The sequence below is a fragment of the Mercenaria mercenaria genome, chromosome 8, assembly GCF_021730395.1.
Source record: "Mercenaria mercenaria strain notata chromosome 8, MADL_Memer_1, whole genome shotgun sequence".
NCBI classification, from domain to species: Eukaryota; Metazoa; Mollusca; class Bivalvia; order Venerida; family Veneridae; genus Mercenaria; species Mercenaria mercenaria.
The window spans coordinates 58838029-58910117 of record NC_069368.1 but is presented as its reverse complement, the minus strand read 5'-3'; the positions used below and the strand labels follow the sequence as shown (position 1 = coordinate 58910117).

The 72089-nt window shown below is 35.3% G+C and overlaps 3 protein-coding genes and 1 pseudogene across 3 annotated transcripts in view; 1 reads left to right on the top strand and 3 right to left on the bottom strand.

Moving 5' to 3' along the window:
- LOC123566285 (uncharacterized) overlaps nucleotides 1-3538 on the bottom strand; it is a 22562-nt gene extending 19024 nt beyond the window's left edge. The window contains exon 1 of the mRNA XM_045360233.2: nucleotides 2906-3538. Coding sequence (XP_045216168.2) covers nucleotides 2906-3145 — 240 coding nt within the window. The 5' untranslated portion in view covers nucleotides 3146-3538. The remainder of the gene's footprint in view (nucleotides 1-2905) is intronic.
- Nucleotides 3539-18844: 15306 nt separating this feature from the next.
- LOC123555863 (uncharacterized) lies at nucleotides 18845-20133 on the top strand (annotated as a pseudogene).
- A 1686-nt stretch (nucleotides 20134-21819) lies between these two features.
- LOC123565320 (uncharacterized) lies at nucleotides 21820-22353 on the bottom strand. The gene has a single exon (XM_045359187.2). The coding sequence runs from the start codon at nucleotides 22351-22353 to the stop codon at nucleotides 21820-21822; it is 534 nt and encodes a 177-aa protein (XP_045215122.1).
- Nucleotides 22354-30159: 7806 nt separating this feature from the next.
- Nucleotides 30160-49220, bottom strand: LOC123566286 (two pore potassium channel protein sup-9-like). Its single transcript, XM_045360234.2, has 5 exons — nucleotides 48555-49220; nucleotides 36476-36703; nucleotides 34800-34970; nucleotides 33621-33731; nucleotides 30160-32662 (listed from the first exon to the last, which is right to left on the bottom strand). Exons 1-5 carry the CDS (start codon nucleotides 48982-48984, stop codon nucleotides 32304-32306), a joined length of 1299 nt encoding a protein of 432 aa, XP_045216169.2. The 5' UTR covers nucleotides 48985-49220; the 3' UTR covers nucleotides 30160-32303.
- Between the last annotated feature and the right edge of the window lie 22869 nt (nucleotides 49221-72089).

Sequence of the window (72089 nt, the reverse complement as noted above, 5' to 3'; positions counted from 1 at the left end):
ACTGTTCATCAAAACTCATGTATGACGTACACATAAGAATGATTACAAGTAATATAATAATGCAAAATCAAAATACCTTGCAATAACTCAAGGTTGAATTTAACTGATAAGTGGATAAAAATGGCATTTGCTATCTTAGCTATGAAATCCCGAAATACCCCCCCAAAGAAAAAATCCTTGACTGAGAACGTGATACTGGAATCTCGTAGTAGTTCGGAATGCAAATATCTTTGCATTGTCATTCTCAATAATGTTTAACTATAATTATTAAACAAAAACTGTCAACAATAAGAACTGTATGATTTTATACATAATACTAGTAACTGCAACTCGACTTTTTGAAGTTTTTCAATTAGAGCTTTTGTTGTAACTCTTTCGCCGGCGTCGGCGTCCAAATCAAAATAGTTTTGCAGGTTTCTCTAAAACTTGTGCTTGCCTGGTTATACTGATTTCAAACTTCCTAGACTAGTTCTGATATCATGATTGGATGACTTTACATGGCAAGTTCCATAAATCTGACTTGCACTTTATCAAAGTTATGCCCCTTTTTCAACTTTGAAAATTTTGATGAAGCTTTTGTATGTAAGTTAGTATTAGACGGACAGGTTTCAAACTAGGCAAGCCCGCTGTCATTATACAGTTCTTGTTAATGTGAGCACTCTGGTAACAGGGGACTGAGTGTTTTATCTTGTGACTGGTTACTTGCAGAGATTAATCATTTGATAAGCTCTAGTAAATAAAGAATTTGACTAAATAATATTGTTTCATTTCTGGTATTTGTCTTTTCCGTTTTGCTAGTGAACAGAAAAGCATTAGCTAATTTTTGCTAGAAGAAAATATTGCTAAATTTGATCCCTGACACGCTGAATGCATTTTCGCAAACATCTTCAGCATCGCGGCGCTTCTTGTGGGATTGAGCCGCGCCATGAGAAAACCAACATAATGCGTTTGCGACCAGCATGGATCCAGACCAGCCTGCGCATTCGCGCAGTCTGGTCAGGATCCATGCTGTTTACTAATGGTTTCTCTAATTGCAATAGGCTTTGAAAGCGAACGGCATTGATCCTGACTAGACTGGCTGGTCTGGATCCATGCTGGTCGCAAACGCACTATGTTGGTTTTCTCATGGCGCGGCTCATTTGTTTTTTTTTATCATATTCAAAGAGTTTCTGTTATTTTTAATGCATACGTACAGTGTAAACTAGAGCTATCACTAAAGGTGATGAATGTACCCCCCGCATGCACTGACACAGTACATTGCAATTTGACACAATATCTTCAATTCGTAACAGAACCGTAAACCGGAATAAAACCGTAATAGCTCGTAGTTTTTGACCACAGTGATTGTCTTCCGGACAGTTATGATCTTTTAAGATCTGTTACGATCTTTTCAGAACTGTTACGGATTTATTTCGAATTCTTTACAGATATTTTATCCGTGGCAAAATTTTGAACATGTTCAAAAACTTCGCCCCCTTGATCCCGGATGCCCTCGATTTATAAACGGATACACCGGATGACTTACGAATAAGTTGGAAGTTCTACGGATGCGTTACGGATGCTATCCCGAACTCATCCGCATGCCAATCCGGGACAGTGTGATTCTAGCTTGACGTCCGGCTCATAACTAATCATGTTAAGCATAATTTTTATCGTTATATTTTGATGAGCATGTAAGAAAACATTCTTGTGGCTTATCGTCTAATTTACCACGGTTCTTCGTTTAGATAATTCTGCATCTCAACTCAAACTATTAAACCACGTGAAGGTCTTGATTATTTAATAAGTAAACGCTATGCTGCAGAGTAAACAATAACAATTTAATTATATTTTTTTCTTAACGGTCTGGAGATGAATGGTGATATACGGCTATCTTTATTACTTTTTATAAGATTAAGTACATCTGACATCAAGACGTGTATCTAACATTTCATCCGCTTTCATAATTGCAATGTTTTATGTACTTTAAGCAAATACTACTCCGTACCGTAAACGGTGTACATGTATATAATGACTTAATTTTTTTTCCGGCCAATAAGCGCTGTCATATTGTCGTTATTTCCGATTTTTGGTTTTGTTTTTGTTGTGTTTAACATCAAAACGACACATTTATAGGTCAGATGGCGACTTTCCAGCTGTTTGACGAAGACCCCAGGTATATTATTCCATTATGGGTGAGATTCTGATCTGTGCGTGGGTAATTCTTGTACTGACTTGATTTTTAAGCTAGCGGCCTATCATACTGTTTGTTTATGCAGGCTGGTAATATAATAGCTTAGATGCTTAAATACTGTCCAGTAGGGTACTATGTAAAATGTACCCCAAAGCGGGAACGCTCGGATTACCATAATTTACACATGATTTTGAACTGACGAAAAATCGAACACTGCAGTAAAGTGATTCTTACGCGACATTACAATTCTATTTTGCTGAAATCTATATGACCTTACAGTAACTAAAACATAGTTTAAAACTAAACCACACGCCTCTGTTTACAAATAAACTCTACCGCGAAAATGTCGATAGGTCATAATACTTACCAACACATTTTAGTGGGGAAGCTGACACTTTATAAAGCATAACTACATTCTAAATCAGTTGTACTTTCTACTTGTTAACATATTTAAGAAAAATATTGTATTGTATCAAGTGTCTACATTCGTTAGGATGGTATTGTATAACACTGTTATGAAAAACAACTAAAAAAAAAAAAGCAAATGCATGTATATTTTCTTTTCAGTAGATACATCTTAACTTGATTAACCCTTCGAAAAAAGCAACATTTGTACGACAAAGTCATTTTAGATTTTCCAGTGGTGTCAGCTCGAAAGAGTTGATACATTTCATTTCAGCGACAGCACCAGTCAAATATATGTAAGACTGATATTTGATTAAAACCTCCTACCTCGCATTCCATTTGTCCAATTTTCTGTTGTTTCAGGTTTAGCAACTTGGACAAGTTATTTCTCTGTTCCAGTAGATCCCTAGTCACAGAACTTAGACTGTTGCTGGCACGCTGGTTATTTCCGGACAGGACACGTCTTATTCCGGATTCTGACGATGACGTATCATGGATCACTTTAACAACAAACATCAGCACAACAAAAACTGTTACTCCAATTATGATATTTGTTTTAGTTGACATCTTCCTATTACAGTGTACCACTTTCGGTTTAAAGAAGAGACTTTAAAATCATGCACACCATATATATCAAGGATCTTAAGTAAACCAATTATCCATAAGTGCAATGTGAGATCGCTGTGTGTTATACTGCGCGTTAAACGGAAATATTTTGCTATCTTAAATATATGCCATTGTTTAAGTTAATTAAAACAATACTCTTTACCGGATATCAATATTGGAAAACCCAAAATAAAGATTAATTAGTAAAACATCCATTAATGTTGACTAACGCGTGGATATTCTGATAAATAATATTATAATATTATAAATGCCATAATGATACTTCAAATTTCAAAATCATATATCCACATTTAAGATATCAAAGATGAAAAGTGCACTTTGACCTCAGTATCTTGATTAAAGGAGCAATCATGTAGATTTTCGGGTCAAATGTTTAGATACTGAGTAAGTACTTAACAGTAAATAATCAAAGCCCTGAAAGGACTGATAGCCAGTGCTTATTGATTAGGGTTAGGGTTAGGGTTAACTTCGACTTTCCTAGAATATGGCGCCACTTTATGCTGTTAACCAATCAAAACGCCGTCTCTCCATGCTGTTAACCAATCAAAGCGCACGGGATTTTATTTATGCGTGTTGCATTACAAGTAGAATTTTAGGTATGCGCGAGAGTGGGTTCAAGTAGAACAAGAAATGTCTTTAAAAAGACAAACGGCGTAGAGGAAATAATGTTTGGCGCATGAAAAATTCAGAATTAAACAGAATGTACAGACAGAAAATATTTGGATATGCATATACGAACACATTATTCATTTGCAAATATTCCAACTAATCCCCCATAAGTAACCCACTAGCACAATATGTTGACCAGCGTACAATTAGTTGGACTGGAAAAGGCTAAAGCAGTTGACATGAAAATAAAACCCTAGCTTTTAAATCACTAGTGAACCCCATAACTCTAATTACTTGATTAAGTTCTCAGTTAAAAAAAAAACTTAAAGCAAAAGATCAAACATTTGCAGATTGGGATACCTTTCATAAATGTTGATTTTTTTTTTATTTGGGTGGAGTAATAGGTAAATACTTACATAATATGTGATTGAATAGTGATTTTTAAATCTAATTTGCACATTGTTGTTGTTTGCCTAGTCATTATTTTCATAAAATTGAAAAATTTTCAGCTGACCTAGTGGCCTCCATTGGTGTTGTTATTGTTTTTTTTTTTCTGCACTGCCAAAGCGAGGTTCCGGTGGGGAAAGACCCATGGTGTCAAATTATGTAGGGAATAACTAAGTTTCGTGAAATAATAATAAAGAATTGTTAAATTTTCTGCTTTATTTTCACGAAGAGCATGAATTTGCCGTGTGTGCGAAACCGCGTACAGTCCGACACCGGGTACACTGATTCGACAGTTACAACCAGCCACCACTCATTCATCCATAAGCGAGGTACGCAACGGGGGAAGAAGTTTACTTTCGTTTTCTCTGGCGGTGATAAATTACTAAAAACTTTTACTACAAAATCTAGGTCAAAATCCATGTTACTCAGCTAACGCCGAAAAACTGATATAAAAGACAGAGTGAGCGGGGTGATCCCGAATATTTCGAATGTGAATATAAAGTTCATAATTCTAGAATCCGTTGCTGCTTTTTTTTTTTTTTTTTTTTTTTTTTTTTTTTTGTTCGTTTGTTTAAAACAGTAGTCCTCAGTTGATGTCTCTCTCACACACAATACCAGATTATAAAAAATAAATGAGGAACTACTTTTTACACGTCCAGAATATTTGTGTGATGCGGTTGCATAGAAACAGAAACAAAAGAAAAAACCTAAACGACGCGAGGTTGAAATTTGGTTGGTGATTTAGAGCTATAGCCAAGCACTGGCTAAAAACAAAAAATAAAGTGATCTGTGAGTTACGGACAGTGTTTAAACTATGGAGAGGTTAGTTGTAAGCGTTAGTTACGCAGTAAAAACGTAAGAAAAGTGTAATTTAGGTTTCTAGAATAGTTCCAACCTGAAAAACGGAAGATAAAAACTTGCCCTCAGCAGGTGTATTGTTAACCTTCCAAGCGTTCAGTCTGGAAAAAGTACATATGTGAGTTAATCAGTCAACATGGCAGTCAAAACCGAGTAGCTTAAAGCGTGCTCCAGCCTGCTAACCGTTGCACATCAGGCCCAATTACATGTAAAATAATCAGAAAATAACTTTAAGTTTACAGTTTCAATCAAATGTAATTAATATATGTTATTCAAGCTTATGAATTTTGGTATTTAATGGACATGAAGAACAACTTGGGATGTGTACTTTTAAATGATACGACACTTTGAAGTGAGTGTGTAAATAGAAGTCATATCCGTTTAAAGATAAAGGGCTGTTACATACACTGGGCTCACAATAAACATAGACAAAGTGGTTGTTTAAAAGCAGTAAATGTCTAATAAAAACGCGAAACCACTTCGTTCTGTTTGATCAGTTTATCAGTACAGTACTACAGACTCGATGTAAATAATTCACTACAAGATATGGTCCTCTCAGTTAATATGGAAGATGGGTTTATTAATTTTATATCCACTAAATTACGATAAGCAGACCTTGGGGTTAATATAGCGCTTTACAAAGAAAAAAACAACGTTTTGATCAAAAGATATTATTCATTAGTTTCAGTAAATATTATATTGCACTCGGTATGTTTGACAGTGGCTGACAAAGACCGAATAGTACTTGTACATTAGTAAATATATTAATACTTAGCAAGGAAAGAAAGTGCAGAGATACTTAAAACAGTGATTTTGATAATCTCCCTTTTCTACTTTTTTTGCCTGGAATATATAACATTATAACTACTAGAATAATGGTGGATGGCAATAAGAGGCAAATACAGAACAACAAACCAAAAGATCCTTCTAATAAGTGAAAACCAGGTTTTCAAAAGAGTTGACGACTCTTTTGTCTTGAATTTTGTTCTGCAGATATACACAGTTTATCCCTAGGAATATCTTATCTTAGATATCTATCTTAGTAAATGGGTAGGCTAACGACATTACGTTATTGTTAACAGATACGGATTTATCGTTTATCGTGTGACGGTTGTTCTTAATTTATGTTTTTAGTAATATTTGTTAGTAATGGCTAATGAACTTGACCTGTGCTCGGATGACACACATATATTTGCCGAAGTTTTCGTACTGTTCAGTTGTGCCACATTTTTAGCTACCTGGGACTTTCAGCAGGAGGACCTTCGTTTCCTGATAGATAATTTTTGAACGGCTAGGGACTTGTGGCTGGCCTCATTTTGTAACTTAAGGATGTAGGATCTTTTTTTTTTCTAACGTTAAGAATTTGTTTAAGCATTTCTGAAATTTTGTAAAATTGAAAAAATGGTGGAACTTTATAAAACACATGATATCACACTAAATGTCATAGGGATTTCAGGTCTTACCAGTTACTATGAATACAAGGTTATATCAGTATTATATAAGCATAAATGTCACTAACAAATCTCTTTCAGTTTTAAATGCTGACATAATTACCCCACCCACTTTATTTTCAATGGAATAAACATATTCACCGAGTCTCAACGTAAGCGTTGACCGGCGATATAATTACGTGCGAGCAGGTCGCTTTTTGCGGTTGTTTTCACCAGTCAAGGTAATATTTTCCTTCGTGTTTTTTTTAATTTTTAAAGCTTTGTTATTAAGAATTGGCCGAGGATGACCTACAATGGACGCGCTTTGAAGGTGATGTATTGAATTTTTCATGTCATTTGTATTTTTTCTAACATTCAGGAAATATTCACTAAAAACAATTATTTGGATACCATATCGTAGTTTTCTCGCTTTAAATGGATAAATTACTGTTAAAATGTCCTTTGATTTAGTTATACATGTACAATATACCCACTATAAAAGATCGGTCACCGTTATATGCAGTTTCAAAAATCACATAGCCCGGCAAAACCCGGCCGTCGGCGAAGGTGCTGTCTTACGTCCGAGTCGGCGGTACACCAAAATAAAAATGCATACGTACGAGCTGGTGGAATTTATGAAAAACGATATTTTCATAACTTTTTAGGATCCGACAGTGGACAAAATGCATTTTTATCGATATATAGACTACCATTTCATGTTTCTTCGTTGTGCACAGTCATTTTAACATATGTCGGTTTCATACTCGAAGCCTGTACTAAATTTATAATGAATTAAAGTGTGGCGGGGGACACAGGCCCCATCTAACGATCCTTATGGTATAGTATTTATATAGTAATTATATAATGCTATACCATAAGGATACCGTTAGATGGGGCCTATGGCGGGGGACAGTAACTGTGTGCACAATAAATAAATCGTAAAGACCCGTGGTGACATTTCAACTTCATTATTTCACGATTTCTGCTTCATGATTTCACGATTTCCACTTCATGAATTCACGATTTCACGATTTCCACTTCATGAATTCACGATTTCACGATTTCCACTTCATGAATTCTAGATTTCCACTTCACGAATTCTCGATTTCCACTTCACGAATTCACGATTTCACGATGGTGAAATCGTGAATTCATGAAGTGGAAATGGTGAAATCGTGAATTCGTGAAGTGGAAATCGTGAATTCGTGAAGTTGAAATCGTGAATTCGTGAATTCATGAAGTTGAAATCGTGATTTCGTGAAGTGGAAATCGTGAATTCGTGAAGTTGAAATCGTGATTTCGTGAGGTGGAAATCGTGAATTCATGAAGTTGAAATCGTGAAATCGTGAATTCATGAAGTGGAAATCGTGAAATCGTGAATTCGTGAAGTGGAAATCGTGAATTCGTGAAGTTGAAATCGTGAATTCGTGAAGTGGAAATCGTGAATTCGTGAAGTGGAAATCGTGAATTCATGAAGTGGAAATCGTGAAATAGTGAATTCGTGAAGTGGAAATCGTGAAATCGTGGATTCATGAAGTTGAAATCGTGAATTCGTGAAGTGGAAATCGTGAATTCATGAAGTTGAAATCGTGAAATCGTGAATTCGTGAAGTTGAAATCGTGAATCCGTGAAGTGGAAATCGTGAATTCATGAAGTGGAAATCGTGAATTCGTGAAGTGGAAATCGTGAATTCATGAAGTGGAAATCGTGAAATCGTGAATTCGTGAAGTGGAAATCGTGAATTCGTGAAGTTGAAATCGTGAAACCGTGAATTCGTGAAGTGGAAATCGTGAATTCGTGAAGTTGAAATCGTGAATTCGTGAAGTGGAAATCGTGAATTCGTGAAGTGGAAATCGTGAAATCGTGAATTCGTAAAGTGGAAATCGTGAATTCGTGAAGTGGAAATCGTGAATTCGTGAAGTTGAAATCGTGAAATCGTGAATTCGTGAAGTTGAAATCGTGAAATCGTGAAGTGGAAATCGTGAATTCATGAAGTGGAAATCGTGAAATCGTGAATTCAAGAAGTGGAAATCGTAAATTCAGGAAGCAGAAATCGTGAAATCGTGCATTCATGAAGTGGAAATCGTGAAATCAAGAAATCGTGAAATCGTGAAATCAAGAAATCGTGAAGTTTTTTCGTGAAATCGTGAATTCGTGAATTCATGAAGTGGAAATCGTGAAATCGTGAATTCATGAAGTGGAAATCGTGAAATCAGGAAGCAGAAATCGTGAAATAATGAAGTTGAAATGTCACCACGGGTCTTTCGTATTTTAGGTATAAATTATGACATTGTCACACTATGATGCGTCATCAATGACGCGATCATTTTAAAGCCAGATAGAGATATTTTAAATTCTGAATCAAATTGATAGATACATTTAATATTTGTATTTCAGTCATCTACCATGGATGAAATTGTAAGCCTAAACATGAAAGTGAACGCGGCTGTGTCATCAATATTGGATGACATGAAGGGTGTGATCGCTAGGATGTCTAGAGTATAGGATTTTTTTTTTTAATTGTCCCATTGAACGTTCGTACCAGCACGGATACCTCCCACTTAAATCTGGCAGACCAGAGCCCTTCTAGAAAATTGATCTGACTATAGAATTTTCCAGATATAAAGTAGGCCCGAGTTGTTCATATGTTAGTATCTTTTATTCTAAGGATGTACTTCTAATGTTCAGAATGTTGGTGGCAATTTCCCGTGCAATAAAGGTAGGTATTGCCTTATATATTAACAGTAAATGATCAATGGAATGTTTGTTGTTACTAAATAGTTTTTATTCGATAGCTATTGGGTAAAATGTATCTAGATCAAAGAAATAAATTTTCTTAATTATAGAAAAAGAAAATTGATTTACTTTCAGTGTTGGTATGACCTAATTATGAACCTGTATCCAATATCACCAAAATCAAGCGTTTGGTTAATAAAACATTTGAGATTTTTCGTGCCATTGAATCGCAAAACATCTAAAAGTATACTTTTATATATATCATATAAAACAAGTGAGTATAACTGGGAACAAAAGCTGCCACTCGACTAATGTCAGTGCTTGATAGTTAACTATTAACTATCTTCATTGAAAGGTTTTGGTCGGAACAAAGTCATTTAAATCAAGTGATTTCTTTAAATCGGTAAAGTACCATAATTCTATGAGCACCGCATGAAACAGTAACTGAAATTTAAATTGCACAATCAAATATTAGTCAGGATGGTTCACAGAGTCTGTAAACTAGACTGCATATGTGCATAATTAAACTGCACACATTTCTCCATTTAGGAATTCAGTGTATTCATTTAATTTTGGGTTGTATATAGTATAGTAGTCGCAACTTGACCGCAATGGTTGAACTTAGGCTGATTATTCATATCGATTATTAAGGGGTGCTTTGGGTAGCCGTGTGTATTTATATGGAATTAGCTTGTATACAGTGCTGTGTCAAAGTATATACTTACATTTGATCGTTAAAACTTTCCAATACATTAATTTATATTTCCATTTCTCGTCCAGCTCGTGTTTTACGTACACTCCTTTTCAATAATAGGTTGTGTCTTATTATATATTATAATACAAAGGTCAACCACCGGGGTCAAGTTGCTTCCACTATACTTCAATTACTTTTCTCCCAAACGTTACTAGCAATAGTTACACCTATTAATATACAAAGCACATCTAGAAACGCAACATTTTTCAACATATATATATACATGTAAAAGGAAAGTGTGAAAGAAAAACGAGGGATAAAAACGTTGCGTATCTAGATGTACTTAGCTTTTAATAGGGCCAACTGTGGTTTAACTGTACTGTAAGCGTAGACACATGGGCAAATACTAGTCTGGCGATCGCGAAGGACACATTACTATTCGGTCACAAAATCCTGCTAAATGCGCTAAATGACTGTGCACAATGATGTGTTAAATGACTGTTCACAACGAAGAAACATGAAATAGTAGTCTATATATCGATAAAAATGCATTTTGTCCACTGTCAGATCCTAAAAAGTCTTGAAAATATCGTTTTTCATAAATTCCACCAGCTCGTACGTATGTATTTTTATTTTGGTGTACTGCCGACTCGGACGTAAGACAGCACCTTCGCCGACGGCCGGGTTTTGCCGGGCTATGTGATTTTTGAAATTGTATATAACGGTGACTGATCTGTAAAAGTGGGTATATCGTACATGTATATCTAAATCAAAGGATATTTTAACAGTAATTTATCCAATTAAAGCGAGAAAACTACGATATGGTATCCAAATACGTGTTTTTAGTGAATATTTCCTGAATGTTAGAAAAAAATACAAATGACATGAAAAATTCAATACATCACCTTCAAAGCGCGTCCATTGTAGGTCATCCTCGGCCAATTCTTAATAACAAAGCTTTAAAAATGAAAAAACTACGAAGGAAAATATTACCTTGACTGGTGAAAACAACCGCAAAAAGCGACCTGCTCGCACGTAATTATACCACCGGTCAACGCTTACGTTGAGACTCGGTGCCTTCTGTTGAAAATAATTTGGTCACTGATCACACCACTGAAGTTTCTAATTTAAAAGTTCGTATAGACGATCAACAAATTAAACTACCAACCATGTACTGGATTCCTAAATTGCATAAATAACCATATAAAGCCCGCTTCATCGCTAATTCAAGCTCTTGTACAACTACAAATATTTCAAAACTATTAACATCATGTCTAACTGCTGTGAAAGCCCACGTGGAAAGATACTGCGATAAAGTAAACGAAAACTCTGGTAAACATTTATTTTGGTCGATAATTTCTGGCGAAATCCTGGATAAGTTTAAAATTAATAATTACAAGGTATCTACAGTCAGTACATACGATTTTTCTACTTTGTATACCACTTTACCACATAACTTAATAAATGACAAACTAACTGCCCTAATTCAAAAGACTTTTGCCAGAGAGAATGCTACATTTCTCGCTTGCAGTTTTGATAAAGCTTTTTTTACTAGCAATATTATTAAACATTATACAATGTGGACCTGTGATGAAGTTTGTAAAGCCCTTTCCTTTTTATTGAACAACATTTACATCAGGTTTGGGAATGCAGTTTTTAGACAAGTAGTTGGTATTCCCATGGGAACAAATTGTGCACCCTTTGTCGCAGATTTGTTTTTATATTGTTATGAAAGAGACTTTATGTTGAGCCTTTCTCCAGATACGCCTGCAAATATTATAACTGCATTTAATAATACATCACGCTATCTGGATGATATTCTTAATATGGATAATCCGTTTTTAGTCAATTGGTGGGTACTATTTATCCTAGGGAGCTTCAGTTAATTAAAACTAACAATTCGGATACTGATGCTTCGTTTTTAGATTTACATCTCTCTTTTTATGACAATATTATGCATACCAAAATTTATGACAAGAGGGATGATTTTATCTTTAGTATTGTAAATTTTTCCCATTTGGATGGTGATGTACCTCAGGCTACATCTTATGGAGTATATATTTCTCAATTAATTCGGTTTGCCAGAGCGTGTAGTCATGTCAAGCATTTCAATGAACGTAATCTATATATTACAAGTAAACTTCTTCAGCAAGGCTACCGTTATTACAAATTGCGTAAATATTTTGCTCAGTTTTACTATCGTAATTCTGATTTAGTTTTAAAATTCAATAGTAATTTAAAGACACTTCTGCGAGAAGGTATTTCTAAACCCGTTTTTTATGGGGATGTGGTTTACAAACTTCGTAAGATCTTGGGTCATGGTAATTTTCCAAATGTATTTGGTAAAATTATAAAACGTTTTATTACTGCTTTGAGACATACCGCGTGTTTAGTGTTCAACCCCTTTACAGTTGGACACTACGCTTCCCTCTTTGATTGTGTCTGACGGAAGAGGGGGAGGACACTATGATAAGCAGTTTTTAAATCCTACCAGGACTGAACAGTTTTGATATCTGTCTTCTGGCCTGTTTCGTCGGGCCCTTAAGGGTGTTTCTCTTGTTGCTCTGTCTTCTGAAAAGGCATTGAGTACATACGTTTTTGGTTCTAAAGGTTTGCTTTTTATATCTTTATACACGAGCATTTTTGTGTTTTACATGCCATGCCTTTTTGTTTGCATTACGTGTGTTAGAGATTCACCTGGAGGGGATTACTTTTATTTACACTGTCCCGTGTCTTTGGAACATGGTGGGGGTAAGAGTGAGGTTGGGTGCGCACCATAAACCGGTTTAAGCTCCCCAGTGGTGTTTTTGCCACTGACCGTTCCAAGGCGGTGCTCCACTGTGTTCCTTTGTTTGTTCGTTTTGTCCTCTTGTGTAGGCTTTGTGTGTATGCGCGTGTATGTGTGTGTGTTCCTTTGTTCGTTTTGTCCTCGTGTGTTGGCTTTGTGTGTGTGCACGTGTGTGTGTATGTGTGTGTGTTTGTGGTGTGCACGTCTGCGTGCTGTAGGTTTCGTTTTGGGGAGGCTGCGATTTTGGTGCGTGGCATTCCCTGTTTGATATTTGTCTTTGTTTTTGTAAAAAACTTTTAAATGGTACATTATACGCCATATTCTAATTATTTAGCATTAATTTTTGGCAAAACAAATGTTAGAAAGAAATAGAAAATCTATTCGAAGAAACATTTTTCAAAATTGCGGATATCCCGAAAATGAAACGCTCGTACATGTATCCTAGTCTTAATGCGTACGTAAAATAGTGATAGAAGCTAGTTTTTGTATCACAACGAGCATGGAAAGTGAACCCATTGCTCGTCGGCTCGAACCTCTGGTTTACATGCATTATGTACATGATATGTATTATTTTAGAGAGGCTCATATTTCACATATTTTTTTATTTTGGCTTGATTTAGGATGAAAACAGGGATTTTTTTGTATGCCCACACGCAATCAGCCGAGCGAGTCTCCTTTAGCAGATCCTGCTTTAAGTGAGACCGAGAAAAATTAAACATGAAATTCTTGATCAATTCCATTGGGAATTTAAAACGTTTCTTTTATTTGCAATTATAGATAAAATTAAAAGTCACATCAACTTGATCAAGTTAAAATAGCCTATTTTCATTATAGATCTAGATAAGCTCAGAATGTAAATATAGATACAAATCAAACCTAGGCGTAGTTATGTTAAAGAAAGGAATAATCTTACATAATGATGTGCATGTGAGTCCTGTAGAACGGGAAATACACTCCTGTATCTGTTATGCAGCTCATGTTAAACACTGCTGTCCAGACGAGTGACGTCGATAACCTGTACGATGACGTAGCACAAGAACTACGTCACTATAGACTACATTTGTACACAATTTTATAGTGAAATCAATTTGTTTCGAATGTGTGCACTGTATGTTACGTCCATAGGCACCCGATTTTTTGGGCTACGCTCCTGCACCGCAGAGCGCGCGCGCGCCGACATATATCGTACCATGTCATGCACTGTAATTCAACCTACCTATATAAAAGGTGAAAAGTCCACAAACTCCCGTTTAAGAAATGGCATATTTTCTCCAGTTACTTAAAAAAACTAAAGGTACCGAAGCGACCATTATTGAAGCAACGGATGTTTACGTTTTGCACAGTAGACTGGTTTCAGAAGTTGTTGTTGTTGTGAGATGTTGCTGGCGCCAAATTTGAACGGTTGTTTTGACAGCACAGAAGTGTAAAAGAAGATATCAGAATAAAATAATGGAAAAGAATGTACTAAATTTAAATGATTGGTATGATCTTGATTCAAAATACACCGTCAGCACGTCAAATTGTTCTTGTAACTTGGGGCCTCATGACAGTGAGTTGCTGATTCGAATTTCCTTCCTCCTCACAGATTTTGTTCGAATCTCGCTTAAATATGCATCTTCGTGTGAGGTGTGTGGAAACCTTCCAACTGGTTTATTAAAGACCGCTGGATCACCTATGCTGAAATAGTTCTTTATGGGTCGTACTCCACCATCAAAAACAGGAAAAGTTGTCATATGGTCTAAATTCTGTCATTGTGGCTCTAAACCCAAAAGAAACTACATGTGATGTGCATAGTATGAACAAATAGATCTAAGAGTAGATCTAACAGTAATTAACAAGTCATCATAAGAAATATAACAAAACGAAAGTAGTAACAAAAAATGTTTACATGCTATAGATCTAGATACTTTCATCAGCCTATAGATGGTAGGGTATATGTGCGATTTTTATCAACTTAGAAAACTTGCGAAACAACGTTAAATATATACGCTGTTTTAATACAGGTCACTTTCTGACTACCTCGCAGTCAAAAAGTTGTGAGGCTATCATCAGGCATTTGATTATAAATAGATCTATGCAGGTACAGTCCCATAGCGTTCTTGGATTAACAATTAGATACCATTTGCATGGTCAGTACATCTACAAACTGTTATGAGACCCGTTTAAAATACTATTTTTTGAAACGTGCAGAAACAGTAGTTAGCTCAAAACTTGTTTCATGGGAGTTATTATATTTTGCAGTATTCTGTAAGTATGCTGAAACAGCAGCTAATATAAAAGACTTTATTGGGTTGTATTTATATGAGAAAAAAAAGCGAAAACTGACATGACTTTTGTTAACACTGATTTTCAATAAGTGGGTTCATTCGTTCTTCCACCTTGATAAAAAGCATTTATCAATTAACCACGTGAATACGTTTTGTGTTGAAATATAGACATCATTGAAGCTGTTAGGGAAAATAAGGTTTATCTAATTACATGTGCAAGAACATTAAACAGCCATTCTCCCAAAATCGACTCATATTGGAAAAAAAATATGTCGCCGAGCTTTCAGTAATATTTTTCAAAATGTTCGAGCACAAAACTTTGAACTTGGGCTTAAGCTTATACCAGCAATATATTGACAATTACTTAAAACATGTTTTGGTATCTTATTGCACAATTAGCATACACGAGTAGACGTTAAAATTGCCAAATATTATAAAAAAAACCCATGTCGCCACGCTAATCTGCGAACTAAAATGGGCTACTTCGTCATTCTACGGCATCATTTGGTATTGGTGTTTCAACTTTTTAACTGTACCTATATTTATCATGATACAATGAAGCATGTTTCCCATCAGAAACTGGTATTTTGGTAGTAATTTCTCTTTGTATCGATGTCGCCAGAACACGTCTATGGTACCGTAACGAATTTTGAACATAGTCTAGCGAACGATGATTACAATTAAATAATCGTTTTGAAAGTGCGTTGAATGTGTAAATGGTTAAAGTCATCAGCAAAATTCCAAGAATAGGCTTGCCAAAAGAAATAAATGCTTAGAAGCCGTTCAAAGTCAGAATTAAAAATGTCGCATTTCAAGTACTATGCTTCCGTAACGCTACTATTATAAAAACTGAGCGCCCAAATGTGAGATTGGAGTTAGAATGATAAACACTGTACAGAGAATGCTTCGAAACATAATCTGTCACAACGGTAAGTTCATCTTTGTTTATTATATAAGACAATAAACAGTTTTTATATGCTTCCGTAACACCTATTTTCCGTAACATTATGTTCCGTAACAAACTAAAAGGCCGTGTATATGCAAATGACAGTCATAGAAATGTTATATATAAATGATGTTTTATTCCAGATGTTGTATAAAATTGCTGTGTTACTTTTTTATTAAGAAAACTGACATTTTGGAAGTGTATGATGGTAGAATAGTATATTTGCAGATAATGGTGATAAAAACTGAAATTGCGAATCCTAAGGTGAAAAATTATGTGAACTAAGTGCCTTCTGTTATTAAACAAAGTCTGCCTATTACAAAGTTCTGTTATAGTTCTAAAAATATTTAGTATTTCTGACTTTTTTATATGTTTTTGTAAAAGTTACTTTTTAAAAACCTACTGTTTAACTTCAGACTGTTGTCTTATGCGTTTAATTCAAACAAGTTACATTTCTTTTGTTTTGAAGAATCTGTCAAGATTGCAGAAATTTTGAGACAATTTCAAGAGTTTGCTGATTTTCGCATTTCTTGTCGGCTAGATAAAAGCTAACAAAAATGTGTAAATTTCACCGTCGGTTTTTACCCTTTACTATATTTATTTGTATGTAGAATTACTTTTTATCAAAAAAAAAAAAAAAAAAAAAAAAAAAAAATGAAGTAAGTAGCAAATTTTTGCATTTCTATGTAATACAACTCAATGAACCTATTTTCCGTAACAAAATTAGGCACTATCTTCTGGAGGGCATCGTGGTATCTGTACTTCTGCTAGACCGATGAAAAGAAAAACCAACTTACTGAGTCTTAAAATCAGTAATGTTTTATTTTCTTGTGAGTGTAGCCTTTGCGTAAACACTAATGATGTGTCACATCCTCGCATGAAACTGTCGGCCAAAATGCTGCTTAGTTTCTTATACATGTCACGAGAAAAATAATCTTTCCGAAGTATAATGTTTTCATCTCATCGCGGTTTACATCTCTTCATTTGAACAAATTTATTTCAAAAGCATGTTTGATCGCTAATATAAATCATGTAACCGCAATAAAATAAAGCTATGTCCCAACCTAACCTCCGTAACGTAGATTTATAGGGCACTTTTTAAATTGTCGTATCTCGAAGACAAGTGACTTTTTGTGAGTAATTCTTTTCCGATAAACCGCAGAGGGTTCGAAGTTTAAAAAAAAACATATAAACCATTACGTTACCAGGAACTTCAAATTTCGACTATTCGCATACTGCAAATGAGTCGATTTTGGGAGAATGGCTGTAAATATCAATCATAAACTTGTTCAAATTCAGCTTTCCGTTACTGTCCCTGGACGTATCAACTTTTTAAGTAGAATAATTACACCATTAATAAAATCTGTAAAAAGATCCTTTGGAAGCAAAGAATGCAACCAAAAAGAATAATAGCAGACTCGGTTTGATTGACTCAGTTTATAAAACTGATTTAAAACTTATTTAAAGGAATTTAGAAATTTAAAAGTTTAGATCATTAAGAACAATTGTCAGTCATCAGGAACTTTGTATACTTAAAAGTCTATTTTTGCACAATTAACACTCGATATTGACCCACTTACTGATAATCAGTGTAAAATATCTCTACTTGGTAGAGCGGAAAAGAGCCGTCCAGTCATATAAACAACAGCATCAATTTCAAAGTATGATATAAATTCTAAAACAAATACAAACTGGACTACTAAGCATAGTTAAGGTAATGGACCCATAATTACAATTTTAATGTTTTTAACTCGAATGGGACAAAAAAATGTGCGAGTGAACGGTTGTTTTCGAGCTGTCAAATAAAATACCCTGACGACGAGTTCGAGCGAAAGGCGGTGTACGATTTATTCGAGTTCATGTTGAAGTTTGACTCGACAGTCATGAGATGTAAATTAACTCGGTATGACATACCTTCAAGCAAAACAAAAAAAGAATAAATCAAATCACTCGCGGAGAGTTCGTTATTTGTTTATTTGTTATATTATGGATCCACTCTAAGTCGTGTTATTCTGTTATGTGACTTCACACACCGCCTGTGGAATTATATTTAAAAATCTTACCAATATAAATAAAGTTTTCTGTGTATATGAACAGGAAAAACGCATTCTAGTGTGCCTCAAATTAAACACATTTCAATCTGCATTACAGGTTAAAAGATAATATTGTTCGGTCAGAAAACGGACAAATATATCTGACTGAACTAAAAAGAAAACTTCGTGGTAGAGCCAGTACCCAAGCTATTGGTAAAGCCATGAAAGCTGTTTTTAAAGGGGTACTTGTGAAGTCAACAAGAAGCAAGGAATACTGGGCAAAACTAACTAAGCTGTATATGGGTGTTGAATGGAAGAAACCCCCACAAGAGTGTAGTTCTATCCACAGTCATGGCCTACTTTCTGAACCTGAAACAGTACTTAGTAATAATCAACAAGTAGCCAATGTTAATGAAAATGAGGTACACTTAATTGAATCTGACCATGTGACATGCAAACTGTATTAGAATCAATTATTCAGAATATAGACGACAGTGAACCGCACTTGCGTAAATTAGGCTTAAGTGACAAAATGACTGTCATGTTAAAGTCACAATTTGAGAATGCAAAAAAGACTCCTAGAAGTCGACGATGGGATAGAAATATAATAAGACTTTGCCTAACATTGTACTGTCGTTCTCCTAAGAACTATGAATATATTTCAAAAAGTGGGTTTTTAGTTCTCCCATCCTCAAAATTAATCCAAAAGTACAAAAACAAGGCAGACCAAAATGCAGGAATTAACAAGGACATTTTAGAATGGATGAAGAGCGAAGCCGAACTGTGTAACTTGCCTGATGAGGGTTATGAAGGGGTTTGATTATGGATGAAATGGCCCTTCAAGATGATATTCAGTTGAAGAGAAGGGGAGATGAATTTGAACTGATTGGTTTCACTGAAGTTTGTGACGAATCTGTACATATGAAAACTCTAATGGGCTCACACGATTTAAAACTTGCGACGCACGCATTACAGATTTTGTTTTTGGGTCATACAGGTTTTAGATTCCCTTTCGCCCACTATGCAACTGAACAGGCTTGTCCGTCCGAATTATACTTAATATTCTGGAAAGCCGTAAAACTTTTAAGTCTGTATGGATTCCGTGTAACATATCTCAGTCTTGATGGTGCACAAAGTAACCGGTCATTTATGAAAATGCTTTTACCAGAAGATCAGAAAACGTCCGATACTATGCAAACAATGGTCTTCAGCAATATTTATGACCGAATGATGCCAAAAATAAGTATATCATGGATTACTCCCATGTAATGAAAAAAATTAGGAATAATCTGTCAAAGAGTGGTCATTAACAAAGTCATAAAAAATTACTAATGTATAACGACAATTGCATAATATGGGAACACTGGTTCAAATCTTATCAATGGGATGTTACTGTTAACTCATTAAAGGTTTATCCTCAGCTAACACAAGACCATTTCTTTTTAAACTCACAATTAAAGATGAGGAACAAGCTTGCGGAATCTGTTTTAGATGAAAATATGTTGCACCTAATGCAACTTTATCAGAAATCGCTCGGAGAAGAGGGTACTGAACTTGATAGTAGTATTGAGCTTTTGAAACACACGTCTGTTTTGGTAAAAAATTTCAGGGATAAAAGACCTATTTCAAACTATGAAGATGTCCGCCTGGATCAGAACAGAACTGTTTTAAAGTGGTTCCAAAAATGGGAGAATACTGTCAAAGATACTGATAAAAAGGTGAAAGAGAAAAGCTTGATATCATTTCAGACCAGAGAGGATATTGTGTCCCTCATACTTGGATTTGACAGTATGTGTAAAATAAAATTCAGTCAGTCGGCTGGTTCTGTTGTGCCAAGCAGAGTAAATAGTGACGTTATCGAAAATATCTTCTCCCAACAACGAGGTCTTCATAACGGTTCCAATACCAGTCCAGATTATTTAACATATAGCAGAACCATGAACACTATCATTCTCGGTGAAAACACCGTATCTCGTAAATCCAATACAGGTGGTACAAGTGCTGGAGCTATGTTCTATGATCCAGGTGTTAAGAGACAACCACTGAAGGTGATTCAGAATAATCATATACACAGAGTAGGTATTTTTGTTAATATACATAAGGTAGTCCTGCACGTTTGATTAACCAGAAGTAATGGCGGAACGTCATTTATCAGGAAAACAGAATAAGTCTGGAGTTGGAACATGAATTTAATGAAAATGAAACTCTTTTTGTAAATTTGTCCGCACAGCTACCTGCACATACGACAGTATATCAGTTAAGAACGATAAATGCAATATTAGTTATACCGCTATTTATATTCGGACACCGAAAATTAATTTACAGAAATATACGGAATATTCATGAATGCCAGGTCAATACTTTCGGACAATAACTTAGGAACTATGACGCGCCAGGTATAAATTATCGCTGACTGGCCGAGTGTGTATATCGATGTAAACGTCACACAGAACTTCTTTTTATTTTAGATCTGTATTTTTTTGTCGTCTGCTAGACGGGATTGAACAAAAACAAAAATGCATTGTTTTGCATTATTAAAAAGTAATAAAGTAACACACAAATCAGTCCTCCAAAACCCAAACTAGTTTAATGTGTTAGAAAAAAAAGATAGATATACATTAGTAATTTTACCCTCTGGAAAGTGATTAATATTTTAGTTAATTATACTTAATTACTTTGCTATTATCAATACTAGATACCTGCATAGAAAGAGAATGATTTATTGTAAGTTACCAGTAGATCTAGAATTTTATACGTATTCTACAATATGAACAATATAGTTGTCTGGAAGCGCTTATCAGCTGTGTACGTATTGTTTAGTTTCATAGTTGTAGGTTAACATGTTATGTTTAATAGTTAAAATTGAACGATCCTTTCAGGTTTCATACCAGTCAAACTGAGCTACATTCCTCTTAAGGAAAGCTTGGCTATTTTTAGAATAGCATTCGCGCGGTGGATTATGGTATTCATACAAAAATTTGTATGTTTGTAATCGGTTTGTTACTGACTCTGTATTCGCTAGGACAGATCAGAGTAATAGATTACTCCTAAATCAGGCAAATATATCAAAACAAGTGCACGGGTCTACACATTTTACCCTCATATGTTTAAAAATGACCTCGAGAAGTTTCATAAAAATCTACATACAGCTGCATCGCCGCTCATTATGAAAACTTCTGTGCGCGGTCCAAATTTTTCATATCTGTCTAGAAAAAATGTACCCGTGCCTTTTTATCTGCCTAATTTTCCGATTATTTTCTGAAAATTTAAAAATTCAAGGTCTCATCAAATTCTAATTGCAGAAATGTTTAGATCAAAACGTGCAAAACTACCTTGATGTCTCATTTTCTGATTCTAAGCTTTTTGGCTGAAACATGTATACAGTCAAACCTGTGTTAATGATCACCTATGAACAGAGACCACTTAGCTATAAAGACCATATGTTTTATTTCCAATTTTAACATTTACAGTGTATTTAAACCTGTGAATAAAGACCACCTTCCAATAAAGACCACATTTTGGCTCTTTCAAGGGTGGTCTTTAGCGACAGCTTTGACTGTATCTCTGTAAAACATTAACATGATTAACAAGATTCAAGATTCAGTAGACGCATTTATTAAAGTTCCACCGTTAAACATTGAATTCCACTTCAAATTGTTATGACTTTATAAAAGTAAATAATCAAATACTTTCACTAAAATATTTGCAATACGACAAAGATAACAACATGTTAGGAAAAATGTCTACTTTAGATACACAGAACGTTTTTCCTACTATCAGATTTTTGTTTCAGATTTAGAAATTTACTAACACAACGGACAAATATATACTGCATCTAGATTTAAAAAGTAGTCAAAATCATCTTCATCAAGCCCTACGCAGTCCTTATGGTACCAGATATTACATGCATCACAGCAGATCCAGTTCTCGTCTTCCTTTTCAAATTTACCACATATTCCGCATGCTTCACTTGCGTCATCATATTTATCTCTACTAACACATTGTTTCAGCTGTTTACCTTTTCCCTTTACACTGGAGTCCTTATTACAAGTACTATGTAATTTACCCCGTTTATCTAATGTGTCTTTAATTGGATGTTCCCGTTTTCTTTTTCCTTTAGATTTAGATTTAAGTTTAACCTTGGCTTCTGTAGTGACTTTCCTCCTTTTTACATTTGCATCCTCGGATCTCTCTTCAGCGCTGTTGGTAGATGATTGTTCAAGCTGAATGCTTATTTCCCTTGATACACCAGATGTGCTTGGTAGAGGTTCCAATCTGTTAAGTTCCGTTACTGAAGAATTGCTCTGTACTCCTTCATCGAAATAGTGTGTGTGAAGCATTTTAACGCAGTCTTCTCTTTTCAGAGTTTCCAATAGTTGCGTGCCTAGCTGTTGTTTAACATTTTTTGATGAGGCATCCTGACCGTATGCTTTAAGTAACAGTATGATATCGGACTTTTTGAAATCACTGTAAAATGTTTCATTTTGTAATTAAAGCAGATGCCTTAAGCTTGTAATGGGAAACGCTCTTTCCATTCGATTTGTCATCTTTTATGAATTTTACTGTTACTGTTTCGATGTTTTTCTTAGCACTCTTGTCTAATACTTTTTTTCTGAGGGCTTTTCCCTTTTCTCTCTTCAGCACTCGTAAATAGTCTTTCCGAAACTGAGAGAATACCACTGATACAAAGAGGCGAATTATTCTGTCATAAATATCTAAAATATTCGTGCAAGTATCTGCGAGAAATTCGCAAACTTCCTTTACAATAAATCCCGATTCTGGATCTTTATTGTCCACATTTTCACTTTCAGACCTCTCTTTAAACATGAAACATCTTTTAAGAAAACATTCTATAAGTTCACCGTTCGACAAAAGTTTTTTCAGTACGTATCTGAACAGAATTTTTTTCTGTTTCACTAAAGTTTCATAATTCATAAGACTTCTTACTGTCATCTCTAAATTTTCGAAAAATTCAAACACATTGTCATTTATGTTAGTAAGTCCCTCACGAGTATTCTGTTTTCGTGAGGTTTCCTCTAATGTATCATCATACCGGGAATTATTGTGTAACTCCGTACATGACAAAGTCATGTTATCCAGAATACTTATCTGTTGTTTTAAAATACCTATTTCTGTTTCCATTCCAGGAATAAAAAGCGAATTCTTCATAACAGAGCAAAGACGAAAGCGGGTTTTTGAAACACAGTAGCCGCCTACATATCGTATTTTTCCTTTACCAGCAGACGACTGTGGATTCTCCGGTGACGGAAATATGATATGACTTGTTAATTCGCGTTTAACAGATTCAGCTTTATTTCGTAAGATATTGCCTTGAATAGTAAACATAACTGAAGTCAAAATTTGTGTTGAAAATGGAATGTCTTTAAATGTACTGATTTTTTCTATATATTCATTGGATGAGATATGTGAATTAAATAATGAATAAAACTCTGTAAAATTCGCCGGTGTCATGTTTCCTGGCGCAGAGGTACAACACTTTTCAAACATATTCTGAACACATTCGTGCTCATACCAGTACCATGATGAGATATCCATGTTGTTTAATAAATCATTTAACGCTGAACGCGCAACCGATTCTGCACGTGTTCCGGTGAAATCACCTAAAGAGTTTGTAAAATCTATTTGCATTTTGGTTTCATTTGCTGAGAATGCATAGTTATGGTCTGTGCCAAGATGTGGGTCCTCGGATCTACTGTAAGTGTGATCACTAAAGTCAATGTTGTCAATGTCATGTAGAATGTCCAGATCATCTGTCTCACTATCAGAAAAATTAGCGTCCTCAATATTTGAGTTGTTTTGGCATTCACTTGTTAAATCACGAGTAACATGGCAACAGTCTACAGATATTGTAGGCTGTTCTACTGGACAAATATTAGTATAAAACTGATCAACACAGCTCGGGTGTTTTTTACACATAAATTTTGAATAATTCAACATCCTCAGCCCATCCGACGACACAGCTCGACCAACTGCCACGCCTATTTGGCCTGGATAATTTGCGTGCTTACAATCAATTTCTACTAAAGGCAAACTCATGCATTGCGCTTTGTGTATGGTAATGGCATAAGCCAGTCTTAATGGAAATTGATACCTTTTTGCTATAACTGATGTAAGGGGGTCATATTTACAGAATGCGAACCGTGTAATTTTCAAAACAATACCTTCGAATGAGACTTGAATGCAGTCATTCTCTATGGAAACAACTGTTCCAACTAGACCATTTACATGTATTTCACTAATATTTCTTAACAGCATTACCCGTGCACCAACCTTCACACCTAACCGCTTTGGGGCAATAAACTTATTCAAGTAGTATACATCGCCGCTATCTTCTGACTCAAAAGTATGAAGAGGTGCATTTATAGTTTGTATATGTTCAAAGTCACTTAAATCAGCTTCAAGATTTCTAGCATGCAGCCTCACAATTTTTGACCGATCGTCTACATCAAGAGGCATTGATAATGACTTTATAAACTGATTTGTCTTTTCACTTGGGCTCCCATGTTCAAGTTCATTTATAGAGTTAATCAAAACGGGCTTTCTCTGTCTGTGTATACTTTTCAAAATTATGATATGTGGAAAAAAGTTATTAAAAAAACTTGATTTAAAGCAATAATCTCCGTTATCCCCATAGATTTCATCTTTCACGGGGGGGGGGGGGGGGGGGGGGGGGGGGGGGGGGGGGGGGGGGGGGAGTTGAAAAAAATCCCCGCTTAACACAACTTGAACTCCGCCAAATATTTTGTTAGGGTTTTTGACTTCCCTGCACACATACTCAACAATCTCGAACACCGATTTACTGACCATGGACACCTCATCAATTATGAGTACGTCGGTGTTTTCAATTCTAATTTTGGTGTCCGTATACCTTTCATCAGTTTTAATCAAATGGGTCAAGTATTGTTTAGAATGACGACCATCCTCCATTCCTGAAAATTTATGCAGAGTCAATGGGTTTAGACCTTTGTACTGGAGACCTGCAATTCCAGTGTAACACGTTAATGCTACATTCCTAAAACACTTGAGACTGTTTACTATGTTTTTCAATGTGAACGTTTTCCCTGTTCCTGCTTTCCCCAGAATACAAAGGTTATGGCCTTTCAGTATAAATTGGACACATATTTCTTGGTCGCTGTCCATGGTCACTGCAGTAACAGAAAAGATTTATGTTACAACTTGTAGGGTACAGACCGAAGTAATATATAACTGAGCCGTGCTATGAGAAAACCAACATAGTGGGTTTGCGACCACCATGGATTCAGACCAGCCTGCGCATCCCTGCAGTCTGGTCAGGATCCATGCTGTTCGCTAACGGTTTCTCTAATTGCAACAGGTTTTGAAAGCGAACAGCATGGATCCTGACCAGTCTGCGCAGATGCGTAGTCTGGTCTGGATCCATGCTGGTCGCAAACCCACTATGTTGGTTTTCTAATGGCACGGCTCATATCTATATGTAAAAATATATGGACAGCACATCCTGACATTTGAAAATGTTTACCGATGTCATTATGATGTTGGCCCGATACCGTCTACCGACGTCGGGCCGACATCATTCCTATTTGCAGCCGAAATTGAAGCTGATATCGGGCCGCTATAGACTATAAGATTCTTTCACCGGTTGTAGGTGCAGATGGGAATTTCCGGCCTCGAGGGTAACTGTTTAGGCGTTAACGAGGCTCAAGCCGAGAAACTGCGTAAACAGTTGCCCGAGAGCCGGATATTCCCATCTGCACCTACAAACGGTGACAGAATCTTTTTCTTACAAACCATATTAAACAAATAAAAATAGAAATTAAGCCAATCGAACGGCTTTTTTTTAGAACTTTTCTTCTAGCTGCGTATTTAAACAAAGCGCGGAAACCAACGTGCGTAAACAGCAAAGACGCCATGACGTTTCAAAGACAAATAACAATGTTTAGTTCCGGTTTTGTTTTATCAGTTCCGGCGTAACGTTATAATTTTTTGATATAATAACGTTTTTTTAAGTCGAGAAATATACTAAAACAAGAGGAACTGTCAAGGTATTGGATTTTTATTCCGTTTTTATGAAATAAAATATAAATTGCTACATATATGTACTTCGTAATACGTCATTTACAGCACGAGAGTCATCTTACATCCCGGGGTGTAAAATGGATTTTCCAGTACCGTTAAAAATACCGGAACTCCCCGTGAAAATTTCCCCCCACCCCTCTCCAAGACGTCTAGTATCCGGAAATACCCGACGGCGCTCTAGGTATGCATTTTTTTTGGCAATGTTGTTTAAATATATTTTCTGTGTATAGAAAGTTGTGTTTTCCATTACATTACTGTTAAAACTGGTATATATATATATATATATATATATATATATATATATATATATATATATATATATATATATATATATATATATATATATATGAAAATTGCTTTCTATTTCTAGCACAACGAAAAATGCAAAATCAGACCTAGATCTATGCACATTTGTTAACAAAATATGCCTCACAATGTCCCCAAAATGCAGCTGAAGCGATATAGAATTTCAAAATTTTCGAAAGGAACATGTCCCTGGACCTCCTACATTATCGCTGCATTTGCATTGATTTTTGCCAGGCTACATGCCTGGTATTTAATCACATTGTGTATAACATTTATTGCGACTCCGATAGACCAGTATTTTATTCACTGACGGTACCTGCTCGGGAAGACTATATTTTTTATCCAGTCTATGCTACTTACCGGATATATATTTATCTTTTTGTATGAAATATATTTTATTGATAGAATTAACAGTCTTGTGTACAACACCCAGCTAACAACATCTCAACAACAACAACATCTCACAACAACAACAACTTCTGAAACCAGTCTACTGTGCAAAACGTAAACATCCGTTGCTTCAATAATGGTCGCTTCGGTACCTTTAGTTTTTTTAAGAAACAGGAGAAAATATGCCATTTCTTAAACGGGAGATCTGTGTACTTTTCACCTTTTATATAGGTAGGTTGAATTACAGTGCATGACATGGTACGATATATGTCGGCGCGCGCGCGCTCTGCGGTGCAGGAGCGTAGCCCAAAAAATCGGGTGCCTATGGTTACGTCAGTAAAGCTACGCTGGAGAAAAAACTTACACACTTAAGTTAAAAAAAGGAACCAACTTTGATCATATTTTAAATTTAGAAGTTCTGATGTGATATCTAGATTCTATTGCCAATAATGCATTAATGGAGAAGAACGTGTTTTTGTCTCTTGGTTTTCCGAACATTTTCAGAGAAAATCTTAATAAGTTAGGCTAGCCGCAACCACAACTATGGGTTCGCTCCTACACCACTGACGATTTGATATTAAAAGAACAGCGGTGTGAAGACTTTGTGGTCCAACGTAGCCGCCTCTGGAATAGCAAGCCCTTAAAATTCTGAAGAGGACTAAGACGTAGTTCTAGATTTAGTACGGAAATAAGGAAAGCCCTTTTCGTTCGTAATAGCGACATTCCTTCTGCAACAAGTTTGTCGACAATATTAAGGTGGTTTGAGTATTTTCAGCTTACCTGTCACGTAAATCTATTGACAAGGTGAGCTTTTGTGATCGTCCGTCAAAATTTTCTTGTGAGCACGATAGAGACCACATTTTGCAATCGATTTTAATTTAACTTGCACACAACTTGTTTTGGCATAATATCTCGGTTCCTTTGGAAGTCTGGCGAGATCCCATCATGGGTTCCAGAGTTATGGCCCACTAAAGGGCCAAGATTAGCTTGTGAACACGATGAGACCACATTTTGAATCGATTTTAATCAAACTTGCATAAAACTTGTATTGGTATAATATCTCAGTTCCATTCGAAAACTGGCCAGATCCCATCATGGGTTCCAGAGTTATGGCCCCATAAAGGGACAAAATTTTCTATTTTGGCTTTTGCTTCGTTTATGGTTTGATTTGATACAAAATTGCAAAATATCTTTAACAACAATAGATCTTGGATTCCATGATAAATCCGTCAGAACGAATCATAAGTTCCTGAGTTACGGCCACTGATTGACACCTGAAAGAGCCGAAATGTGTTAATTTTACCTTGTGAACAAGATAGAATGGACATTTTACATTCGATTTTAATCACACTTACACACAACTTAGGTCACAATAAGGCTCATAGGCTAAGTTTGAAACTGGGTCATGTGGGATCAAAAACTAGGTCACCCCGTTAACACCTTAGAGACCGCATTTATGATCCTACCTTCATGCAACTTGGTGATGTTTATCTTTATGGTTCCTATGCCAAGTTCAAAACTGGGTCATATAGGGCCAAAAACTGGGTCATCCGGTCAAATCAAAGGACCAAAGCTTATTAACACTCATGACCCTGTGTTCGTGAAATTTGGTCTGAATGTTTATCTTGATGATTCCTATATAAAGGTTGAAACTGGGTAATGTGTGGTCAAAAACTAGGTCACCACTCAAATCAAAGGAAAAGCTTGTTAACACTGTGAATGCCACACTTATCTTCATGAAACTTGGTCTGGGCCCAGTTGTTCGTTAGTTTAACAGGTGATTAAGCTAACAGTCGAATAACTTTTAGGATTCCATTTCGACATTTTAGAAAACTTAGTAACAAATTACGTTATAGATGTTGACCACAGTTTAATCAAAATATCATATTTATTTAGTACTTCCCGCCAAGACTAATACATTGAATCAAATTTTAACCGACTGTTAGTTTTACAGCCAGTTAAAGCTTCAAACGACTTGGTCCAGAATGTTTATCCAATGCAAAGTTTAACAGGTGAGCGATAGTGTGTCATCATGACCCTCTTGTTTATTAAACTGATAATCTAATCAAACAAAGGGCAAGTATATTTCTGTTTATGTTGTGTCCAAAAAGAAAGGCTTTCACTGAATCTCCGTTGTTAAAATACTTATGATATCACAGGTTGCTGTCACTCTTGTCGTACTTCTAGATCTAGTGTGGTGTAATTAAGCTCTTGAAAAAACGAAAAAGTAAAACAAGCACATAACAAGAAAGAAACTAGTTATTATACAACAGTGTAACAGACATAAAACAAGAGGGCCATGGTGGCCCTATATCGCTCACCAGAGTTTATCTGGCATTCTGACCTAGTTTTTGACCCACATGACCCAGTTTCAAACTTGACCTAGAGATCATCTAGACAAACATTCTGACCAAGTTTCATAAAGATAGGTTTACAAATGTGGCCTCTAGATGTTCAAAAGCTTTTCATTTGATTTGACCGGGTGACCTAGTTTTTGACCCCACATAACCTAGATTCAAACTTGACATAGAGATTATCAAGACAAACATTCCGACTAATTCTCATGAGTTTCAAACTTAAATTGTGGTCTCTAGAGTGTTAACATTTTCCTTTGATCTGACCTAGTGACCTAGTATTTGACCCAACATAACCCAGATTCAAACCTGACCTAGAAATCATCATGACAAATATTGTGACCAAGTTTCATAAAGATTGGGTCACAATTATTGTTTCTAGAATGTTCACAAGCGTTTCCTTTGATCTGACCCGGTGACCTAGTTTTTGATCCCACATAATTCAGATTCAAACCTGACCTAGAGATTATCAAGATAAACATTCTGACAAAGTTTTATAAAGATTAGATTACAACTGAGGCCTCTAGAGTGTTCACAAGCTTTTCCTTTGATCTGGCCTACTGACCTAGTTTTTGACCCTATATGACCCAGTTTCAACTTGACCCAGAGATCATCAAGACAAATATTCTGACCAAGCTTAATAAATATTGGGTTACAACTGTGGCCTCTAGAGTGTTCAAAAGGCAAATGTTGACGGGCGTTAATACTCGCAAGAAGAAATTTACATGGACACAACCAGATTTAATACGGAAATGGAGAAATCTGTTCCGTTCTTACTTCTCTCAACAAAAAGCTTGTCTACAACATTCCGGTGATTTGAGTCTTTTTTTTTTATTTCAAATTGAAATTCGGATCAAATAAAGCCAAGCATTTAAGTATTTACAAGTGAAAGGCTTTCAGTACGTTGTTGAAATGCGTATGAAATCGCAGGTTTCTGTCACTATTGTCTTACTACTAGATCGATCTAGTGTGGTGTAATTATACGCCTGAACAAACGAAAATGTAAAACAAACACATAACTAGAAAGAAGCTTTAATAGATAAACTAGTTATTATATAACAATGTAACAGCCATAAAAAAAATAACCAGATAAAATTATTCTTAATAAGAAACAGGCTGGGAAAAGTAAGTTATTTCCTCTAAAATTGTATAAACACACCCCAAAAATAAGAAATATGTACATGTGTACACGCCACTTTTATCCATTAAGGCATTTCAGCTAAATTAAAAACCAACTAGCATAGAGTCCAAATTGAACATATCTCAGAGAATCAACAGGTCTGGTGAGTTCATTGTCACGTACTAGTAACCATCTATTTCGTATTTCTTCGACTCATATTTTTTTATTTGGTAGAAGCGCACACATTAATATTTAAGTATTTTTCTCCATACAAAGAAAGTACTTTCGTTTGTTAGCTGCTGTTGCCAATAAAAAGTAAAAACATAGTGGCCAATAAAATGAAAAGCCTGTATTTATAATTCGTACGCAATTTGTCCGAGGGTAAAAGTGTGCGTTTAGTTAGTTCACAAAGGTCACAAAGTACCCGTACGAACGAGATTGTGTACCCTGGCCATAAGATACATAACTCGTGACCAACGGGCATTATGTCGTTCCCATGAGTAAGAGTCTTTTGACACCCTGAGATAAAACATTCACACACTTGTCACCCTGGAGCATCCGCAGATTCGGGAGTTCTTTAAAGTAAATACAGTATTTTTTTTATGAAAACATACATTTGTCTATACAGATTAAAGTGCGTTAATCAGGCGTTAAAATACATGTAGTAAGAACTAAGTGATTTTTACTTGATATAATTTTATTATATTTACCTGTATTATTCTTAAAATTCCTCAACCATGTTTAAATGTTTTGAAAATAATGATATTTAACGTTGTAAAGTCTAAAGCCCGCTCCCTTTAATCGATGACTATTTCTAAAAAACACACACATAAAGAAGATAACAAATTTCGATGCTATAAGAACATATAAGAGACAAATAATTTAAATTGCATACAAGCTTGAAATGCACAACAAGCAATATTTCTAGACGGGTATGTAAACATTAACTCATAATGTCAATCGGTAATTTCCGACCAGTTACGTGTTTTTCCGTATGCGCTTTCGACACCGGTTGTAAGGGAACCCATTGCTCGTTTACGTCCGAAGAATGACGAAATAACTGACCCGAATACGGAATCTCACGGAAATGGCCGATTACCATTACGAATCCATTTCCCAGTACAAACCACCACAGATCGGCATTTTCGCACTTTTTCGTTAAAATGAAATTATCACAGAACGTTTCCTAAAATAACAAATGCAAAGTGGCCTATCAAATGAGGGAACTACTTAACGTGTTTTAGGCTCTTTCTGCATAGTAGAGATATCTGTATAACATAAATCGTTGTTTCCAAAACCTCATTTCCGCAAGTTACATCTCCTGAACTTTGTAGAAAACAAGTAAAAGTAGGATACTAACATTTTGACTTCCATCTTGGAATGAATAGCTATAGTTCGTTTTCGTAAACATCATGTTTGTAAAGATTGCGTTTTGTAACCTTAACTCAGGGTTCCATATTTTAGTGTGTCTTGTATAAGAAAATCGTGAACTCAAGCTAAAACAAAACATAATCAAAAAGTAGAAAGGTCATTTTGCAAGTAGAGAAAATTTCGTTTGAAAACGTGTAAACACGTATGACCTAGTAATCGAACTTGTAGGTAGACACATTGAAAAGGAACACAACAATAAAAGCATGAGGGAATTCCTCCTATACGGCAGTCAAAGAATCATTTTGATCATAGATTAAAGTGTAAGCACAAAATCATTGTTTAACAACTGTTCGTAATTTATTAGAATCCTGCCAGCAAACTTAATAATCTTTTCATGTTTTATTTCTTAATTTAAATGCGGAAAAAAGTGTGTCTACTGTTAATTCATACCAGAAGATTATATCAGTACTTTTGGACACTGCCGGAAATTTCACGAGTTTGACGAATCAAGAGTTTAACATTTTAAATGTCATAGCAGGATCTATAATTATATCTCTCATATTCACGCAAATCACATAGTGTCTAAGACAATAAAATGTACTTCTAAAAGTAGAGAAATAGCTAATAATATCACATATTTTGTTGTGTACTCCATATCTTGGACAAATACATTTTAACATTCAGACGCATTTCTATCATACGGATTACTGCTCTCCGTTAATTTGTCGTTGTCAGCATCGTCATCTTCTTCGTCTTCGACCACGCCCATTTTCTTGCCAATCCACATAAACTTGGCCGTCATCTCTTCCTGCATCAGCGTGAAACACATCGACAAGATGGCCATGCCGAAGATGGAGTATATCGTGCCGATAATCAGTCTTGCATTGGCTGTAGGATCGCTGAAATCCCGCCCAGGTGTGACGTCACCGAATCCTATTGTGCTTAGTGTGATGAAACAGAAGTAAGACGACTGCAACATGTCCCATCCTTCCCAGTATTTGAACAGCACAGCCCCAAACACGATGTACAGCCCTGAAAGTAGAGAGGACATAATTTAATTTATGTAATGTATGCTATAGTCTAATGTATGCAATTTTCTAATTTATGTAAATTTATGCAAATTAATTGTAATAAAGAAGAGAAGAACCATCAAAAACCAAAAGCAAGGAAAGGCTGTTTCTTCTCTCTAGTTTCTACAATAAATATGAATGAATAATTTATAAATTGTGCTTTTTGTTGTAACGGTTTAAGGCATAAACTGGGTATTCTAATTGTTCATGGCGAATATCTAGCCAAGGGTAAATACACAACCAGCTCCGAGATGGGTACTAATGGGTATTCATATTATTCATGGCGAATATCTAGCCAAAGGTAAATACACAACTAGCTCTGAGATGGGTACTTAAGGCACATTAGAAAAATGAATTCGCAGCCTGTTTCGAATACCCAGTCAGCAGTAAGTTGGATATTCAAAATATCTAAGACGAATATCCTGCCAGAGGTGAATGCATAATTTCTCATATTGATAATTTCCAAAAAGTTAAGATTATGTCAAAATACACCAGAGCTCTTCAACAAATACACCTTTTTCTGAGGAAGCATGAACCCGATCCCCCACATCCTTATTTCTCCCTGCATACTTTTTTTGCGGCTGGCCAAGCCATGCTCCACCCCACTACATCCCCCTATCCCAATCGGTATCAATCGAATACTGTTTATACTTCAACAGCAGACTCTTAACGTTTCGTTTATTTTCTGGGTCATTCAAAATTAATCGTTTTAAAATGCTTATTTATTTTTTAACAACAAAATTGTACTAAAAAGTTTGGTTTACTGTGAATATAAAAAGCTGTCCTTCAAGTTCTAAAAAATATTCTTGCTCCAACATATCTCAGCCCCACCCCCACCCCCATCCCCATCTACACCAGAAGTTAAAATGGGCGACCCACTAAAATTTTAACCAATATCAAGGACCATTCGTCAAACTCACCTATGATTCCAAGACTGATAGTTAGTGGTACAGCAACTTTGCTTATTTCTTCCCATTCCAATTCTTCTTCATCATCATCGGAATCGTCATCAACAATAAGCGGTTCTTTACCTGAAACAACATAATAATCAGTAATACTACCAATAATATTTATGAGAGTGTCTTAGCCAATCTCATTATGCCCCGAAAAGGTAATACCAGGCAATAATGATTAGCTGTTTCTTATTTGTAAAAGCACAATAAAATTAAGGTCATTAGTGCTTCCTTTTGTTCATCAAAGTGGTTAAAGAGGTGATACAATAAATTCTGGCACTGCTTTACGTATGTCTAAAATATCAATCAGATCAAGACAATGTTTACGTCATCTGTTCAATGCATTCTCTCTGCACAATTTTGGAGTTGTGCTATTTATGACCTAAAAGCTGCAAAGTTGTCTCCCTTCCGTATATTGTTGCGACACTTAGGAATTGCAGATATAAGGTAACTTCTAGTGGCATAGTGTTTATCTGAGAGCATTTCCTTTAGTAAGGGAAATAAAAAAAATGTCGCAGTTACTAAGGCGGGTTCTCTTTCTGAATAGCCTTAACTTGTTCTAGAAAAGACTATACACTGACATTTGTGGGCGGACGCTTTTTCATGGATATGCTGTGTACCTTTTCAACTTGTACTTAGGCGTTTATTTTGACAGTTTTGACAGAATTCTTTAATAGCTACAACAAGTATTACTTCAAACCTGATTTCTGTTATGTGACAGTATTTAAAGTCAAACTGACTTTGAACCAAGAACCACTTATCAGGACTGGAGTTGACACCTTTTTCTTTTGATATAAAAGGCGGAATAAGCAAGGACTTTGGATATCATGATTATCGCCTCTGTTAAATAAGGAGTTGCATTTTTCAACATAACCTCAGTAATGTGATTACAGAAACTATTCAAAGTTGCATGTGTGTACAGGTACTGCCATTTCCCTTCATACTAAGAGTGTATTCTACAGAAAGTAATTAAAGAAGAATGACCATTCAGTGACCATTTTCTCCTTACTTAGAACGCAATGTTTAAACATTATTGAATAGTATATTTTCTTTAACATACTACTTGGTCCACAATTCACATAATAATCTATAAATACTTGTCCAAGCAGCTTTAAGCTTTCTGTGAACAACTAAATTACAACTCACTTGAACTCATTCGCACAAGACGACCCCTTTCTTTAAGGTCAGATGTCCCAAGTGCCTTGATGGTCAAAGGATTTGCACCCTTGTACCGTTGTTTGGTCTCCGTTTCATTATATGTGCCCATATCTGTTGGTTCCCTTGACATCGAATTTGAAAGCTTCCTTTTTGTTTGGTCTACAATAAAAATGAATTTAAAGGTAGTTAGTACAGTTAAACGTAACTCATTAAACGTTTTAGAATTCTAATTCTAGTTGACGTTATTTACATTTTGGCATTTAAATGCGATTTTCCTAAGAAAGTAAGAGAGAACAGTTAAATTTTGTCTGTCTTGAAACATCATATTAAAGAAAACTATGCCGTATTCCATCAATGTCTGTATGAAAATTAAAAGTGTCATTTGACAATTCATCAAGAATTAATATAACAATAGCTGTGGGAAGATCAGTGCGCTCGACTTTTCAGAAATTATGATTACTGGATGAAAGGATGGGTGAGGGATGATAAACAGGATCTTTTTTCGAGTGGGTTTGGGTGGAATTCTTTTTGGCAGGTGCAAGACATGGGGAATCTAAGAAATAAATATAAGTAAGTGAAACAAACATGTAAAACTACACAACAAAACGAACAAAAAATAGGTGGGTACGAGTGTTTTGGTGGGGAAGTGGGATATGAGGGATACTAAGATTTAATATAAGAAGTGTGAGAGATGTGCAAAAAATAAAATTAAACATGTTTGAAAGGCCTTGTACTGGGTGGGGCGCGAGGGACGGGGAGTAGGGTTGAAGAAGGGGATAGGATATGACGGAAGCTAAGAATCCAAATAAGGAGTGTGCGAGATGTAAAAAATATAAAGACACTTTTTGGAAGTGGAGCAGGGGATCGGGGTAGAAGTAGGAGAATGAGGGATACTAAACAACATTTAACATATGAGATATAAGAAAAATATAAAAACAACTTTGGGGAAGGAGGCCCATGGAAGAGGGTAAAACCGGGGGGAGGGTAGGTCGAAGGGGCGGTTTGAGGAAATCTTATAATATAATGAGATGTATGTTAACGTGTGGAATGTAAAAACATCTATGGGGGGGGGGAGGGGGGGGGGGGATGATGGATACCAGTATTAAGAAACATTGAAGCGTGCCATAAAACTGTATTCAACTTTATTACAAAATCCTACCCCTGTGACATGGACCCTTGAGAAACTTGATCTTACACCAAAGATATCTGCTCCTTGATAAGATCAATCTATGTCACGAAAATATAGTGAAATTGATAAGCCTGCCATTAAACGTTCACCTGCACTGGTAAATATTTGACAACTTCATTGACCTTGACCTTTATGATATCTGACCGTAAACTATCAATTGTCTGTCCCGTACCAAGATTCATCTTTATTTAAAGGTTGACGACGATAACAAAGGCAATCGTTGAGAAGATATAGCGAAGCTTTCCATAAATTGGAAGTTGAATGTAACTTCGACACCGACGCCGACGCAAGAGAGAGTACATTGGTACGCTATTCTTCGAGTTGTCGAGCTAAAACCGTTAACATCTAAGTTGGACTATGGGAATATTACGACAGACAATGTAACAAAATCCCCGCACATTTAAAATGAATTTGTTCAAATGTATTGGTGATCCTACATTTTCGGGTCAGATCTTGATTTTGTTGCGATACTTACTTTGTGCTACGTTGTTTTCTGTTCCACTTTTCAACATCTTCTTTTGACTTTTCTTCTTCCTTTTCAGACAACCACAACAAATTATTTTGGCATACACGTAGCGAAATATGTCCGCCAGAACATCACCAATGTTTGCCAGCATGATCAACATAATTGGTATACCCATCATAGCATAAGACATACACAGTATGCGACCCCAAATCGTTTTGGGTGCGATGTGGCCATACCCTGAAACGAAAAAAAAAAAACACGAGGTTAAACAGTAGGCAGACCTAAGTGATACAGAATGCACTGCGATCATACCGGAAAATATATTTAGGTTTTACATCGAGTTATTGTCTTCTTAAGAAATAAATGAGGAACAAGCTAAGCAGCGTTGTCTTAAATGGCAGGAAACACATCAGTGGAATATTTTTGCAAAATACATGCAGAGTATGTAATAATAACACTGAATATAATTTCATTGTATTGTTTCAACACAGTATATGCGGCATTGAACTATCATGCTAACAATTTTATAATTTTTAGGTTTTATTGATTTAAAGGTATATTAAATCCAAATTTCATATTTAAAAACATGAGCAGTTACTTCATATAGTGTATGCAAACATTAAATTAACTATGCATTAGGTTTGAAATAGTACAGTAAACACAGCATAAATGTGTACTACCGCTTAAAAGCTGGCTGTATTTTAACAATAAACTGATACTATATGACATTTTATTATGAATGTAGCTGTATATGCAAACTTAATTTATATATTTATTAAAGTTAAATACATTTGATGAGGATTTTATACATCTAAAGATACAATATTTTAGTGAAAGATGGCCCTTGGATATCTTTAAATACAACATATGGGCATGAAACTATAATACATGTAGTTTGCGTTTTATATTCAATGTAAATATATACTAATAATTACGGCACATGACCTGCTCCAAATAATGGTCAAATCATACGATTAAAAACCATCTATTTTGGTACTGGTACTTTTATAACGGACACAAGACCAATGCTGAATGGTACATTTATAACGGACACAAGACCTGTGCTGAATGGTACATTTATAACGAACACAAGACCTGTGCTGACTGGTACATTTATAACGGACACAAGACCTGTGCTGACTGGTACATTTATAACGGCACATGACCTGCTCCAAATAATGGTCAAATCATACGATTAAAAACCATCAATTTTTAACGGTATCATGTCTGGATTCAGATCGAATGCCTCTTTCAGATCACAGATTATTCGAACGAACATCCGATCGCCTATGGTGATAAAGCAATTCAATTTTCTGCCGTAATTATGAACAGGGTTAAGTATATCAAAGGCTGCGATGCTGAGGTTATCTTTCTTGTGCTTTCAAATAAATAGAACAAGTGATGTTTATAAAATGTCAGGAAATTAAGAAATGGCTTATCCAAAGGATGGTAATATCAGAACCAATATTACTTGCGTTATCTGGCTTAATTAACATACGGATATTCGACATTCATTTTTTTTAGTGTTTCAACAAACTAGCCCGACATTCAACGCCATCTTGTTATAGTACATGTCACGTGACAAATAATGTTTTAAACAGTTTTTAAAACTCAAGCTTTGACACATTTTTAGAACTCGATATTAACATAGTTTGCACTTGTTTTGATGGCTGAACATTCTCGGCATAAACGATTCAATGCACATTCTGAGGCCGAGCGACCCTTACCTGCAAGATTTCAACATTTAAGTACTGTTCAAATATCAATTCAGCTCAAAAATCGTCCCAAACGATCTTACAAGCAGTATAATGAGTTATCAGTAAAGTAACTTGATTCTTGCGCCATCAATTAAAACACAATGGTAATTATCGTAGAACATTAATGTACCATATAACAATATATAATCGTTTGGCACATTTTCAGAATATTAGATGACGAGAATAACACTGGATCAATAATCGATACGACCGATCTGAATGGCCTCCAGTAATACATAATAACTGGCTATGGAACATTTTCAAGACACTAACTGCTGATGGACATAATAACACAGACTGTGCTGACATAAATAACGGATACAGACCTGTGCTGAATGGCACATTAATGACGGATAAAAGACCTGTGCTAACTGGTACATTTATAACGGACACAAGACCTGTGCTGACTGGTACATTTATAACGGACACAAGACCTGTGCTGAATGGTACATTTATAACGGACACAAGACCTGTGCTGACTGGTACATTTATAACGGACACAAGACCTGTGCTGACTGGTACATTTATAACGGACACAAGACCTGTGCTGACTGGTACATTTATAACGGACTCAAGACCTATGCTGACTGGCACGTGAATCACGGGCTCAAGACCTATGCTGACTGGCACGTGAATCACGGATACAAGACCTATGCTGACTGGCACGTGAATCACGGATACAAGACCTATGCTGCCTGGCACCTGAATCACGGAAACAAGACCTATGCTGACTGGCACGTGAATCACGGATACAAGACCTATGCTGACTGGCACGTGAATCACGGAAACAAGACCTATGCTGACTGGCACGTGAATCACGGAAACAAGACCTATGCTGACTGGCACGTGAATCACGGAAACAAGACCTATGCTGACTGGCACGTGAATCACGGATACAAGACCTATGCTGACTGGCACGTGAATCACGGAAACAAGACCTATGCTGACTGGCACGTGAATCACGGAACAAGACCTATGCTGACTGGCACGTGAATCACGGAAATACAAGACCTATGCTGACTGGCACGTGAATCACGGAAACAAGACCTATGCTGCTGGCACGTGAATCACGGAAACAAGACCTATGCTGACTGGCACGTGAATCACGGAACAAGGACCTATGCTGACTGGCACGTGAATCACGGATAAAGACCTATGCTGACTGGCACGTGAATCACGGAACAAGACCTATGCTGACTGGCACGTGAATCACGGAAGAAGACCTATGCTGACTGGCACGTGAATCACGGATAGAAGACCGATGCTGCCTGGCACGTGAATCACGGAAACAAGACCTATGCTGACTGGCACGTGAATCACGGATACAAGACCTATGCTGACTGGCACGTGAATCACGGATACAAGACCTATGCTGACTGGCACGTGAATCACGGATACAAGACCTATGCTGACTAGCACATGAATCACAAACACAAGACCTATGCTGACTGGCACGTGAATCACGAGTACAAGACTTATGCTGACTTGCACGTGAATCACAGATACAAGACCTATGCTGACTGACACATGAATCACGGACACAAGACCTGTGCTGACATACACGTGAATCACTGGAACAAGACCTGTGCTAATTGGCACGTGAATCACTGGAACAAGACCTGTGCTGATTGGCACGTGAATCACAGTTACAAGACCTATGCTGACTGGCACGCGAATCACAGATACAAGACCTATGCTGACTTGCACGTAAATCACGGATACAAGACCTATGCTAACTGGCACATGAATCACGAATACAAGACCTGTGCTGACTGACAAATGAATCATGGATAAAAGACCTATGCTGATCTGCACGTGAATCACCGATACAAGACCTATGCTGAGTGACACATAAACCACGGATACAAGACCTATGCTAACTGGCACATGAATCAAGGATACAAGGTCTGTGCTGACTGACACATGAATCACGGATACAAGACCTGTGCTGACTGGCACGTGAATCACAGAAACAAGACCTGTATTGACTGGCCCAAGAATCACTCATGCAAGAACTATGCTAACTGGCACAAGCGTCACGGTCGTTTGATTTGGTTTTTACTTTCTTTTGATTTTTTATATAATAAGACATGCAGAAAAATTTATAATTTGAAATTCCTCTATTTTGGCATGTTAATTGCATTGCGCAAGTCGAAAGAAGAAAGCAAAATGTTTATTTGCTGTAAAATACAATAACTAGTAAGAATGAACTAGTTGTCCTAAACAAAAACTATAATATACGACACGTAAGAGATATAATACCAATAATTACTGATCCAAAGGATATGTTGTCTGCATTAAGTTATGCTTAATCCATCAGATCAGATTTTCTTTAAGCACCAAGGTCGACTGAGACGTCACTTGGGTCAATGTATCGATCTTTATTGAATTTGTGAGGATAAAGGCAATGTGCAGAAGCATGATAAAAGACAGATTCAGATATTTTCACATTTGAATAATTTTCGCTAATTTATCATCTTTGAGTCGAGTTACGTGTATACATACACGTCTGACCGAATATGTTTTGTTCTCAAGAGCAGGGAATGAATAAATTATACATATATCAACCACATCTAGTAGTTACTCGCTCACAGTTGGGCTCGCTTACAGTTGAAGTGAAATTAAGACGAACGTTTGATGCAAATTTATCTATTAAAGAAAGAGAAGTCAAAAACCAGCATTTCGCGCAAATCCGTATTTTAGTCCAATTTAATTAAACGCGTCTCAAAAGCTTATCATATGTCTATCCCCAGACTCAGACATTGCTTAATTTATTATAATTGGGTTGAATAAAGGCATACATTTGAAAAAGAATCTCACCCAAGTTTGAGGCGACTTAATTTTCAAATAAAAAAATGGCATTGAAAAAGTCGCATTCAATAGCAAAAACGTATAAATTCTCAACGATATAATATTACATTTTATGAAAGTTATAGCTTAACATGAAACCAACAATATTCAACCTCTATTATATTTATCAATGTCACTAACCGGTTAAAATCGATTATTATGCTGTCAATAATTCAAGTAGAAACAAAGTTGTTAATAATTAATCGAAAACAGTCTAAGTTAACTTATAATCAATAATTTTATTTGTTTATTTTTCAGTGTATAATTCGAGAAATTTATATAGCGCTGAACAATTTCATTGTATCTGAGTCTTCATCTTTGAAATTTAACTCGTTTGTACACTTAAGAGTAACATATCCTTAACTTGGGTATGAACATAGAGTACAATATACTTTACTCGGTTATTTATTTAGCTTACAATATACTTTACCCATGTACGTACTTTGCTTACAATACACTTTACTCGGGTGTACACGTAGAACACAATATACCTTATTCGGGTATTTACTTTGCTTACAATATGTATTACTAGGGTACTCACTTACAGTACAATACACTTTACTCGGTTATTGACTTAGCTTACAATATATTTTACACAGGTACGCCGTAAAAATACTTCAGTCGGGTATTGACTTAGCTTAAAATATACTTTACTCGGGTACGCACTTACGATACAATATACTTTACTCGGGTATTGACTTAGCTTACAATATACTTTACTCGAGTATGCACTTACAATACACTATGCTTTCAGATTTAGCAGAAACATGGAGATAAAATAAGCCGAATTATAAAATTAGTTCAGTCTTATTTAATTTATAAACGAATCTACTACCATTAGTGAATTATACTGCTCAGTTTGAAAAATAAACAACAGAAACAACGATCTATAAGATCAGGAAAACCGTTGAACGAAATGTCTTAGGAAAATAAATACAAAGCCTAACTACAGTAAATGAACCAGCTCGGGTACCATCTGGTCTAGTCGCTTAAAGGCGGACAGTTAATTGGGCACTATTTGTTTCATCTGAGATGGCCATCCAGGTACTTGCTAGTGCTATTTTTTTTTTTAAGTTTCATTGTGGATGTATTGCTTACATTCTTGTAGAAAAATCAAGAGGGAAGGCTGTATTTTGTGAAGTAAAAGCCAATGACTGTTTTATATAGAATATATAGGGAGTAGGGTTTACGCTATTGTGACCTGCAAGTATCGAAAATTATTACAACTGGAATTCGCTTTCGTATCTGCTGAACATGTCTTACAGTCAATATATCATTAAGGAGTCAAAGGCTCTATGATAATCGTTTTATTGATTGTAACACTTTAACCTAGTCCAACCAACTGTATCAGTGCTTCAGTTGCCTTGTGTGTATACATGTGTGTATACAAGTCATATAATATTACAGAAACATTCCGTTATTTAATCCAGAAATGGACCATTCTTTTACTAATAGGTAGTACCACGTAATGTCGTTTAACGTATGATTCATTTGTCAAAGGCCCTTAAACAACGAGTTCACAACAATACAATATCAGAACTGCTTTTGTTTTCCACATTTGCGTTTAAGCGAACCTAAGACCGAGTTTGTACCTAAATTTATGTTGTATTCATAGAAATGGTCCACTGTAATGTGCTTTACGCAATGTCACATGATCTATGTTGCTTTTCCAGCTAGTATAATAGATTCGTAAGGGAATATACTGTTTCTTATCAAAACTGAACTAAACGCCAGAGGCTCGTTTTAGTAACTGTCTCATGAAACAGTTCGAACTTAGGACGGACAATATTTTAAGTAGATTCGTTTTTACTATTCTGTTCATCCTAGAAATTGAACAAAACATATGATTGTTACGTCGTAGCATTGAATTAAGAACAATTTTTTTTAAGTTATATTTATACCATGTAATACCCTATAAATGAAATTTGTTTATAATGAGAAAGGGACTTATCATAATATGATTATGAACTTTAGTGAAACTGGCCTCTTTACTCCAAGGCCTTAAAAAGACTGTTTGTTTCCAGTAACATGCTAAATAATAGGGTACAAATGTAGGTAGGTTGGCATTTCTTTTTTGGAATTATTTTTTATTTAGTGGTTTTTTTTCGGAAATTATTTTTGTGTCAAAATTTAATGCAAATAAAGGTGTTATGTCTTTAGAGCATCCGTAAGTTGACTTCTAACATCACTGACAATGTTCAAAGCATAAAAAGTGCAGTTTTGTAACTTTTTGTTCAAAGTTGAAAATAAATTTCTCCAAGACCATAAAATATTTAGGGTCGGGCCAAAAATTAAGGGTAGGTCGGGATACCGGAAACAAACACTTTTTTAAGCCTAAACAGTAACTAATTCAGTTGATGTGCAAACTTTTTCTCTGCACGATCTTGCAAATCTTACATCCAATAGGGACGATTTAATGTTGGCGCTATGAAGAGGCAGCACAGATTACACAGATATAAAGTTTAAAAATAAAAATGAATGTTGCTGCTCTTTCCTGTTCCAAACATATTCCATACCAAAGGAGAGCTTTTTACAGTCATAACTGTAAAGAAAAAAACATGAACGTAAAATATGACAATATTTACAATAGAGCAACGTTAGACCTACTATATAGACCACTGTCCGTAAGTAGATTTTGATATTATTGATAAGAAGACGTTCAACATGTTTCAAAACCTATATGAGCCGTGCCATGAGAAAATCAACATAGTGGGTTTGCGACCAGCAAGGATCCAGACCAGCCTGCGCATCCGCGCAGTCTGGTCAGGATCCATGCTGTTCGCTAACGGTTTCTCTAATTGCAATAGGCTTTGATAGCGAACAGCGGATGCGCAGGCTGGTCTGGATCCATGCTGGTCGCAAACCCACTATGTTGGTTTTCTCACGGCACGGCTCATATATATATACGTAAATAAAACATATTGTAGAAAGAAATTTTGCATTTTCCGAGTACATGCTCACCGATTGTCGTGAGAATGGTCATTGAGAAAAATATTCCACCGGCTAAATTCCACTCGTGCATAGGGCCGTTGGGCAGACCATACCCCTCACACCAGCTGCCATCGTAACCTATTAACAGCGAGTTATTCCTGAAAGTTTCGAACACGCCTAGTAACTGAGCGTCAGACGCTTCGGACCCTAGAGGATTTGAAAGGACTACGTTTATTAGACTAAGCAGTGTTTCATTTTCCATAGCCCGGTATTCTTTTCTAGTTTCAATACAGGTTTGAATCTCATTCTCCTTTTCCAGTAACTCGAACAGAAAACCTCCGAGTACGCAGTACAGCAACACAATTATGCATAATCCAGTGTGTGAAAATACTATTTTCGCCAAGGATTTACAACCTGAAGTTTTCTTTTCTTTTAGTATTTCTTCAGAACCCATGTTAGAAAATGGTTCGTCTCTCTCTCTTTTTTTTTTTTTTTTTTTTTTTTGGTTGTTTCTTTTTTTACGTTTAAATCAAATTCGTCTAATATATATATATATAATAAATTTACATCAAATAAATTCTTAAATCTTCCAACTTATAAAAAGAGGTGGTATTATAACTTATATATTGTTAATTAATCAAAATCCATGTTAATATTCCTTTCAAATATATGATAACTTGTTAAGAATATCCAGTTATTTCACTGGGTCAAAAATGTTGAATAAGCTGAACTAATGACATTAATCAGTAAGTTGTCCGAGGGGGAGCTAAATGGTTACAGACATAGTCTTCTTGCTCGGCAAATGAATCTTAAATATAGTATTTAAATATTCAATTAAAATATTTAAACTATTGATAATTTATAATAGACCGAATCATAATCAATATATTAACCAATATTTGAACCACGGTCTTGATATTAAGAGTGACGCATCCGGTATCCAGTCTTGTTGATATAGATAGTGTCTTATGTAATATTCCGCTTCCATACCATCTCCTTCAATCTTCCCGGTCATTATTTATTACGACAAGACCCATGTGACTTTAAAGAGCTTGCACTTAAGATACATTTTACCAGACTTATAAAGCGCCCTTATGATAAACACGTTCAAAGGCGCTTTAAATATAAAGGCCGCCACTCAGATCAGACACAGAGCGATCTGACCGGAGGGACAGAGCGGGAGAAAAACCCCAGAACAGAGAGAGAGAGAGAGAGAGAGAGAGAGAGAGAGAGAGAGAGAGAGAGAGAGAGGGGGGTGCGAGGAGGGGGATCTATAAACTATATCCATGACTATAAATTAACATTATGTAATGAACGTCTGTTCATTTCGTTAACTCCGACAAAACTTTAGTTATTCAGGTACCAATACCATTTGACCCTACATGAATTTCAATTAATTCAAATATATACATTGTATATTGTTTTTTTTTTTTTTGTTGTTGTTGTTTTTGGAAACAATTGACTTCTTGTGTTTGTTTCGTAATTGTATTTCGTCGCATGAAAAAAAGCTCTCTCTATACATGACATTAAAAATGCCATGTTATGTCAACGATGTATTCAATGACATTAACGGTTAACAGAGACCTATACTGTACAACTTTTATCTGACTGTGCACCCAGCGGCGAAGAAGATTTTTTTTCATAAATCGGGATTTCAAAGGAACCAGAGTTTGTAAACTTGATGATACTTCTACTCATGTAGAAACTGGTTAAATGTAGAAAAAAACCCCAATCGAATTCGACTTTAAATCTAAAGAATAGAATAAAATATGAAACATACTTAATTTTATCAATATATCGGCTTTGAATAGAATCATTTAGGTAGAAGCGGAGTGTTCAAACAAGTAGGCAGTATATGGCGTCCATACAGAAATCTAGATAATTGATCAGACAGTTCGATCGATGAAATTTGAATTTTGTTTATCGCATTCTGTGCTTTTCCTGACAATCATATGTATATGTAGTTGACAAAATATAAACTAAAAATCATTATAAATAGTTTTCTTCATGGAAATCGTTGACAGGGAAAAGACATTTAATATGAAGTGATTTGCTTTTAACTCCACAATGGTTTAGTTACTGTGGCAATATTACATATGTAAATGCCCATTGGCGTTCGCAGATCAAACTTCATTTCTTCCATCTTCCGGTACCTTGCTCTTTCTCGTCGTGATCCGGGGCGTACATAATATCTCAGTAGCTCAATTACCGTTGTTTGTGCTATTATCACTCACCATTTTACTAGTCAATTTGTTAATGGTATGTTTAAGAAATGATTGAAGTTAAAAAGAGACTTTCAGATAGCAGTCTTTTAAGTGCCGCCTGGTAGCATGACTTGAGCACAGGTTTTGGTATACTTTCTGGTCTATTTGGAATTATACAGTTCATTCTATGTATCTGTACAAAAAGAATTGCATTTAAGCCGGTGCTTTGTGCAAATTTCCTTATCTCAAATGAACATAATCAAACCTACACTGCTGATACTTTGCTTGTTTTAGATCTATTACGTGTACACAAATGTACAGAACTACTCCCCAAAGTTCGGTAGAGAAAAATGTTTCTGCATACATACAGATAATATAATGACATACGGAGCGTAAAAGAGTAAGAAAATATAGATGTAATAATGCTATTAATAGCAGTTTTATTTAAATCATACTTGTGTATTTTTAGAGAAATTTCTGTATACATAAAAGTACCATCATGAAACGTTTGTCAAAATATAATATTATCATGTTACATGTATATTATCATGGCGGCTTCTTGACAATTCAACTGATGGTGTCAAAATGGTAGTTTATATAGAATATTAGCCAGTCAACACTAGTACGACAGAGAAAAAAGGTACCATGAAACGTTTGTCAAAATATAATATTATCATATTAAATGTCATTATCATGGCGGATTCAACTGATGGTGTCAAAATAGTAGTTTATAGAATATTAGCCAGTCAACACTAGTACAAAAGAGAAAAGGTCGTGAAAACCTTATTTCCTATACACACCATCAAAAGGCAATGTCATATCTCAGCTTTTCTGCAACCGAACAGCATAAAATTGCAACACCATGTACAACCTATCTGCATATGCGGAATGTCATGGTCTGTCGCGTCTACATTATACAGAGCGGTACCGTCACGATAAGCAGATAAGCATATCTAAACCTGCAGCACAGAAGGGGTTGGGGAGGGGGTAGGGTGTGTCACGTCACATTCAACCTTCCTGTCGCTGAACATCACAGAAGGGTCAAGTCATGATTATATCTAGACCTGTACCATACGGAGAGACAGTGTCATGTTCAGCCTGTCTGTACCCGTATCACACATACCGTATCACATATACATTCAATGTAATTATCATGGTGTTTGCGTTTGTACAATACAAAAAGACAGGGTATTATTTCAACCTTTCTGCTCCAGAACGTCTTAGAGAAAGCGTCATGCGCAGACTGTTAAAACCTGAGCAACAAAGACTGGCTAGACAATAGTCAACCTACTTTTACTTGAACAACATAATGAGCAAGACAATGTCCAGGCTATTAAAACCCGAACAACAAAGAGAAGCTAGACAGTGGTCAGTTTACTTGCCCCTGAACAACACAAACAAATCCATGTTTTAGCATACTAAAAGTACCCACATTGTAGATGTGCGTGTGTACCAGTATGTTTGAACTGACTATTAATGAGCCGTGCCATGGGAAAACCAACATAGTGGCTTTGCGACCAACATGGATCCAGACCAGTCTGCGCATCCGCGCAGTCTGGTCAGGCTCCATGCTGTTCGCTTTTAAAGCCTACTGGAATTGGAGAAACTGTTAGCGAACAGCATGGATCCTGACCAGACTGCGCGTATGCGCAGGCTGGTCTGGATCCATGCTGGTCGCAAAGCCACTATGTTGGTTTTCCCATGGCACGGCTCAAATATGTCTTCTAAAAGCTTTTTCATGGTTTTTGTGACGTTTATCAGAGTTTAGAAGTGAGGAGAGAGAAAAAAAGCTCGATCATCAGCGATAACACAAAACAAAAACACCTGAACAAAGAAATTTGACTCAAATTATTGTACGACACCTCGGTAATGTAAACAGTCCATCAATTATTGTAATTAGTTTCGACTTTGCTTTATTCTTCTTCCCAGCAGTGTCGCTCCACAATCAATGACCAGATTCAGTTAGAATATCTTTTTTCATGATCACTAAATTGATTTGTACTTCAAAAGTACTAAATGATAACGTGATATTCCTGAATAGATGGGTGACGTGAATAAAGCCTTTATTTCACATATACAGTTTTAAAACTTAAATTGTAATATTTCGACAATGTACACAGTATAAAAACATATACACAATAGATAACATATATACGTCGCTATGTCGATGTTTTTCTTGCGATGGTGCTTGAAAAAAGACATTTGCTAACATAATTTACAAGTTCATGATTTGTTTTAAATAATGGTCCTTATACTACTAAGGTGCAACTCTAAAACATTATTTCAATCCAATCAAGTACCCCCTTGCACATTTTCATCGTTTGTGATTATGAAATAGATGCTCACCTATTGTCGTAATGACGGTCATGGAGAAGAACAAGCCGCCGGCGAAATTCCATTCATGCATCGGCCCGTCGGGCTCACCATATCCCTCGCACCAACTCCCGTCGTAACCTATAGAAAATGAATTGTTCCGGAAAGTCTCGAACACGCCCACTAATTGGGCATCGGCTGCCTCGGACCCTAGAGGATTTGAAAGAACTACGTCTAACAAACTAAACAAAGTTTCATTCTCCATGTCCAGATACTCCTTTCGAGACTCTTTACAAGCCGTTACCTCATTTTCTTTTTCAAGCATTTCAAACAGAAAACCTCCAAGTACGCAGTATAAAATAACAATCACACATAGTCCAAGGTGCGAAAACAGCAACTGCGCTACTGTTTTGCAGAGCTGCTTTCCAGAATTTTTTTCCTTTTCAACTTCTTCAGATCCCATCTTTCTGAAGTTAAGTTTTTATTCACTTTTACAGTGCCAGTGATTTAGCAGTTTTCAGGGAAAAATCTTATCTAGATAGCAGCGTCTATTTCCAAATGATTTGAAGACCACGGTAGTTAATTGAAAAATTGTCAGTCGAGTTAAGCGAATGATAAATGATGCGCACCACGGGCACATCCGAACGAAGTGAAAAGCGCTTTTACAATTCCAGTCAACATCAGGTATCATATCGATCGGTATATGGAACTTATTATAACCCTGACAATTTGCAAACGCTCAAACGCTTCTGTATTGTTCATTATTTAAATATCCATCTAACCTATGCAAAACAATTAAAAATTTACAATTGTTCCGGGCCTAATCGATAGCTCCCATATTCATATGACAATACTGGCACTAAATTCATCGCTATACATTTTAGTTGACTGCTACAGTTGAATAGACAAATAATACAGCTTTTGATTTTCATGCTCAGAACTAATAATAAGTCAATTATTGGGCTGATAAATAAAACATTGAAATATCCTTTCATTTAAACAAAAGAAATATGATAATTATTTTACCTCTCAGGCTTACATATGCAGTGGGGCACTGTAAAATACGATGCGGATATTGTTTTCTAGTGCAAACATTCCATGAAACTGAAAAATAAAAGATGAAAAGAATATTAATTCTGTAGGTGCCCCCTCTCTCCCACACTAAGAATTTTACACATATTGTGAATAGTAAACACCAAACACTGTCGTTACTATTGGTTTATCTCTGCAAAACAATTTAGTTATGAAATCATTTGAGGGAGGAAAAAAACTTATGGCAATGACCATGACCCGCAGGAAGAATATGGTAACAATGTTTTTAGTGAAATTGTCATTGTACGGTCTTTACCACCATCACCCCTATAAAAAAAAGTTGTATATACTCTTGCAAGAAGCTGAACACGATCATAAAGAGATTAAAGAGAATTCTGAGGAAAGCCACCGCGATAACCATAAGGAATATTCTGAGAAATTACAACGTTGAGATGGCTGATACCTGTCCATGATATGCCTTGTACGTGCGCAGCGAAACACGAAGCGACATAACGAAACTGAAAGGGTGAACGCACGAATATTCTATTCGATATACATACGCGTAAACATGGCAAACTAGCAGTACGCCTTCCGATACATATACACAGAATTATTACATACTCGTTTCTATTCCCGGTTGAGTTACAATGGCGCCGGAAACGTTAATATTTTTCCATACACTGACGCCTGAATTTCTTTTATTTAGTTCAGTAGTGTCGATGTTATTCAGACTATTGAACAAACTCATAACACTTACATTACATTTATACGTGTAGATAGGTAGTAATAAACAGGTTATCATTTTTGAATATGGAAATATGCACTCGTTCTTTAGCGGAATATTTCCGCTCAAATTTCATATTATTTACATTACGTTTATGCGTGTAGACAGGTATGTAAAAACAGGTTATTATCTTTGCATTGGGAAAATATGCACTCGTTCTTTAGCGGAAGAATGATGCGCTCCTAAAGTCGCTCAATATTTACGCTCAAATTTCATAATACTTACATTACATTTATAAGTATAGATAGTAGTATAAGATATTTGATATGGATAGAGTCTAGCGGTATTTGTAATTAACTAATACTATAGGTTATATTATAAAAGTTATCATTGATGGAAATATGCACTCGTTCTTTAGCGGAATATTTCCGCTCAAATTTCATAATATTTACATTACATTTATGCGTGTAGACAGGTATGTAATAAACAGGTTATTAACTCTGCATCGGAAAATATGCATTCGTTCTTTAGCCTCAGCTGCTGCGGATGAATGATGCGCTCCTAAAGTCGCGCAATATTTTCGCTGCATAACGCATGCATATTTCTCGATACAAAGCTAATAACGTATAAAAATTATACGATTAAACGTAAATTGCGGGTCACTCTGGACGTTTACGCCACTCAGACAAAAATATAAACATTTTATTTAGGTAAACTATTTATGGATATGAAACATGCGTTTCTCATAACATTTTCCTATTCTTTCAAGTAAAAACAGTAAATAAGAATGTTTTATATTGACAAGTGTTGCTACTTTTGCCGAGAAAATATAATGCTGTCGCTTACTTTACTGCCCGGTATTGTACGCAAATGATTAATACATGAACTTGATGTACATTAAATATTGATCACAATTACAAATACAAGTTAAAGCATAGCAAAAGTTCCTTCTAGGGCATATCTTCATAAATATAAAATGATCATCTTGTAAAATTTTGGTTGCAATGTCTGTTTTATACTGCCAAAAAATTTCAAGTAGGTACATAAATTGTTAAATCCAACAACAAATTAAATCTGTTACCACTTTCAGTAGAGTAAATACGGCAATAAGACATCGACCCGGTTAATCACTTACTATTCGATGCGTGAATGTGTTGCGCATAATTAGAGGGTCGCAGTGGGGTTTGTTTACATATATTAACTATGCATTTCAAGGTAACGATAATATTTAGTTGTTTACATTTAAATTTGCTGATATATGTCTATCTGGTCGGTCGACTGAATGTATGTTATGTTCCTCAAGAATGGAGGAAATAACATCCTCGGGTTTAGTAATATGTAATCCACGGAACGCGTTCAGTCAGAGAGTCGCCTCAATTAGAAAAGAATAGTCTAACGTCAGAGGTTATTTCTAAGGTCACGGAGTTTTATTGGCCACCTTGTAATGACAACAGCTTTCGGTATCAGTAGCTCAGTCAAGTGTGACTTATTGAACTATAATATTCCTTCTCAAGAGAAGGAATAATAAATGTTTTGAAATACATGTATATATTAAAATGTATGATATTCCGAACCGCCATTCTTTTCTCTGTTCTATTCTATATAAAATGTATGTAATTAACTTAAATATCAGTTTTCCTTCTTGAGAAAATGAATTGAACTTCTGTCAGTAGTTAGTCTGCACCATTTTACACGTTACTAGACGTCGCGTCAGAAGTTGGAACTAAAAAGTGTTACATCAAAAATGTCGTAAAATACGAACGATACAATATGCTTTAGTGGCAGGGACCAGTTTCGTATTTGACCCAGGTACTTTTTTTTTTAAATAAAACTTTTGCCGTATTTATAAGCAACTGTGGCATTTACCCTAGATTTACGAAGTCTGTTGAGATCAAATATTCTGTAATAATATTAAATTTCTTTCTTCATACTGACACTGATATTTTCTCAGAAAACCATTTTTTTTCTCTAGGCTCATCTCAGAGGTAAGAGATATTGCTTTTTTTTCAGAAGTGCGAGAGGATTTATGAATTGTTCTTTTCGCTTTGTGTTTATATATATATATTAAACAGCTTTTTTTCAGTTATTCAACGGCGAGCAGTTAACCTAACCAGTTTTCCTAAGATTCTATACCAGTACTATCCTTTTTTTCACAAATAACTGCCAACTTCCAAGAATTTGAAAATCAATGTCTGTACTGTATAATTATTTATATCGGTCATAAACATTGTCATCGTACCTATTCGTTTTTCATGTTCATGTATACTAATAAGCTTTGATAATGTGGCAGTTGAGTCCAATAAGTCCAGGGATGTTCAAAGATAATCCGTCACAAATCTACTGTAAAGCAATTATTGGATTTACTTGTATTGGAAAATAAACAGTGTCAAATGTATTGAGATCAACTGCCACATTATCAAAGTTTATTAGTATAAGTACCGCACAGTATTATGGCGTTTTTATTTTTAGCAACATGTAAATAAACAATCAGTACTTAGCTGTCTCTTTTAAAACAAAAGATATAGGAAATAAGTTCAATAGTTGGCTTGATAGCGCAGTAGGTTGAGTGGATAGACATGTAATCATTTTGTATTGATAGTTTTGATAGTTCGAACCTTGCATCCGTCCATTTTTTTTTTCAATTTGCATTTAATTTACATACTTTAAGTTTGTTTTCTCTGGTTTCTAATTCATTCACGAAAGCTGCAGAAACGTAAGATCATATTAAAGACGATGCGTATTTCAAATAAGTAAACATGATTACGTGTTAACAGTGACATAAGTTAGTGAACAAATTAGTAATAGATTAACCAACCCGTGTTGTTTCCGTTGAATCGTATTGAAAAAAAAAAAAAAAGAAATTAAATACAGTTTTAAAAACAAATGTTTACGGGTCCGGGAAGCGAACTCCCGACGAAAAAGTATAACACGAATACCGTTACCGCTCGGCCAACGAGGAATTATTGTTTGCATCGTAAACGTAGTGTATTGACTTAAATTTTTGCTATTGTTTTTGTTTGTTTACATTTTAAAGCGCCTTATTACTGTGCGATAGTCGCAACTTGACCGCGATGGTTGACCTTAGGCTGATTATTCATATCTATTATTTCATTATAGAAATCAAGGGTGCTAAGGGTAGCCGTGTATATTTAAATGGAATTAGTTTGTATACAGTGCAATATCAAAGTATATGTACTTACATTTGATCATTGAAAACTTTCCAATACATTAATTTATTTTTACAAATTTATATTTCTTTTTTTTTTTTTCTCGTGCAGCTCATGTTTTACGTACACTCCTTTTCAATAATAGGTTGTGCCTCATTGTGTATTATAACGCAAAGGTCAACCATCGGGGTCAAGTTGCGTCCACTTTTTTTTGATAGAACGTAGGGCATATCAAATATTTATCGGTGGGTCATTAGAAAAACACGCTTTATTTGACAATTTTATTACATGTCTAAATTCAAAGGCAGCAAGACAAAAAATACAATCCTGAATTTTATCGATACCTGGTCCAGTGAAATCTTGTTCAGTATAGAATTTTATGTTTATTTTGGTGCAGCATTGAATGGTGTACTGAATAAGAGTTATGCAAATGAAAACAGTATTGAACAGGTATTTGATAACTATTCAACTGTCAGAAATTATTTGTTTAAATCAAGTGTTTTTTTATATTCTTTTGTACAACCTTAATAAACTGGAAAGCAATGTTTCTCACGGCACGTCTTACATGCGCAAACATTAATATACTATTAATGGATCGCGATAATTTCATTTTAACGGTACTCGGTAAAATCCAAAAACAGGTAAAGCAGGTGTGTTATCCGATAAATGGTATTAATTTGTATATTGTAGTATTCTTAACTCTAAATACGATCCTTTATTCCAAAACAGACTTGTAGTCTAGTGGATAGTGTGTCGGACATCTATTCTTTTTATGTTTGTATGGTGTAGGTTCGAGCCCTTCTTTTTTTTTTTAAATGATTTTTACTTACTCTATTTTGCAGCTTTTTGTTTATATCGTCTTTTGTATTCTTTCTTTCATTCTTTTTATTTATGTATTTGTTTAACTATTATTGCAATATATATAGATTCAGTGTCTATTCTAATAAGAGATCCTCTGAAAAATTTCAATAAGTACTCAGTATAAGTGCACGAGAAAATCAAGATATAAATAGTTTTACATGAATTCTCCAGGTAAAAACATACTGGAAAAATAAAAAAAAGTAGCTCGTAGCATCGTAAGCTTACAAATCATACGTGTTAACCACTAGACCACGCCGCAGCTTGCATTGGTTTTGCGATATAAGATATTTGTCATATAATGTGTCCACCTGATTCCCTATTTCATTGTTATGGGTTAATCCGGTATTAGTAAATAAAGGCCACAGTTATCGCGTTTTGTTCAGTGTCGTAAACATCATGTTTGTAAACATTAAAGATTGCGGTTTGTAACCTTAACTCAGGGTTCCATATTTTACTATGTCTTGTATAAGAAAAACGTGAGCTCAAGCTAAAACAAAACATAATCAAAAAGTAGAAAAGGCATTTTGCAAGTAGAGAAAATTTGGTTTGAAAACGTGTAAACACGTATGACCTAGTAATCGAACTGTACTGGATGTGTGCACACAATTCAGGCCTGTAAATATTATAACTAAATTAACAGTTAGATATTACCTAGGAAGTATACATTCAGTGCGTGTGTTCTTTCAATGTGGGAAAAAATAAAAGAGAATCATTTAGATTGTTAAAGTGTGGTGTTTAGTTTTGCTATTTAAAAATATTAAGTTGATGATAGAATACATGTAACACTAATGATATGAAAACCTTATATACTTCTTGCCTTGTTACAATTTGCCGACCATCCCTTTTGGAGATAGATCTATTTCTTGTTAGTTTAATTTTCATTGTGGCATGGTAGAACAAGTTAAATAAGAATGTTGTATTTTGTGAAATAAAACTAAAATTTTAGTACGAAGTCCATGACCGCGCTAAAACAATGAATTGCCCCTTTTCGCTTTGTGTTAACGCCGTTTTTCAGTTATGTAACGGGGAGCATAGACTAGCAACCAGACTGATGATAGAGAATTTGTCGCAAAATTTCATCTTTTGTAAAAAATCTTTTATTTTATATGATAGTGACAAATGCAGGTCTATTTAAGAGATTTTCGCAGAGAACTGGTTGAAATATTGGACACATGATATAGACTGGCTACATTTACAATTTTAAAAACAAAAATCAAATAGAAATAATATCATAGTCTAAGAGCTAGTCACCTTACCAGTTTTCCTAAGATTCTATACCGGTACTAACCTTTTCTTCACAAATAACTGCCAACTTCCAAGATTTTGAAATACGGTATAAATATTTACGTTGTCATCGTATTCATTGTCATATGTATGCACGACGAAAGCTAGTAGGGAATATCAAATGAGCCGTGCCATGAGAAAACCAACATAGTGGGTTTGCGACCAGCATGGATCCAGACCAGTCTGCGCATCCGCGCAGTCTGGTCAGGCTCCATGCTGTTCGCTTTTAAAGTCTACTGGAATTGGAGAAACTGTTAGCGAACAGCATGGATCCTGACCAGACTGCGCGAATGCGCAGGCTGGTCTGGATCCATGCTGGTCGCAAACCCACTATGTTGGTTTTCTCATGACACGGCTCAAATATCTATCGGTGGGTCGTTAGAATACTACGCTTTAATTGACAATTTTTATTATATGTCTAAATCATAGGCAGCAAGACAAAAAAATACAATCTTGAATTTTATCGATGCCAATGAAATATTGTTCAGTATAGAATTTCAGTGTTTACTTTGGTACAGCTGAATAAGAAATTTAAGCAAATGTATTATTGAACAGGTATTTCATAACTATTCTACTGTCTGAGATTATTTGTTTAATGTTTTCTTATTCTTTTGTACAACATTAATGTCATCCAATATAAACACGGTATGTCTGACATGCGCAAACATTAATTCGCTTTTGGATGTGTGCACACATTTCAAGCGTGTAAATATTATGACTTAATGTTACAGTTAGATTTTACTTAAGTTGAAAGTATACATTGAATGCGTGTGTACTTTCATAACTTAAGCTTTCTTTTTACATGCTAACGCATCCTTATCTTTTTTCAGTTGATGTTGGACCCATTCCGTTTCATCTTCACTAGCAGGTCAGTATGTACTCCATGTATGTAACACCCAAATGGTGATGTTGGACCCATCCTGTTTCTGTATCTTCACTAGCAGTTCAGTGTGAACTCCAAGTATTTAACACAAAAAAAGGGCGTTGACATGAATCAAAAGATGCATAAATAGTAGGTCTGTGGTATATCAGACTGGCACTGCATTGAAAATAAAATAGTTTTTGAAAAAAAAGAGTACAAAATTTGTACTTCATTATTACGTCTTTATTTTACTTTGTTTTATAATAAACATATGTGCCGCGCTATGAGAAAACCAACATAGTGCGTTTGCGACAGCATGGATCCGGATCAGCCTGAGCATCCGCAAAGTCTGGTCAGGATCGCTAACAGTATCTCCAATTGCAATAGACTTTGAAAGCAAACAGCATGGATGGCTGGATCCATACTGGTCGCAAACGCACAATGTTGGTTTTCCCATGGCGCGGCTCATATATTATTTATGTTCTTCTGTTAGTAAATAGTTGCTAGAGTAGATGCATGATTTGAATCAGTCTGATCTTAGTTGTATAAGGATTACGGTGTATAGTTAAATGTAAATCACAGATCGATTGTAAAGGTTATCGACACGGGGGCTTTGTTGAAATGCATGATGCACGTTTCCGCATAAAACTGGGATGGACTGCGATAATAGCTATATACCACAACCAAACTATTTTATTGCATAAAACATTATCTAAGTTAATTTCGATTTTTCTAACCTGAAAATCGATAGCGGACAATAATGACAATGTCAATTTTTCCGATATATATACATAATTTACATGATAGGTGAGGCTTAAATATTACAAAATTTCTTGCTTCAGTTATTTCGCCAGATGAATAATTAAAAGCAGCTTTAGTCTACTTAAACAAACAAAGTGGAAATACTCCGCAATGTTTTGGTTAAACAATATGCAAGCAAAAAAAAAAAAAAAGATACTGAAAGATAAAATCAGCATGTTGTTTTGGAAGATGTCATTTTAACATGTGCTGTTTTAATTGTTCAATGCCTACCATATGGTAAATCGACCATATCTACCCTAGACCTTTGTTGTACATATTTGCAACTTCATTCATGTTATTTCACTTTAAAATCTCCTCTCTTATAAAAGATATGTTAATAAAAAGTAATCACTCCTGAATTTGATGTTCTCTTCTTTTATTTATATGGTTTAACACTAATTCTAGTTCCTGGCCTATGCAATATTTATATTTATTTTGCCATGTCAAAAAAGCGGCCCACCATATTAGCATATTTTAGTTTCATTTACCTACTAACATAGTAAAGTTATAGAATTAACGCGATTTAATTAACTACGTCAGTATGACCCTGTTTACAAACAAACGATGCTTTTTGCACAGCCTGATATTTTTCGTAAGCACCTGCACATTACCAGTACTGAAAATAATGTTTGTACATAGAATCTGGGATATACACATTGCACTGGTGTTTATTTTACCCCTCAAGTTTGCACGTATTTGTAACAACGCTCTAAAATATAACATTAAATGAGCCGCACCATGAGAAAACCAACATTGTGCATTTGCGACCAGCATGGATCCAGACCAGCTTGCGCATCCGCGCAGACTGGTCAGGATCCATGCTGTTCGCTAACGGTTTCTGTAATAGGCTTTTGTAATTGGCTTTGAAAGCAAACAGCATGGATCCTGACTGCGCCAGCTGGTCTGGATCCATGCTGGTCGTAAATGCACTATGTTGGTTTTCTCATGGTGCGGCTCATATTTTTGTTGAATTTATTACATGCACTTCTGATTTAGTAACATTTTAAACATTGTTGTTATTCAGTTACCGGATTTCCGTAAACTTGAGACGCAAAATGTTGAATTATTGATCAGTAATTGATTATCACTAGGCAATTTAACATAAGTAAGTTTCAAAACGTTATTAAAATCAATATAGGATTAATGTTTGAAACACACATTCAGAACATTCGGCAGAACGAATAGTAAAATAGCCTTCAATATAGGATCAGTGCGATTATTTTATTTTTATGTTTTGTTTTGAGTATGGGAGCTATCTACGGGACATATTTCTGTCTAGTTCAGATTATCCGTAACAGGGTTTTTTTTTTAAATTGCAGCGTCAGATAAAAATTACAGATCATTCTAATCGTCTCCGGCGGTGGTTATCTTTTTGAATTTTTAAAATACGTGTTATAATGTCAATTACATGGCCAAACAGCTAATATCACATGTGCATGGGGAACATTCATGTAATGATCCGAAAATAATTAGAAAGTTTTACATACTCCATCCAAAGAGTAGAAAATGATCTTTTTTTAAATTGTGGTGTGAAAAATGCCTAACCAAATCCATTTTTTTGTGATCAGTTCAAAATTTATCTTGTGATATTTCGAAAGATGAAGATCCTATTACAACCCCGGAGATCTTAAGAATGAAACATAATGTCAATGATATTGTTTTATATCTAAAAAGAAATCACATTGTTACAGAAAATGGAAATCAAACAGTAGACTCTAAATATTTCAGCTGTCTATTGTAGAAACAGCTTCAGCTGAATCGATTGTGGTTCATATGTAGGCTTATGATACATAGATATTTGTTTAAATAGCAACACTATTTACTGTTTACTAAATAAATCAATATGCAATCAGTTAGTCTAAATAGTTACAATCCAACCATATATAATATTCACAAATATTGCAATACCAGTATTGGCTAAAGTCATAGAGATTTCCATAAAATACATGGATTTAGTTGATACCTATTCCAGATCGGCATTTCCCACCAGAGCGGGAGACAGTTCCAGGTCTGTGGTACTTCCTAGTACCGCAGTATTTCGAAAGATTTTCAATATCAGTTGTGATAATAAATGTTCCGCTGTTAACTTCTATTATATGAATCCTTAAAATACTCTTTATAGAAGGATAATAAAATGAAATATTAGATCATAAGTCAACATTTTATATATCTAAAAATATGATAATGGTAAACCTAAAGGTGTCAGAAACAGGGACATTAAAATAAATATTAAGTTCCGGTTTTGAAGCTTTATTAGTAATACATGCTGTCTAGTTGCACACATAGCTCTGTTAAGAATGACATATGTTTTCCGCATATTGTATAGTAAAAGACAACACTGAAGTATGTTGGAGGTCTTACTGTATCAATAAACAGTATATAGTATATAATAGAGTATGACAGACGCAGAATCGTCAGTCGTTATTTAGATAAAAAAAATAGTTAAAAATACCATCTTTGCGTTGGCACACGATTAAGCGTCTGACAGAATACGTCTGTCATACCCGAAACAACTAATTCATCTGTATAAATAAAAACTAATCCTTACCCTGCTAAATTTCTATAATGAACTTGTCCATCTTCTATTTGGACAGTACCATTAAGTGTTAAAAGGGGTGCTTACCAAAAAGATATCGGCTGAAAAACGAACAGTGCAGATCATGACCTACACTGGTCGCAAAGACAGAATCAATTGTGTCCAACATGGTGGAAAAAGGCCGCGACTTTATTTAAAGATTTCCCATAGAAACATGTATATTGAAAGTTTCCTAATTTCATTGCCCCAATGAAGTTGCAAGGGAACAATAAAAAAACGAATCAAATAAATAAATATGGTGGGTGGAATTTGTATTCCAGCGAAAGAACATGAAAACTTGCCAATGATACACAAAAGTCATTGGAGTCTACAAAAGTACGTTACTGATAACACCCTCTCCCCTCCCCCCCCCCCCCCCCCCAAAAAAAAAAAAAAAAACAACTGCAGTTTTATCTAAACTAACATAGTATGTTACTGATAATAAAAAACAACAGTTATATCTAAAAAAATCATGGTCATCATGCATGAAATACAATGCATATATAAATTTTGCTCATATATGTATAAATATTATATAAAACGCCGTCATCATGTCTTTTAAGACGCATGCCACAATCGAATCTGTGTATTAAACAATACAGTTCAAGCCTCTACATTTTGCTACAAAAAATAGATGAACAGAAGCAATAGAGATTTCTGATTCATGATAAAGGAGCAAATATGGGGGTGGAAGAGTGGGATAAATTCCGTATGCTCTATGTGATTCTGTTGTTAACCTAGACTGAAAAGGCAAAGCAAACTTGTCAAATCAAAACAAAACGTAATTCACGCCAAACAAATAACAATACTAAGTAACTGTTATTGTTGTCGCAACGACCTTTCTATTAGTGTAGGCTATACGGCTGAAAATATGGCCGAATTGTGCAATTTTTAGAAGAGTTTTGATCTTTATCTAATACAATACTACTATCTATAACGGAACACTTTAGATGTAGAACCCACCTCTACCAAGTCTTTTATGGTAAATAATAAGGGTCAGAGTAATGCCCCTTGAAATCATTTATAAAAGGTAATAGTATACAACACCCACAATATACCTTTTTATGAAATACAAATTCCCAACATTTTATGCCAAATGTATGTCGGAGGAAATTATTAATCAGTCTTGGGGCTAAGAATTGAAATAGATATGCATATATGAGAGTTACGGCCCTTGAATTTGTAAAAGTATAGAAAAATTGGACAACACTTATAATTGTACATTTAAAGTTTGATTTTTGAATAGCTTTGTTTAGCTATCTTTCAGAAAACGATGTTGTAAGTAGTAAATGACATGTTAATTAGTTGTGAAGCCCTATTTTCATGCCCCCGTTCTAAGAAGGAGGAGTATATTGTTTTTCAGAGGTCGGTCGGTCGGTCTGTCGGTCTTTTAATATGTTGAACAATCGGTTTCCGGATGATAACTTAAGAACGCTTAAACCTAGGATCATGAAATTTGATAGGAAAGTTGGTCATAACCGGCAAATTTATTTCTATTGATTTTGAGGTAAGTAGGTTAAAGGTCAAGGTCACAGTGACCGGGAATAATTAAACAGTTTCTTGATGATAATTTGGAAACGCTTGGTCCTAGAATCACGAAACTTAAAAGAAAGGTCGATCATGACAAGCAGATATCTTTTTTTATTGATTTTGAGGTCAATAGGTCAAAGGGCAAGGTCACATTGACGAAGAACAGGTCTACAGTTTCCAGAAGATAACTCAAGAATGCTTGTGCGTAGGATTATGAAAGTTGATAAGAAGATTGGTCATGACCAGCAAATGATCTCTATTGATTTTAGGTCACTTTGTCAATAGTTAAAGTCACAGTGACCCGGAACATTTAAACAGTTTCTGGACAAAAACTTGGAAACGCTTAGACCTAGAACCACGAAACTTAATAGAAAGGTTGATCCTGACCAGCAGATGACCACTACTGATACTGAGGTCAGTAGGTCAAAAGTCAAGGTCAAATTGACGAATAACAGGTATACCGTTTCCAGATGATATCTCAAGGATGGTTTGGCATAGGATTTTGAAAGTTGATAAGGAGATTTGGCACGACCAGCAGATGATCTCTGTCGATGTCGAGATCAGTAGGTCAAGATCATAGGGATCCAGAACAGTCAAACAGTTTCTGGACGATGACTTGAGAACCCTTAGACCTATAGATGACTCCTATTTATTTTGAGACCAGTAGGTCATAGGTCAAGTTCACAGCGATTCGGAACAGTTGAAGCGTTTCCGAATGATACTTGAGAACGCTTAGGATTAGAATCAGGAAATTAACGAAACTTGATAGGGTGGTTGGTCATGACCAGCAGATGACCCCTGTTGATTTTGAGATCAGTAGATCAAAGGTAAAACATTGACCCAGTACAGTTAAATTATTTTGTCAAATAAGAAGAGAATTCTTTGGTCTAAAATCAGATTTGATCTAGAGGTCATTTATGACTAGTAAATGACCCTTTATTTTGATTTGATGTCAGTACGTCAAACGTTCAGTTCACAATGACCCAATAGATTCTGTTCTTTGTGCAGTTACTAAATGCATCAAGGGGTGGAGGGGGGCATTTCGTGTTCTACGAGAATTTTTCAATATTTCAATCCGTCTGTCTGTCCGTCTCTATACACTGTCTTTGGCTGTCAATGTCCTACACATATCAGATTCTTGCCTTCAGCACCGTTATTTCAGTTTTCTTTCCTTCAGAAATACCCAACAATTTGTTCTCAGGGTCAAGAGCAAGTTTAAACCTTCAGATCAAGGTCAGATGTCATAAACAAAAATAACTTTTTAGTATCCGCAACGCAAAGTATAAAATGTTTGGTTATAAATGAACATGTCAAAACCTTGTCTATATTGCCGGTTCGTGAGGCACGAGCAAGTTAGATGAACGGTTACCGACTTCTATCCGCCCGGCCCTTCGCAAAGTGCTAGGAGTTGGGGGGCAATTGGTACGCACAATAAATGTGTCTCATAAACCAAATTGGCTAGCCCTTTTAAAAGGGGTGACACGATAATAAGCAAGACCTTTACCCTTATCTTTTATAAAATAGACATGATTAAAACATCAGTGCCGTGACCAGCCCTGAAAAAACACGGAGGCAGAATTCTTTCGGAAAAAGAGTTGTAACATAGTTACATATTTGTATTATAATGTGTGTATGAATTATTGTTTTGTAATTGATTTTATTTACTTTTAATGTCCATTCAATGTACATTTATTACATGTATATTGCATTTCAATTTTGTCTTAAAGTTAAACATGTATCCGGCAATTTGCCGGGTCACGAATTCTTTTTGCAATGTTGTAAACAACAGATTTTATATATGTGCTACATCACGTTCCTTATTTACAATATCCTTGTATTTTTCATGCTTTATCACGCGCGTTTAAATTCATAATTCGTACATTTAGTAATATGTTAATTCAGACGTGCTATATATGATGTCTATCTAATCAATATTCTAGCTAGTGCGTGATGTGTAATATCTGCCATGCCACCAAAGTAGATAAAAATTATAACTTAAATGCCAATCAAAGATGTTTTACTGTAAGTAGTTTGGACGAGATCCAATCTGACTGAAGTACTTGATCTTCTAAACGAAGATCTGAGAACGACCCATTCACATACGTCTTCTGTATATTTTGGATTTCCAGTATTGCTATTTTTATTTTAACCAATCAGACGACTTGTTCGAATGCCAAAGAGTAAGAAAAATATGCAGTTATTTCAGAGTTCGAACCCGGGACCCCTGGCTTACAAAGCAAGTGGCCTACCGACTGAGCTAACCGGTCATCTGACACAATACGACATAAGAATTGTAAATATTAAAAGTCAAGGCTACAGGCAGATTTGCAAAATGTTGTAAGCTAGGCTCTGATTGGCTAGGGAAAGGGTCGTCAGAACGAGACCATGAATAGGTCGTTCTCAGATCCTATGCGTAGCGTAATAGGATATGTACTTTAGTCAGATTGGACGAGATCTAATTGTGAGACTCCAAGATACAGTCTATGTGCTATAAAAATTTGTGTTCTAAGATTCGTTATCCTTTTTCTGTTTTGATTTAATATGAGTAAACATGAAGTAAGAATATAAGTTGTAGTAAACCTTGTAACTGAACTTGTTGTTAGCAACTATACAATTACGGGTGTGACCACGCTATAGTGTTTTATATATGGGCTTTGGTACAAATTACGATCAAGTCATCATTTAATTTGAACATTTTTTTTTTCTTCAACCATAGAAATCACGTAGAGTTGTAGCATATGCTAAGGCAGGGTTACAGGGGTCCATCCTGAGATTTTGTTTGAAATTCTGCAAGACAAAATGGTGTATTTTTAGTTATTTCAGATAAAAAAATCTCGACAAAACATTTTAGAAATGTACACACAACTCGTCTGCAATATTGGAGCGAAGTTGAGGTCTTGAAAAGTTTTGACACTATTCAATACAACTGTGTTAGTTTCAAGCGATTTCAGACAAAAATCTGAGCAAAATGTCACACTCCTTGCTTACATAATTGGAGTTCACGTAGAAGATTGTTTTCGGGGTCAAAGCTGTGCATTTTAAACAACATTCGAAAAAAAGGAGGAAATAAGGTTAAAAAGTTTGCACTAGTCGCCTGCATAATTGGTATACAAGTAAAGATGGGATTTCAAGGGTCCTCCCCAAGAGTATTTTGATATTATAAAAGACTAAATGGTGCATTTTATGCCATCTCTGATAAAAAAAATGAGAGAATCATGTTGAAATGTATACATTTCCCGGCTGCATAACTAGAGTAGAAAATAGAGATGGTGTCCAGGGTCCTACCCGCGAAATTTTAAATTGATAGAAGATAAATGGGACATATACACCATCTCTGACAAAAAACCTTAGCAAATCAGGTTAAAGTGTACGCATACGACTACTCGTCTGTGTAATTTGAGTAAAAGTAGAAGTGGGGTTCGGGACCCTCTTAGAGAAATGTGGAACATTCAATGAGGCAAAACTATGCATTTAAAAGTCATTTCAGAAAAATGAATTTGAGCAACTCAGGTTGACAGGTTTACCATACTTGACTGGTAAATCGGAGAACAAGTAGTGGGCTCAGAAGTTCTTAAGTTCCACAAGAAAATGGTACGTTTTTAAAGTCAGATTATGAAATTGTTAGTAAAACTTTTTGTGTGATCCACAAGCAAGAGTACAAAATTGAATGCTTATATGAGAAATGATTGGAGGGAAATGTGTGACTATGTTTAGGAGTTACCGTTGATTTTACAACCGCACAAGAACCAAAACTCAATGTCTCTTCCGTACGCCAGTGTACAAAAAGTCAAGTCGAGATATCATTTCCATCAATATGTATATATGACTTGGGCATTTCTTGATGGGACACATCAAAATGAGTTTTCAGTACACAGAAATCCTAAAATGGACAAAGAAATATTTACATCTAAGAAGAGGATTTGAATAAACCATTTACAAAAATACCTGGGTATATAGACAAATCAGGTAAGATATTTTTATCAAATGTATCTGTTTTGTTTAGAGCGAAAACAGAACTTTTAAAGATAGATCAAATGTCAAAAAAGGAAAAAAAAACATGTTGCTTAAAAAAAAACACCGAGGAATGTGCCTCGGTGTGCCTCAACGTAGTTACGGCACAGAACATGCGAAAAACATTGCTGCGAAATTGTCAACTGATATATACCTTTTTTATATAAAACTTGTCGTTTTCTATTCAGCCCGTTAAACAATTTCATTCCGCCGCTGATAACATCTGAAACTCGTCTTCAATTATCCTGCGATTTACGTGATAATTTCAGTATGTGGTCATATGTAAATGATGTCATTGATTTATCTATGGTGGCTTTTAGGGTGTTTCGTGATGTTGTATTGGCGTGCGCGTGGTTTAGGCAACACGTTTCTATGTGTCATCCTGGCACACACCTCAAACATCATAACAAAATTTTAAAAGTGTGTGTGTTGTTTTGGTATGCACACAACATGACAAAACAAACTGATAAAGATACACAGAACTCGACATAAAGATACATTTAATTTCGTATTTAATATAGAGCTCGAGTCGTTACTCGACTTTCATACATATGATGGATTCTAAAACTGTCGTGGAGAAAGTGTTTCTTTTTGTGTACAGTGAATAGAATACGTCCGGTAAGAGGACTGTACTGGTTTATCCAAGGAAAGACGGCTTTGTGTGTATCGTAGCTATACACCGAACACGTTTAAAGAACCAGATTGTCTTTTCGCAAAGAACTAAGCTAAGTTAACCGAAAAGCTTGTATCTAAAAGGGATTTCTCTCTCTCTCCCTTTATTATTATTATTATATACCATATTTATATCACTCTTTTCATATAAAAATACGTTCAAAAGTGCTTTACATAAACAACATCTATATAATGTTCAATACAAATGGTAATTGAACTATTATAGAAAATAATCTAAAATTACATTACGATAATAAGATACCTAGCATTTTAAATTTGATGTAAGCATATCTAAACATGAAACAAAATACAATATCGTAAAAAAACATTAACTGATCTATTAAAGCCCCTTCTAGGGGCTTTAGCGGCTTTTTCTTACTCTGTCCCGCTGATCAGATCGCTCTGTGTTTGTACTAGTAGAGAGCACAGACAATTAATTTCGCGCCTTGCTAGGTTTCGTTTGTGCTATGTTAAGCGTCTTTGATCATGGAAAGGGCGCTATATATATGTGGTACAATAATAATGATAATGATGTAACGTCATCCGGTTGCTCAAACTTACTTATCAATTATTTATCAAAGTTTCCAGCTAAATGGAAAAATGATAACATTTTTAGAGAAATATTCTAGAATGTAATTGGAAAAAAAAAATGCCACGGCTCTTCAGGGACATATCTAGCTAATAACTATCTTCGTACCTGTAAGAAATGGCAACGGTTTAATTTTGTCTTTATAGCTTACAATGTACTGAATGTCTCCGCTACTTTTTTCGATGTAAAATTACAATGCAAAGTATTTTCTTGTCAGCATGTCTAGTGTTACATTTCTTTGGAGAACCATCGTCTTGAGAGTCTATAGACAATCAGTAAATAAAAAAAATATTGGGTTTTCCATAATGCAGTGAAGCCATGGTCACGTGACTGAGATACTTTATGAAATGATAATATTGCGTAGGAAGACTTCAGCAGGTACGTACATCCACTTACATTCTACCCTACATGTTCTACACAAACATAGAACAATATAACGTTACATAGCTCTAAATCATCTACAGACATTCAAGTTTAAGTACATTTTATATCTGACATGTAAATACATTAACTAGATGGGAAAATAGCACTATATACTGACACAGACTACTTTCAGTGTTCAGTATGACCACAGAGGCAGAAACGGCGAATTACTACCTTCTTTCCTTATTTGAACACGTTCTCAAAAATCTGCGCCTTTCGAGTAGCAACAAAGTTGTAAAGCTCGCTTTGACACTGCCTTATTTCATATGAACGTCTTATTGGCTATCATCTGCATGATTAGTTTATAGTATTTGTCAATATTTACAAATGAATACGTGCATACTTGCAATAAATACTATTTGTCACGGTCCAGTTGTTTTTATCATAAGCTTCTGAACATTGTATGAAAAATATGCAATGAAATTGTCAACTAAAAAAAGTTTCAGATCAATCTACTTATGCCTACATTGACATTTTATCCATTTTTGTATTAATTCTAGTTGGCACGGCTCCAACCTTAATCTTTACATGCATTTTTTACAAATTAGGTCAATGTATACATGTTTTACATGCAGAATTGCTTAAATCAATAAAGTTCGACACGCTCCAATAATTTTGCAACAAACACCAAACAAATATATGTGTCACGTCAGCATTTAAAAGACAAATATTTGTACAGAATATTTTTAGAATTGAGTAAAAAATAAAAAAGCTATGAAAAGTACAATAAAAATCTCTACTGGTAAAGTTTCCTAAAAATCGGTCTAAATTTTATAAATAGTTCATGCAGCGATGGGTTCTACATCAACATTATAATATTATGATAAAATACACAAGAATCATACTAATTCAAAACTCTTCTAAAAAGTGCACAATCATCTGGCTTATAGCCTACACTATATAGGGAATAGTGTTTAAAAGAGTCCATGAAAAATAAGCAGATATGTTATGTATAACATGCAACACAGGATATTTACTGTTATCCTACTACAGCTATATTTGCACAACAATAATAGGCCTTTCAACACTTTAATGAGACGAACACTTCAGATATAACTCTTGTAGGTTTTTCATACGTTCGTTATTGAAGTTGTTTCCCTTCGTTTAATGTGAGGCTATACAAATATGGGGTAAAATCTTTGGATGGTATGTTTTTAAAACTATGTTGCATCTCTGATATAAATGTAACACAATTTGATATTTCTGAGCATACTGGGCAAGGATGATACATAATTACGTTGGAAAGAAATGTCCAAAACGATTTAGCCGTAGCTGACGTTCTATGTAACTTTCAACATTTATTATTTTCCATATTTGGCGTAAAATGTTACATTACTTTCATGATAAATAGTCTATGGCGATATTCAATATCTTCACAATATACATAACACAATATTATGTAAACAACAAAAAATCAAGCACATTTAAAGAAATATATAGGATAATTTGCCGCAAAAGTTTTACAAGATGTTATCGTAAAAAAACTTCGAATTTGCAACAGCAATTTATGCAGTTTAGATTACAAATTCCTTTCAGTATATTATATAACCTTCCGAACAGAAAATGGAGTAAAATGTTAAGATAGGCCGGATCAAGTCAAAGAATTCATATCATAGTATGTTTAGGTTTATCGCCTGAGGAACTAGCTTGGTGATAGGAAAAGATGGCATTGATTCCGCGGCTGATGTCGTTCTGGCTCCACGTCTGATTCATACAGGCAAGGCAAGATATACCAGGACTTGTTTCCGGCAGTACGACCAGGACTGGATGCTGGGGAGGTAAATGTAGAAATATAAAATATAGAAATAAGTTGTTCTGTCCAGTCTTGGCCCAGATTTTCGTCGACTACATATGCTGAACGAGAAACCTTTACCTTTAATTTTGAGATTTTGTGAGCTAAAAAAGCCAGCTTAACGCATGTCCAAATTAGAGTTCGAAAGGGCTCTAAAATGGCGTTTGATAGCTCAGTGTGAGACTGGCCATTCAGATTGGGTATATTTTATTGAACGAAATTCAAGACAATTAGTCTTGTTGAACTAAATTGGTGATAATTAATTTTAGGGACATGGATGCACAGATCCTTGCTCACCATAGCATTTGTACATACAAGTTAACTAATATACTATGTCAGATTCCCAACAATGAACAAACGTGTTCTCTGGCCTATTCTGGTTGGTGGTGAAACCCCCACTCACTTATACATAGTCACTTAATTACTAACAATTAATATTAATAATACTAGTATTCAAATCTTAACAAAATATTTTGAAAGTAACAATTTGTCCACTGCAATGTTTATTAGCTTTTGGAAATTTTATGATAATTTTTTATAACATAAAGCAGTCTCTTGAAAAAAGAGAAATATATTTTGCGACATCTCAAAGGCTTTGATAGATTTAGGCATCTTGGATTAGTTACCAAACTGAAAGAATATAGACTCCTCAGAAATGTATTTCAATGATGATATGAGGAGTAATGTATCTTACTGAACAATATTACATCATTCTTAGGTAAAATAAATGTTGGAGTCCCTCGAGGATAATTCCTCTGAATTTCTTTTGTTGTCAATTCCACGAATGATATTGCTGATGATAGCCAAACTCTGCTGATGTCATATTCTTCCATTTCATAAATTGATTTTATAGAAAAAATTAAAACAGGTCGCAGAAGCTCGGTCAAGTAAGGGACCGTAAAGAAATAGCAAAATATATATTATACCAAAACAACAGATTGACATTAAATCATAAGTACTTTAACCCTTAGCCTGCTAAATTTCCTAAATGGACTGGTCCATCATTCAATTTGGACAAAACCATTTATTATTTGAAGGGGTGTTCACTGAAAATTTACTGACTGAATAGCGAACAGTGCATACCATGATCAGCCTGCACGGATGATCTTGGTCTGCACTGGTCGCAAAGGCAAAACCAATCGCCGCCAGCAGGCTAAGGGTTAAACAATCTAGAATAAGGCTATGGAACAATTTAGGAATGTGTTGTAGACTCAAATCCTCTTGAAGTTTATTCTTTTTTGTAACTTTAATTAACACTGTTAAGAATGATGTACCTATATTTTATATTGCTGGAGAAAGATAATCTAACATATGTCATACACGTTTAAGTCATCATTTATAGTAGTTTAAATTATGATTAAAAAATAGAGATGATATTATAAAAGATCCCTCTTTAAGATGTGGTAATCCTTGTGAAAATGTTTAGTATTTCTTTGAATGTTGTTTGTATAAGGACGAACGATTTACTCTCTTGAGAAAGTTGTCTATGTATTATATAACGCTTGACCTGTTACTGTTCGTCTGTGAAACACTCCATCGTATAACTCTTCAATAGTGCATCGAGTTGAAAACGTCTTTTAAATTTAAGAAAACACTGTATATTTCATTATTTATGTATGGTGCTTTCTAGAGTATTCACACCCACTGTAAATAACCATTTACGTTCTGTAATTACTGACGACTGTTTTTTGTTTAAATATATACTGATGATTTTGTAACTACAAAATAATGATTTCTTGATGTTGCCATTGTTGTGTTAATTTTCCGGGAAAGAGTTTTATTTATTTTGATATAACTTGTGCGTGACCCCATTGCATAGTCTGAAAGCAATAAAATGCTATTGAACTAAGTTCGCCTCCCAGAACATTCAGGCTAATTGAACCCATTGGTTATCCTTGAAATACAGAGAACAGTGCAAAATTCTGACCTGCACCAACAAGGTTCTTCATGGTCATTCAACATGCTACATTTTAGGATATGATATGTATATCATTACTTGTACCAAAGACTAGAACCGTAAATATAAAGTAAAACACTTCTCTCTGCTTTTAGATCTAAATTATATTTTCTTCGGGTTGCTATAGAGCTGTTGTTTTTGCGCCGCTTCTAAAAGTGTCTAATAAGTTTCTTTATATTAAAGTACAGAATACAGTATTAATTCTCATTTACATTGGTGTTTTAATATTTTATATTTATATCTATTTGTCGTGTTTGGGTTTATATTAGTATTTTGATATTCAAGTTCAGTTAATTTATGGGAAAAAAACGTGTTCCTTTTAAATTCGAAGTCGAGAAGAATTCTATATAAATGTGGTGTTATTGTAAGTTATTATCATTCTAGCATACGTTAAACGGGAGTGTTCATTACTGGATAAAATCAAGAGAGTGTTCATTATTGGAGGAAGCAGACATATGGTACAGGCTATGGGAATGAAACATAAATAACCCAACCGTTAACAGTATCAAACGTAGACAAACGTGTATAATTTTTCTTCTTCTCTGTTTGGGCATTTAAGTTGGCTAAGAGTTGCTATGTGAATACCTTGTGTATTCCATAATGGGTAGGTATCTCCTTGATGGGTAAGGGGTTATCTGATTTGAACCTGTGATAAAATATCAAAACCGTTTCTTGAATTCAAGAAAATGCAGTCTCGAAGATCTATATCAGACGGAAGACAACATATATCCCTTATCCGGTCACTTCCAACGTGTGTCAAATACACAAAACGTATCTATTCAGCTACATGTACATATACCAGACAGGTATTGTACGATGGAACTACAATTGTACCACCAAATGAATTCTTTTTTTTTTTATTTAACTCATCTGATAAAAGTCTTTTTGTGGCTTGTATATATTTGAGTAGAAAATCCCTCACGTGCAATGGTGCTTTCCTGCCCTATTGCTTTTAATACTACCAATTTGATATAATCAATCTATTAAAGTACGCTATACTCAAGTTTGATAGCAATACGTTTTAGTTATAAATCTTCCGGGATAAAATTTAGCAGAAAGTAGAAATATCGAGAGAAATCATATTAAGGAAAAGGGAACAATAGATTAAGCTTTTTATGTTAGATATATAGCAAACAACAATGTAATTCTAGTTTGCATAGAACAATGCTTTTATTTTCGACAACGTGCCCAATGTGTATAGGTGAAAAAAGATAGTTGTCCTTTGTGGGGTGCAAACCTCGAAAGCTACCCATAGTACAACTCAAATCCAAACAATTGTATTCCCGAA

Coding starts and splice junctions, on each gene's coding strand:
- LOC123565320 (XM_045359187.2), bottom strand. CDS start 22,353: ATGCTTCACACACACTATTTCGATGAAGGAGTACAGAGCAATTCTTCA.
- LOC123566286 (XM_045360234.2), bottom strand. CDS start 48,984: ATGGGATCTGAAGAAGTTGAAAAGGAAAAAAATTCTGGAAAGCAGCTC. Junction 36,704..48,554: donor GACCGTCATTACGACAATAG/GTGAGCATCTAT, acceptor TTTTCGTTTCAG/GGTATGGCCACATCGCACCC. Junction 34,971..36,475: donor AGAAAACAACGTAGCACAAA/GTAAGTATCGCA, acceptor TTTTTATTGTAG/ACCAAACAAAAAGGAAGCTT.